The sequence below is a fragment of the Triticum dicoccoides genome, chromosome 5A (assembly GCF_002162155.2).
Source record: "Triticum dicoccoides isolate Atlit2015 ecotype Zavitan chromosome 5A, WEW_v2.0, whole genome shotgun sequence".
In the NCBI taxonomy this organism is placed as follows: domain Eukaryota; kingdom Viridiplantae; phylum Streptophyta; class Magnoliopsida; order Poales; family Poaceae; genus Triticum; species Triticum dicoccoides.
In genome coordinates this window covers 692616051-692688139 of record NC_041388.1, presented here as the reverse complement: position 1 = coordinate 692688139, position 72089 = coordinate 692616051, and the positions used below count along the sequence as shown (strand labels likewise).

At 47.4% G+C, this 72089-nt stretch overlaps 1 protein-coding gene and 1 pseudogene across 1 annotated transcript; one reads left to right on the top strand and one right to left on the bottom strand.

The window, feature by feature from the left end:
• Window positions 1-14573: 14573 nt before the first annotated feature.
• Window positions 14574-38236, top strand: LOC119298480 (annotated as a pseudogene).
• Window positions 38237-39663: 1427 nt separating this feature from the next.
• LOC119298481 (CASP-like protein 5B3) lies at window positions 39664-42235 on the bottom strand. The gene is made up of 3 exons (XM_037575867.1): window positions 41858-42235; window positions 40551-40683; window positions 39664-40211 (listed from the first exon to the last, which is right to left on the bottom strand). The coding sequence occupies exons 1-3, from the start codon at window positions 41986-41988 to the stop codon at window positions 40008-40010; spliced, it is 468 nt and encodes a 155-aa protein (XP_037431764.1). The 5' UTR covers window positions 41989-42235; the 3' UTR covers window positions 39664-40007.
• Between the last annotated feature and the right edge of the window lie 29854 nt (window positions 42236-72089).

Here is a 72089-nt window from a genome sequence, read left to right as displayed (position 1 = left end):
ACGCCTTCCCGCGCGAGTTCCCTGGCATCTACACCATCATCTACTATGGATTCACATCTGACTCTGCCTTGTTCGTCCGGCCTATGTCACAGTCGGATGAGCCTGGCTATCGACGCCCTTTCAGCTGGGGCGATTGGGGCATGTGCACACAGCAACACTGCAATGGCCTCTTCCTTGTCCGGGATAGTTACCACCTGGAATATGCCAATGAAATGTACGCGTGCAACCCAACGACAGTACGGGCTGCCCATCTGCCAAGGCCTCCGACACCGTGGCCATGCAATGTTGAGGGAATGTTTCTCGCCTTCGACCCGGCCATGTCACGGTATCACAAGGTATTCCTCCTTCCTTCAAAGAAAGTACCCTACCGTTGGTTCACCGAAAAAGAGCAGTGGGATTTAGAAGAGGAAGAATCCTATGGTTTTGCTAGCCAGTTTGGTGAGCTCGATGGCAAGGTAATAAAGATGCTGCCTTTGCTGGTGTTCTCGTCACAAACTGGGCAATGGGAGGACAAGAAGTTTGCACCTGGGCGTTGCGCCCCAGGGCACATCTATGACGTGGTGACCACACCGCGTGGTTTCAAAAGGTTGGCATGGTCAGCCGAGTACTGGCATGGATCGCTCTATGTGCATTGTCACAGTGGCGTCCTCTTGATCTTGCGTTGCTCAGAAGGGGTGTACGACATGGTCCAATTGCCAGGGGATTTGGCTCCGTATGATGACGAAGAGGATAAGGAGTCATGGGACCTTCCCAAGAGATCTGTTTTAGCGAGCTATGAGAGAGGGGTTTGCTATGTGACCCTCAACAAGTACCATCTCATGGTATGGGCACTGATAGAATCTACCGACGGTCAACTTGAGTGGACGTTGGCACACGAGGCCGACCTTAGACCGCATAGTCGTAGTATGGAATCTTTGAAGAGAAAAGCAAGACCGAGGATGAAAATGGAATGGGAGCTGGTCGAAACGGATGAAAAACTAATTAGCTTGTCAGGACAAAGCAGTAATGAGGAAATTGATGAGGATCATGATACTGGAGAGGAAGAATACAACGAAGGCGAGGTCGAAGAAGTGGAGAGGAGTAGTGAGGAAGATGACAAGAATGATGATATTGGAGAAGAAAGTAACGATGACGAGGCCGAAGAACTTGGGAGCAGAGAGGGCTCCGTGTACTCATGGAACTCGGACGAGCACAACTTCATCGACTTAGACGAAAGTGATACCACCGACTTAGAGGGATACTTGTTCAGGATCATTGGTTTACATCCGCACAAGGATGTGCTTCTCCTAAATTTTTGCTCATGTGTGGTGGCATATCATCTTGGTACCTCGAGAATGCAGTACTTAGGTCACATTTTTCCTAAACAACTGACACAGAATGCTGCAAACGTCCGTTGTGCCTTCCCTTATCGCCCTTGCTACTTCGATGCGCTCCCTCAGAGGAAGTCCCAACCATCTTAAAAACACCGCAATGTAGTTTCAGACTCACCCTATCCTTATTATGTTTTCTAGCATCTAAATGTATTTTTCGCAGCTCTCGTGCATGTTGTCGACAATAAATAAATATGTTTCATAGCATTTGAGGAATCCTTATAAGGGAGATGATGTGCTATGTGCTTTATCTGAATCATGGTCATTTGTAAACATGCAAGATGGCTCTTATTTACATGTATGCTTACAGTTGAAGGTCTACCTTCTTTTCTTATTTTTTTCTTATATGCTTACTTAGCTAGCCTTGTCTTACCAGATGATTCAAAGCCCGGTATATACGTTGATCTAGACCAGAGAAATGAGAGATACAATAAATAAATAAATCTAGATAATAACTGCAAGTATATAAACTGCACAATGACAATTTGTATGTATAGTGCATCAACGAAGTGCTTCTTGATTTTCACTGATTCAGTAGCTAATTTCGATGTGTGGTTTAGTTGTGATCAAATAGACCAGTGGGATCTAGAATTGGCCCCTCTGACGAGGTGCGCTCAGGAATTAGCACTATTATTTATCATTATTTCAAGCATCACAAGTGCCTAATAAGTTCCTGTAAAGAAAGTCCTGATTTTGGATATCCCTGCAGATATGCTGGTGCTACACCGATTCGAGGGAACAGTTTTGTATCAGCGACATTACAGATGTGATACATGGTTAATGCTTAGTAGAATATGTCTTGTGCTCTATTCTGCATAGTGGAGATGTACTCTTTTCATGGAACACGCATGAGCTTTGTGTGTTGATTCATTAAGAAGGGGAGAGCAATACAACAAGAGTTAGGTTACCTATAAGAGCCGGTTGTCTCGCTCAACTCTACTATTCTACCCGCATAACTCTTACGATCCCAAGCGAGCAGCCAAAGCTTCCAACCTACATAAGTTCTAGCAGAAGCTGAAGTGTCCTTCCAAATAGAGAAAATAAGTAGTGTGAAGGTTGTGTTTGAAATGGAAGGATACTCTTGGTTTATTGAAAAGCAACAAGAGGCGGATGCTTACACTAGGCCAGGAGGGATATAATTAAGCCCAATGATTACAAATATAATCAGATGCGCATGGGAAACAGGCTGTATATCTGTTTTTATCCTAGATGCTTACTTTTACTTTTGAGGGGATTCAGATGCTGACTTTGTCAAAAAAAATCTTCTAGCATGATTAAAATCTCAGAACAAAATACATTGACTAGACTGGATCGAGTAGTTAGACAACAGATTAATCTACATTATTACTGGTCGTTATGAGAGTCTTGTAATTTTAGGCCCAAAGATATGCGCGACAGTAAATTTGCCTCATTTTTGGCAAATATGACATTGAAGGACTTTGATTACAGATTAATGGTGAGACTACATCTCTGTACAAACACAATATCTTTAGATCACATTTTGGTCTTTTTATTGGTTTCATTCACATGGACTGCATAGTGTGTGCTCTAGCTAGCTGCAAAGTGCGCAGTGCATGCGACCCGGCTGCCTAGATGGAGGCCAACGGCCTCTGTTTCCCCTAGGATGTGCTCGTCGACATGCCTCCCGGGTCGTGCCCTCGCCGAGTCGCGGTATATATATGAGAGAGGGATTTGCTATGTGACTCTTAACGAGTTCCATCTTTTGGTTTGGGCACTCGCAGAATCGGTTGATGGGCAACTTGAGTGGATGTTAGCACATGAAGCTAGCCGACCACAAACCTTACGAGTTACGATTATATGACAAATTGATTGAATAGAAAAGCGGAGCCAAGGATGAAATGAAATGGGAAGTGGTCGAAAGAAAGAGGAGAGGTACTGATTAGAGGAACTTGGGGCGGCAGCAGATATGGTTATGAAAACTCATTCAGATTCACCAATGCTGATGGAAGTGCTGCTACCAACCTAGTCGTTGAATCCTGAAGATGACACGGAAAAGATCTGAATCACGCTGGCGACTTGTTCGCCGGCTGCATGAACTTCCAGCAGGGAACGTCAGGATGCATGAAGTTGCAGAAAGTATAGAGGACAAACAAGAAAGAGAAAAATCTTCTGCTAGCTATTCGACCTGCGCGAGGATCAGGTGGGTATGCTCAGGTGAATACCGGCGTGGATCACTTTAACGTGCATTGCCATATTGACATCCTTTTTTCAAGGATACGTCAAAGGTTGACGCATCAAGAATTCAAGATCATAGATAGAAGATACCAAGAAGACATCCTCATGATTCTCCGTTGCTCGGAGAACATGTATGACATGGTTAAGCTCCCGGATGATCCACCTGCCGATAACACGGAGCTGCCTAAGGGATCTGTCTTAGCCAACTATGGAGGAGGAGTTCGCTACATGATGCTCGACAAGTACCGTCTGCTGGTATATATGGGTACCGAGTGAATCGACCGATGACCAGCTTGAGTGGGTGCTGGAACATGAGTCTGACGACCTCACGCCACACTATTACGCAATAAAACTTTTGATTCAGAAATCAAAAGCGAGGATGAAAATAGAATGGGAGGTAGCCGGCCGATAGCAGACAAGAACTAAATAGTTTACCCATACATTACAACAATTACGATGATGACACTCTCGATCGGCAGTAGAGAGGGCTCTGAGCACTCATGGAATTCGGACTAACACAACTTCATCCACTTGGACGAAAATGTTGTTGCCGATAACCTAGGCACTCCAAAGTTATCATGCCAGATCATTGGTTTCCATCCGCACAAAAAATGCTCTTCTCCTGCATTTAAGGAGTAAATTGCAAAAAACCACCACAACTGAGGACCCTAATTTAGAAAACCACCACCATTCAGTTTTTTTTCAAAAACCCACCATCATTGTGCTGACAGTTTGCAAAAAACGCTGATCTGACTATCAGAGCTGTTTGACCCAAAAAAACTGACAGCTGGCTCCCCATATATGATGACGTGGCATGAAAACAACTCACGACGTTTGACTCAAATATTAGGCCAGCATAGGGCCCACCCGTCATTCTCACTCCCACTCCTCTTCCTTCTCTGGTCAACACCAACGCAAGTGCATGAACGCACCGGTGCCCTCGCCGTCGTCGTCCCAGCCACGGGTGCTTGCCAGGAGACTCAGGAGAGCGGGAGAAGGGGAGGGCGGAGCTCACCAGGAGCTTGTAGTCGACGCGGGGGTAGCAGGGGAGCTCGAGTCTCCGATGGCTTGGCGCGCGGCAGCTGCTGCCCCCTGCCGGAGCAGGGCAATGACGGGAGGTAGTAGGAGGTACTGGGGCTCGTCGTGAAGATGCCCTGCGGCACCGGGGCGTTGATGTAAATCATCTGGGGGAGACGGCGAGGTCTGGCGCTCGACCTCCCGACCAAACTGAGCTCCGCCTCGCCGAGCGGGCCGGGGAGCGGGCGTGCTGGAGCTCTGCCTCCTCGGAGCGGGATGGGGCACGACAAGCAGGATCTCGGTCTCGCCGGAGCGGTCAGGTACGCGGGGTCGCTGGAGCTCGGCCTCGCCAGATTAGGCGGCGTCGGCGTCGGCCAGATTTTGCGCTGCACAGCACAGAGCGAAGGATGACGCGGCGGGCCAAGCAGGTGGTGGCGCTCCGGGGCGGCGGCTTACGCGGAGGAGGGCGGCCGACGGGTAGGGGCGCGCCGGGGCGGCGGCTGCCGGGGAGTAGGGTGGCCGACGGGATGCACCGGGCAGCCACTCTATCACGCCCACTACCTGTTTGGCAAAATGCCAGGAGGCGGAGGACGGGGTTGACTGGTCGCTTAACGTCCGTCTGTTTCATCCATTTACCCCTGCCACGTGGCATCTGACAACGGGATCTACATGTCAGGTTTTCACTTAAACTTTTTTAATCGCCCGATCTGCGTTTTTTGCAAACTGTCAGCGCAATGGTGGTAGGTTTTTGAAAAAAAACTGAATGATGGTGGTTTTCTGAATTAGGGTCTTCAATTATGGTGGTTTTTTGCAATTTACTCTGCATTTAAGATCCGCGATGGCGGTCTATCATCTTGGCAGCTCAAGCATGCAATATTTGGGTGAGATTTTTCGTTTCCGGGGTGCTTTCCCTTACCGTTCTTGCTACTTTGATATACCACCTCCTAAGGAGTCCCCACCATCTCAGAAAAGCCAATGTACACTTTCAGACGGTCTGTTTTAGTCAAAATTGCAGATACTCCATGTCCTAGTAGCGTTCAAAAGGAAGAATTACGGTGGTTAACATATGTTTTTGTGTTTATTTAATCTTATCTATTTTTTGCTGGAAGATCAACACGGCTTCTTTTGGTTAATCAAAGTGATTGAACACATGTACCTTTCACCCTGTAGTGTGTTATTATATATACTCGCTTTGTTTCTAAATATAAGTCTTTTTACACTCTAATATGTAGTTCATATTCAAATCTCTAAAAAGACTTATATTTAGGAAGTGAGGGAGTACATCCTATGTATCCATGGCATAATGTGCGTCTGAAATCATTTGTTTTTTTCTTGTATCTCTGCCGATAACTATGAAAGCACCTACTGTGCATAACAGGTTTAAGATAAAAAAAAACATTGCCTGGCTAGGTTTCTTTACTTGAGAAGCACATGATTTTTCTTTTGAATTTAAAAAGCACAAGAATTTCATTCAGCGCGAGCCAAGCCGATGGCTGAAATTGAATAGGAGATGCTATTTTCCCTGGTAATACAGATTGAGCTATTTGATTATAGGGATGTAAATAGCACTCTTCTTTTATCAATGCAACAAAGTTTCTTGTGTCTCATCTAAATATAGGCCGACCAATGTGTGGGGCTTCTATTCCGGTCGATTCCTACTTAGCGCGTTCAACCCCGCTTAACGCCTTGTTCGTCAATGGCGCCTATGCGCCTGTTCCAATGGGCCAGCCCATTTAAGCGTATTATAGCGGAAGTTCAGTTGTCCCGGTTTTGAGAAGCGCCTGGAAGCTTCCAGCATGGTTTTTTTACCTCCCGTTTTCCTAGCTACTTGGTCTTTCTGCTGTTTCTTCACACGTTTTTCTATTTCAACTTTTTAATTTTTTAAAAATTAGTGTTTTTTCAAATTATGTTTTTTAAACATTCATGTTCTCTTAAATTATTAAAAAAAATCGTATTTGTGATTTTTTTTCAAATTTGTAATACTTTTTGAATTGATCAATTTATTCAAAGTTCTTGAACATTTTCAACTTCACAAACTTTTTTCAAACTCATGAATATTTTTCAGATTTGTGAACTTTATTCAAATTCATGAAACAAAAACAGGTTCTATGAAATTTTTACAAATTCACGTTTTTTGCAAGTATGTGAACTTTTTTCAAATTTATGATTTTTTTTCAAATTCGGTGAACCTTTTCCAAATTCACGTTTTGGCAATTGTGTGAACCTTTAAAGAAAGTTAATGATCAATGCTCGCCTAGTTAACCGGTCAACAGGTCAAACCAGTCAACCGGTTAACCGAGCGAAAAAAGGGCGGAGGCGACTTAACGAGCGAGCCGCTTGTGTTGTTGAGCCGGCCCATGTGTGGGCTATGTGCACTGACTAAGAGGCCTATCTATTTGCCTAAAAACAGATGTCTCTCTATTTCCCCATCCATTTTTTTGAAGGGTTAATTCCGCATCATGAATGGTATATCTCGCTTACGAGTATAGCATTTGTCTCACTTCAAGCGTGCGCGCATATGGGTCGGTCCATTAGCGCAGCTCATTTGTATCACTGTAGTTCATTGTTTGCCTAAAAAAAGTTCATTCTAGTTCGCTTGTGTTTGTTGTTTGCTATGCTCTGGGATTTTTCTTTTGTTTTTAATCAATTTTCTATGGTTCTTTCATGATTTTCACTGGTTTTTTCTTTTCTTTTCATTAGTTTTCTTTGTTCCATTCTCGGTTTTCACTATTTCTTTTCTTTTCTTTTCTTTCTTCATTTTTTTGTTTTCATCAGTTCTCTTTGTTTATTTCTCAGTTCTTCATTGTTTTCATTTTCATTTTTCATGTTTTCTAGTTTTTCTAGTTTTATTATTTTTTCGTTTTTCCTTGTTTATTTACCGATTTTCATTTGTTTATTTTATGTTGACCACATGTCAACTTTTAAAAACAATTATAAACTTATTTTAATTATATATTTTGTGTTGTCTACTTTTATTTTAATGTTGTACATTTATTTTATATATCAAAAACATTTTTAGTACATGTTTTAACATTTTTAGTACATGATCAACATTTGTTTTGAAACACGTTGCATTTTTTGTATATAGTTTTTCATATGCATGATAAATTTATATTCTCATACAAATTGACATTTTTTCAATGGTTGACTTTTTTAATACACGATCAACTTTTCATATACGTTGTACATTTTTTTGTATGAGAGACATTTTGTATATACACTCAGTGAAAACATCAACCAAGCGGCCAGCTTGGTAAGCTACCAGCAAAAAATGCAATCAATGAAAACATTTGAAGTTTCCCGCGTCTTGTCTGTCTTTTTTTTGAACCGGCGTCTTGTGTTTTGTTTTGTTTTGTTTCTTATGCGAAACTTGCAAGAGCAACTAATTGAGGGGTACCCCTCGCGGGAGCCCCTCAAAGGTTATTTTTGGTGGGCTAAGAATGTGCCACTTGGCGCTTTCAGCTGTAGCCATCGCCATGTGTCGCGTGCTGAACGCTCCCTCTGGATTTTTAAAATTAATTTTCTGTATCCGTGTTCAGATTTTAGATGATTGTTTCGTATTTTTTTTTGTTTTTTACTAGGTTTTTTCTCAGGTTTGGGAAAAATATCGATCTTTTACATGAAAAATGCGTTATTTTTGCTTCCTTGAGAGGCGCAGATTTGCTTCTCGTGGAGATACAAGATTGCTTCGGCAGAGGCATAGCTATGCCTCTCGAAACGACAAAAAAATACACATTTTTTCTTTCACAAGAGGCACAAATTTGCTTCTCGTGAAGGCACAATTTTGCTTCCATGAGAGCCATAGCCGTGCCTCACGGAAAATAAAAAATTAATGTATATTTTTTCTTCCGTAAGATGCACAAATTTGATTGGCACAATGCCTCCCGGAAATGAAAAAAAATCATACTTTTCATTTCGATTTTCTGTTTTTTTGGTAAAAGAATCATTGAAACATATAACATGATATTTAGTTTCGAAGATCTCGACACAAGAAATCAAACAGTGAGAATGGTTTGTGATTTGAACACATGGTTTAAGAGATAAAACGTTTTGAATAAATGAATCAAAAAAAGAAGAAAAACTTCTAAGTAGAGGCGCGCATGCAGTGCAAAGGGTTTGGGCAACTCGTTGTTGTCGAAATATATTGGTCGACGAACTTGTTTGGCCTCTATTCCCCGTTCACTAGGAATATAGGCCGCTGGGCCGTACAATGTGTGGGATCCTACTATACTGGGCTAACTTCAGCGGCCAGATCAACATGAAGCCAGTTCCTTCCTGAGTACAGGTGGCCAGGGGGCGGCCCTAGCGCTGCCACCTCCCACTGATCCCATTAGCCCTAGCAGCAAACAGGTCTTGAAGAGGGCCAAAACACATGAAGCAGCAGAAGAGCAAAAGGAGGGCGATCTTGGCAAGGTTGTCTCAGCGTTGGCGGGCTCCTTCAAGGAGCGCCGCCGGGCCCAATGAACATTTTTTGTTGGAACTGTCGTGGTGTGGGTAAAGCTGCGACAGTCCGTGAACTTCGCGATTTCGTGAGGCAATTTACCCCTACCCTTTTATGCATTGTTGAAACTCAAATTGAAGGTGTTAGGGTAGAAGTGTTAGCTGGAACTTTGGGCTTTGACAACTCTTATGCTGTTAGTAGTCAAGGTAGGAGTGGTGGAATAGGTTTGTTTTGGAATAACTCAATAAAGGTGGAAGTTCTTGGTTACTCTGTGTATCATCTAGATGTGTCTGTTGAGGAACAGGATGCAGAAAAGTGGACAATGACATGCGTTTATGGAGAGGCACAAACACATATGAGGCATCACACATGGACAACTTTGAAAAATATTAGTACTTTGAGCGATCTTCCCTGGCTCTGTATGGGGGATTTCAATGAAGTTTTACGTCCAGATGAACATCAAGGAGTTGGCCAGCATAGCAATGCCCAGATCCAAGCCTTCAGAGAAGTCCTTGATGTTTGCATGTTGCTTGACCTTGGCTATAAAGGCAATTTCTGGACCTTCGAGAAGAAAGTAACAGGAGGGAGCTATACAAGATGCAGACTTGACAGAGCTCTCGTAAATGCGTCATGGCTGGCTAGGTTTCCGCTGGCTGCGGTCACGCACTTGACCGGGGTTACATTAGATCATGCACCACTACTCTTAAAGCGGGATGTACAAAACAACGAGCGGACTCAGAAACCGTTCAGGTACGAGCTCATGTGGGAGGCGCACGAGACCTTCCTTGAAACAGTAGCTTTGGGATGGGGGGCTGGCCCTCCGTGCACGTCTGTGGCAGCGCTACGCCACAAGTTGCGGGACCTGGCGACTAACTTGACGCGGTGGAGCCGGGATACGTTCGGGAGTGTCAGGAAAGAAATTAAAAAACTCAAACAGATGTTAGAGGAGCTCAAAAACGACCCAGCAAGAACGGGTCCTTCCCATGTTGAGCTAAAAATCAATGAGAAGCTGATTGAGATGTACCACAGGGAGGAGATTATGTGGCGTCAGAGAGCCAGGGTAGAGTGGCTTTCGGCAGGAGGCAAAAACACAAAATTCTTTCATCTTCGAGCCAGTCTTCGGCGCAAGAAAAATATGATAAAGGCTCTACAGAATTCCCTGGGAGTGGAGATACCCGATCCAGCAGAGCTAAAGGTATTAGCTAATGATTTTTACCAGTCTTTATATCTCTCTGAAGGTGTCCAAAACATGGATGCGGTGCTAAACCATGTGCCGAGGAAGGTGACAGCTGAGATGAACTCAAATTTGTGTGCCCCGTATACCAAGGAAGAGATCAAGACTGCTTTATTTCAAATGCTTCCGACAAAGGCTCCAAGCCCAGATGGTTTTCCTGCTCACTTTTACCAAAGGCATTGGGAGGTTTGTGGTGATGAAGTAACAAATATAGTGCTCAGAATAGTAAGGGGCGAGGAGAGCCCAGAATCTGTTAATGATACATTATTGGTATTGATTCCTAAGGTAACAACCCCTACAGTACTTGCTCAATTCCGACCTATAAGTCTATGCAATGTTCTGTATAAAATAGCCTCGAAAGTGATAGCCAACAGGTTGAAGAGGATCTTGCCAGACATAATCTCTGAAGAACAGTCCACCTTTGTCCCTGGGAGGCTTATTACTGATAACACCATATCTGCTTATGAGTGCTTACATTTTATGAAAAGGTCGAGAGCAAAGTCAAACAATTTTTGTGCTCTGAAGCTGGACATGATGAAGGCATATGCCAGACTGGAGTGGGCATATCTCAGAGGTATCATGACTAAACTGGGTTTTGACCTACATTGGATAAATGTGGTCATGGGCATGGTCTCTTCAGTCTCTTTTTCTATTTGTTTTAATGGCGAGAAGCTTGACTCTTTTATACCCACTCGTGGTATCCGGCAGGGAGATCCAATCTCCCCCTACTTGTTCTTGATTGCAGCAGAGGGCCTTTCGTGCCTCCTTAAATCAAGTTCTCAGTCGTCTCTTACAGGTATTCAGGTGGCTCCCTCGGCTCCCACCGTAAACCACCTCTTGTTTGCAGATGATAGCCTGTTGTTATTTAAGGCAAGTGGGGAGAGCTCAACTATGGTATCAAACCTGCTTGATACTTATTGTTCTGCTTCTGGACAACGGATCAACAATGAAAAATCCTCTATTTTCTTCAGCAAGGGTTGCCCAGTACAGACAAGAGAAGTTGTCAAGAACAATTTGCAAGTACAGAACGAGTATTTGAGTGAACGCTACCTAGGAATGCCTACAGATGTTGGCCACTCTAAAAATGGTATGTTCAAATATCTCTGGGACCGAGTGTGGGAGAAGATTAAGGGGTGGATGGAGAAGTTACTTTCTGCTGCTCGTAAAGAAGTTTTGATCAAATCTGTTGCACAAGCTATACCAGTTTACTCCATGGCGTGCTTCAGATTACCACGAGGCCTGTGTGACAGCATCATGTCTATCATTCGACAATTCTGGTGGGGTTCCAACCATGGAAAGAGAAAGCCCAGTTGGGTGGCGTGGGACATAATGACTATGCCGAAGCACTTGGGGGGCCTAGGTTTCCGTGACATGGAGATTTTCAACCTCGCCCTACTTGCAAGGCAGGCATGGCGCACCCTAACAGATAGCAACTCACTGAGCGCCAGAATCCTCAAGGCAGTTTACTTCCCACACTGCTCTCTCCTTCAAGCAGAACTAGGATCGCACCCATCCCAGATATGGCGGGCGATTTTGGATGGTCGTGACATCCTGGCGCAAGGGGTCATCAGGAGAATTGGTGATGGGGAGACGACCGATATTTGGCGGCACAACTGGATCCCACGCGATGGTCTTAAGCGTCCCATATGCTCTCTAGCTCAGAACCCTCCGGCGAGAGTGGCGCAGCTTATAGATCCAACATCGGCAACGTGGAATGAAAACCTGGTATGTTCGGTGTTCACCCACTTTGACGCAGAAGAGATTCTACGGATCCCGCTTTGCACTCGCCGCGTGGGAGATTTCTGGGCCTGGCATGAAGAGCCTCGAGGTAATTTCAGCATTCGTTCTGCTTACCGAATGAAAAAACAAAACACAACAGGGAGGCTTGGTTAGTTGAGGAGGACGGTACATCTTATGAGCATCAAGACACCAAGAAGTGGTCCATGATCCGGCACATGCAAGTACCATCCAAACTGAAGGTGTTCGTGTGGCGGCTAGCCCGTCATTCCATGCCCACGGGATCGGTCCTCAAACGTCGTCATATGGCAACAGAGGACACTTGTTCGCTATGTGGGGCGACTGATACATGGAAACACGCCCTCATTGCATGTCCGATGGCAGCAAGTGTTTGGGCTTTGGCACCGGATGAGTTGGTCCAGCATATGGTTGAGCGCGAGGAGGATGGTCCGAAGGAGTGGCTGTTTGCACTACATGAAATATTGACGAATGACCTTTTCGATCGCCTGGTGGTGACGCTATGGGCACTTTGGTATGCGAGGCGTAAAGCAATTCACGAGAATATATTTCAGGCACCATACTCTGTCAACAGCTTCATATCAAAATATTTGGCTGAACTACGAGTGACCCAGAAGAGGCATCCTTCCTTGCCCCCTTCTACCAGCACCCGACCAGCGCGGTGGCTTGCACTACCATCAGGTTACGCGAAGTTTAACGCCGATGCAGCGGTAACCAGAAATGGTGGGACAGTGGGGGTGATCTGTAGAGACGACAGGGGTATGTTTATGGGAGCCTCGACTCTCTCTTTTAGATACATTGTGGATCCCTCGACTTTGGAAGCACTTGCTATTAGAGAGGCACTTGCACTGGCAGATGATCTCTACCCGAGGCGCATCCAAGTGGCATCGGACTGCAAAACGGTGGTGCAGGACATACACAAGGAGAATTTGGCAAGCTATGGAGCAGTCATTCATGAGATAGTTGGACGTTCTTTAGCTTTTGATTTCTGTAATTTCAGTCATGAGTTTAGGAGCTCAAACTTTGAAGCTCACAACTTAGCGAAGCATGCTTTATCTCTCGGTGGCGGCCGCCATGTTTGGTTAGGTCATCCCGGGAATTTACCATCCGTCCCTGTAAACATTGTGCCGACTTAATAAAAGCTTCGTGATGTTGCCTCAAAAAAAAGTTCCTTCCACTGAAAAAAGGAGTCGAATCCTCGCCGCCGGCCACCTCCCCTCTCGCCACCGCAGTCAGTGGCAGCCAGTGACCGGCGTCGGGGGAGCGGCCTTGAGGGATTTGCTCCAGATCCGCGTCAAATGCGCTGAGGTATTTATTTGCTTCACTCCGCCACACCCCAGCTTAGTGCGGCAGTACATTTTTGGTTGGATAATGGTAGATTTTGCATCCGGCTGAAGCCCCAACCTCAAGTATGTAGAGTGCTCAAATATTTGGGACTTTAGAGAGAAATATCAGAATAGATTCTGCGGGTTAGTTAGTCGTAGGACAAATCATGGAGGGACAGATGGAACAGTTTCAATTTTCTTGTAAAGCATACGTGTGAATTGTGATTTACAACAAGTGTTTTTTTACCTTATGTGTACCAGTAAGCTTGATTTCTTATTGTTCATAGCCATGTTCTTAGCCTTAATAACTCCACCACTGCTGGATTTTCTTTTCTTATTCAGCCACTTGGAGTGGAACATGCCTGACAGATCTATCTACTTTGATTTATTCCACTCACTCTGAGTGGGAGACCCACCATTTAGTCAGTCATCCACCGGCGGCGACTACCAATTTTGCTTTTCCAAACAGTTAAGAAGACTAACACCACTCGAGAGACTGACTAAATTCCTGTAAACTTCCAAGTCGACCCAAAAGAAATATATTATGGTCTTTAAATGGTCGAATTATACACAGATATTTTTTTAAAAGTGATATATTTCTCAGCGCAGATGCTGCAAATGATTGAATTATACAGAAAAGATTTAGATGTGCTGCAAATGCATAGATATTTTTGTATGGGTTGTAGCAGGTCATGGAAGACTATTCTTTATCTTCCTTTACCCTGTCAGCCATCTCTTTCTCTCTTTTCCCAATGAGTTGCTACGATCCTCTTTTAGGAATATAAATGCTAGGATGCTTAGGAAAATAACATTTGTGCTGAGAAAAGAACTCGCCAGTTCCTCCCGAAGAAAGAAAGTTCCTAGACGTTGACTCAATAAAGCTTGTTTGACCATTGATGGCTATGTTGAAACTTTCAACATAGCCATCAATGGTCAAACAAGCTTTATTGAGTCAAGGTCTTGCAATAACAGTACCTTTAGTTTCAACATAGCCATCAATTTGCATCAATGGTGGAACAAGCTTTATTGAGTCAAGGTCTTGCTTTTCTGACCAACTTTTGCAATCGGTGCCTGGGGTACTCAAGAGTCAAGACTATTATGATTATCCCTCTCCTTGAGAAGATACACCATGTAAGAGCTTTATAAGTAAACCATGCACATGTAGCAATACCAGCATTCTATAACACTCCCCACAAATTCAAAGCTCTTAAACAGGGCGAGCAGCCACCACTGTCATGGCCATGGTATTTCCCCTCATGATACTCACACTCCTCTTCTCGCTTCCAGCGACCATGTTAGCTGATCCTTTCCTCCATAGAAATAATGACACTGACCTAGCTGCGCTGCTAGCCTTCAAAGCACAGTGCTCCGACCCTCTTGGTATTCTTGGTAGGAACTGGACCACCGGTATATCCTTCTGCCACTGGGTTGGTGTCTCTTGCAGCCGGCGTTTGCAGCGTGTCACCGCCCTTGTGCTGCCAGGCATACCACTCCAAGGAGCGATCTCCCCGTATCTTGGTAACCTCTCTTTTCTTCATGTTCTAAACCTCACCAACACAAACCTCACGGGCTTCATCCCACCTGATATAGGTAGATCGATTTGTCTTGTTGTTCTTGATCTTAGCCGTAATGGATTGTCAGGTATTATCCCTCCTACTATAGGAATCTCACAAAGATAAAGACCCTTGGTCTAAGCCAAAACGATCTTGCTGGGCAAATACCATATGATCTGCGAAACTTGGAAAATCTTAGGCATATTGATATGGGGACAAACCACTTAAGTGGCCTGATACCAGAGCAATTATTCAATAACACGCCTCACTTAATCGATCTTAATTTTGGAGACAACAGTCTATCAGGGCCGATACCACCCAGTATTGCCTCATGTTCCATGCTTGAAACCTTCGTGTTGCAACGAAATCAGCTATCCGGTCCAGTACCTCCAACTATATTCAATATGTCTAGACTACAGGTTCTGGTCCTCACCAAAAACACCTACTTAACAGGACCCATCCCTGGCAACAAAAGCTTTAATCTGCCCATGTTGCTAAATTTCCGTATGGGTGGCAACAGTTTTCAAGGTCGTATTCCATTAGGACTTGTATCATGCAGATATCTCAAAGCAATTACCCTATCCGACAACTCTTTTGTGGACTTTATCCCAGCATGGTTTTCTAAACTGGCACAACTCACTCTCCTTAGTTTAGCTGTAAATGGCCTTGTTGGTTCAATTCCGGCTGAGCTCAGTAATCTCACTTTGCTAAATGGGCTTGATCTCTCAAGTTGCAATCTAAGTGGAAAGATCCCGGATGAATTAGCAGAAATGGGTCAGCTCACATATTTACATTTGTCAGATAATCAATTAACAGGTTTGTTTCCGGCTTTTGTCGGTAACCTATCCCGACTGTCTATGCTAGGAATACAATCGAACCATTTAACTGGATTAGTCCCGGTAATTTTCGACAACCTCAGATCCCTTAAATTTCTTGACATTGGAAGCAATCATTTCAAAGGGACACTCGATTTCCTGTCCACTCTCTCCATCTGTAGACAACTCCAGAACATCGTCATAGAAATGTATTCTTTCACCGGGAGCATTCCCGCTTACATTGGAAATCTCTCTACAATGCTAAATTCCTTTTTTGCAGACTTCAACCGTTTAATTGGCATGATCCCGGCAACAATATCAAATCTAAGTGATCTTAGTGCAGTATCTTTTCCTGGCAACCAATTTGTTGGATAATCAGCAACTAAGCTTTACTGAGGGCCAACGGCCAGTACATATACAGATGTGGTAAAGTGCAGAAAAGCCCCTTATACAATGGGGATGTACACACTGAACTATACACATCTAACACCCCCCTCAAACTCATGATGGATCAACAACACTGAGTTTGGAGAGGAAAAACCCATGCTGCGCTCGAGTCTGTGCCTTCGTGAAGAAGTCAGCCAACTGTAACTCAGAGGGCACATCGTGAAGCGCAAGAGTCTGATCCTGCACAGCAGCACGCACAAAGTGGGCATCCACACCGATGTGCTTGGTGAGCTCATGCTTCACCGGGTCACGCGCAATACTGATAGCACTGGTACTGTCGGACAGTAGAGGAGTGGAGGTAGTAGCAGACACACCAAAATCCTCAAGTAACCACCGTAACCAGATCACCTGAGCCATCAACATAGCCATGGCTCGCAACTCAGCCTCTGTACTTGAGCGAGAAACTGCAGTCTGCTTCTTTGTCTTCCAGGCAATAAAAGAGCCACCAAGAAAGACACAGAAAGCAGACAGCGATCGTCGATCAGAGGGATCACTAGCCCAGGTAGCATCATAATAGGCCTGGAGCTCAAGAGAGCTGGAGCGGGGAAAGAAAAGGCACTGAGAGATCGTGCCACGAAGATATCGTAGAACACGGAGAAGGTGACTATAGTGGACAGAGGTGGGGGCGGAAACAAACTGACTCAGGATGTGGACAGGATAGGAGATGTCAGGACGCGTAACAGCAAGATAGACAAGACTGCCAATGAGGTGGCGATATCGAGTGGGATTAGGAAGAGGGTCACCATCAGAGGCACGAAGCTGAACGTTGAGCTCCATAGGAGTCACAACAGTGCGCTCATCACCGAGAGCAGCGCGAGCAAGAAGATCCTGAATATATTTTTCTTGGGAGATGTAGAAGCCATCAGAGGTCGAGGAGATCTCAATCCCAAAAAAATAGTGAAGTGGACCAAGATCAGTCATGAGAAACTGGTCGCGAAGGCGAGCCTTAACAAAGGCAATGTACTCAGAGTCGTCACCAGTGATGATCATGTCATCAACATAGAGAAGGAGAATAGTCCGACCACGAGGAGACGTGTGAACAAACAACGCGAGATCATGATCACTGGGCAAGAAACCAGCGGCAGTCACCACAGAGGCAAAGCGCTCAAACCAGGCGCGAGGGGCCTGTTTAAGACCATAGAGGGAGCGCCGAAGTCTACAGACCATACCATCAGGGGCATAGTACCCCGGTGGTGGCTGCATATAAACCTCCTCATGCAACTCGCCATTGAGAAAGGCGTTCTGGACATCAAGTTGAGAGATAGACCAATGACGAACAGAAGCCACAGCAAGGAGAGTGCGGACAGTGGTCATGTGGGCCACAGGAGCGAAAGTCTCATCATAATCGCATCCCTGCTCCTGCTGAAAACCACGGGCCACAAGGCGAGCTTTGTAGCGCTCAATAGAACCATCAGAGCGAGTCTTAATCTTGTAGACCCACTTGCAGGTGATGGGACGAACACCGGAAGGGAGAGGAACCAAATCCCATGTGCATGAGCGCTCAAGGGCAGCAAGCTCTTTGGCCATCGCAAATTGCCATTCAGGATGAGTCATGGCAGTCCGATAGGAAGTGGGCTCAGCAAGAACAGAGAGACCGTACCAATCAGGAGAGTAGCGATCAGGCGGGGGGCAAGGCCGAGCACGGAGGTTATGTATCAGGGGAGGCATGAGGGGAGGTGCACCAGAGGTGGAAGGTGCGTCAGGGGAGACATCCGCAACACGAGGGCGACGAGTATAGTGGAGAGGGAACGGTGAGAGAGGGTGACTGACTGGAGATTATGGTGGAGAGGTGGAGGAGTAGGATGGAGGAGATGGGGTCGGTGGTAAATGCGAAGGAAGGAGAGGTGCTGGAGGAGGAGGTGACACAGGAGGCACATAACAGGGTGTATCAGGAAGGAGAAGGAAAGAAAGGTTTTCCACAGAGAGACTTGAGGAAAAAGGACGTGGGTAGTAAGAACGAGACTCGTCAAAAGTCACATCACGCGAGATGCACAAGCGACGACCCATGGGATCCCAACATCGATAGCCCTTATGCTCATCACTGTAGCCAAGGAAAACACACTCAACCGACTGAGTAGTCAGTTTGGTGCGTTCTCGGGGGGCAAGAAGAACATATCATACACATACAAACATACGGAGAACTGAGTAGTCAGGAGAGCGACCAGTGAGGCACTCCATAGGAATACCACCCTGCAGAGCAGTCGATGGCTGAATGTTGACGAGATAAGTGGATACAGAGACAGCCTCAGCCCAAAAACGAGCTGGAAGGGAAGCAACAATCATCAGCGCACGAGCAGTCTCAAGCAAATGACGATGCTTACGTTCGGCAACGCCATTCTGAGCATGGGCACCAGGACATGAGAACTGGGCAAGAGTACCCTGTTCCCCAAGAAAACCACGCAACAACTGAGAGCTATACTCTCCAGCGGAGTCAACATGAAAGGTACGAATGGGCTCGGATAACTGGGTGTGAACCATGGCAGCAAATCGTTTGTATATCAGAAGAACCTTGCTACGAGATTTCATGAAGTAGAGCCAAGTGTAGCGAGAGAAATCATCAATAAATAGAACATAGTAGCGATGACCACCTTTTGAATCAAAGGGAGCAGGACCCCAGACATCAGAATGAACTAAGTCAAAAGGACGCTGAGATACAGACTCACTAGTAGGTTAAGGTAACTGAGTCTGTTTGCCAATCTGCAACCATTACAATGTAAGGAGACATCTCTAGATATAGACCCTAAGAGGCCCTGACGAACTAAAGAAGACAAACGAGAGCCACAGATGTGACCAAGACGATGATGCCACTATTGGAAGGACGCAGACAAAGAGGCAGCAAGAGCATGGGAGTTGGCAGAAGTGGTGGCAGCGGAAGGAACACAAAGCCAGTCAACCTCCCGAAGACCCTCTGACTCATGGCGCCGGGGGCCAGCACCAACCAAAGCCTTGGTGCAACGATCCGGAATGGAGCAAGAGTCGGTATCAAGAATGACACGACAACCAGAATTAGTGAGTTGGGCAGTGGAAAAAAGATTCATGGTAAGGAGAGGAACATGTGAAACACTAGGAACAGAAAAGGATGGAGTGGAAAGAAGACCACGACTAGCAACAAGAGATGTGCCATCGGCGGTAAGAACATTGACAGGCGATGGCACATCTCTTACTGTTGCTAGTCGTGGTCTTCTTTCCACTCCATCCTTTTCTGTTCCTAGCAGAACCGGCGGAACAGGAGCCACCGGAGCAACAGGGCAGGGCGGACAGGTCACCTCGCCAGAGAGAACACCCCACAGTAAAAGACCGCGCATATGGATACGCATGAAGCCCACAAACTCTGCATAGTTGGTGCCATCAAATATCACTGAGCAGCGAGGAACAGCCACATAGCCCGAAGAAGACATACTGAGATATCTTTCCTTCAATCCGCTCCTGTTTTTTTGGTCAACAGATCTAGAAACTGGATCAGGATCAGGGGACTCACGCGCCCCCGATTTTGGATCGGGCAGAAGGCAAGTTCGCTCGAGGGGGAAGCCGACGCGCAGAAACTGGATCCCCCGAGCAGGAGCAGCCCAAGCAGAGCTCCCGAGCGGAAGCAGGCACGCCCAAGCAGAGACCCCCGAGCGGGAGCAGCCCCTGATCGAAGATGCAGCGAAGCCGGAGATGGGCTTGGGGCGGCTGCGCCTGTACGAGACAGGGATAGCGGTGGCGGCTGAACAAGCTAGTAGATCGGGGGCCGGACGGAGAGGAGGCAGGCCTTGAGCGACCACGCACGTGCTCGGTGCAGCGGCCTGAAGAAGACGAGACAGACCGGGAGCGAGGAGGGAACAGCCGGAGACGGCCAGTGGCCGCCGGAGACTAGGTACGAGGCGCACAGAGTTGCATCGTGCGGGAGGAAGGGGCTAACCTAGCATCTGATACCATGTTGGATAATCAGCAACTAAGCTTTACTGAGGGCCAACGACTAGTACATATACAGATGTGGTAAAGTGCAGAAAAGCCCCTTATACAATAGGGATGTACACACTGAACTATACACATCTAACACAATTAAGTGGCACCATGCATTCTGTTACACTATGAGAGAATCTCGAAGAACTAGACCTAACTCAAAATAACATGTTTGGCCTGATCCCAACTCATATTGGTGCACTAACAAGATTGCATCAATTAGTCTTACAAGACAACAATTTTTCTGGTACCATACCGGATGGTGTTGGTAACCTAAGTATGCTAGAGCATCTAATGCTTGAAAATAACCATCTGTCGTCAACTATACCTGAAAGCTTATTCCATCTCAGTAACCTTCGAGAATTAAAACTATCTCACAACTTCCTTATTGGTTCATTGCCCAGTGATTTCAGTTCCATGGAAGCAATAGACATTATAGATGTATCTGCTAACTACTTGGTTGGTAACCTCCCGACTTCATTTGCACAAAATGGACTGTTAAGCAACCTTGATCTATCACACAACATGCTGCAAGATTCAATCCCTGCCTCTTTCAAAGGGTTACTCAACCTAAAAGTTTTGAACCTATCCTGTAATAACCTTTCTGGCACTATTCCAAAGTATTTGGCCAACTTTACTTCTCTGACTAGCTTGAACCTTTATTTTAATAAGTTTCAAGGAGAGATACTAGATGGAGGTATTTTCTCAAGAAATATCCATTCACAATCTTTAATTGGAAATGTCGGGTTATGTGGTGCCCCACGTCTAGGATTTTTGCCATGCCTAGTTGATTCATTCCCATCCAACAAACATTTGGTATGTTTTTTGGTTCCAGTTCTCATGATAATACTGGGAGCTATAGCAATTATCCTATACCTAATGAACAGAAAGAAAAATAGAAAGCAACCAGATGCTATGACTTCTATGGACATGGCTGACGTGATCAGCCATAGGCTAGTCCTACCATGATATTGCTCGAGCCACTAATAATTTCAACGACGACAAGATACTTGGAGCTGGAAGTTTTGGCAAAGTTTACAAGGGCCAACTGGATGATGGTTCAGTGGTTGCAATAAAAGTGCTCACCATGCAAGTCGAGCAGGCCGTGAGGAGCTTTGATGCTGAATGTCAAGTGTTGCGAATGACTCGGCATCGCAACTTGATACGGATGATGGCTACGTGCTCCTGCGACCTGGGTGGCGACGCGCCGACCGCCGCCTTGGTGCTGCCGTTTGAGCCTCCGCCCGGCCTTCCCCTGGCCGCCGGTGCCGCTCCCCTGCCATCCGTCGACCCTGCTCCCCTGGCCGGGACCTCGCTGCCTCCGCCTCCCCAGGCCGTTGCCGCCCCCGCCGCGACTGTCGCGCTGCTGCGCTAGGCCGATTTGGCTGAGGACGATGACGCCGCTGCCGGCCGCCCCATCGTCTGGCGAGACCTGTTGGCCCACCGCGCGGTGCCTCGGCCGGGACTGGTGGCCTCGCCGCGGCACGGCTGCCCGTCCTCCCCTTCGGCTCGCCGGCCTCCTCCTCTCCCCCTTCTGCCGACCCCGCGCAAAAGGGCCTCTCTTGGGTCCAGGACCACTCGCCGCCACCGTGCTCCGGCGTGGGGTGTCGCGGGGCGGTCCGACCTGGGCAGTGCTCGGCGCTCTTGGCGCCCCGCCGCGGTCACCGGCCGACACATCACGTCTTCGCCGGCGGCTGCTTCTTCGGTGGTCGGCCGTCGTTCCCCCTTCCGCCCGTTCATAGCCGAGTTTGGATTCTCCTCGCTCCGGTTCTCCCCCTCCCAGCCCCTCCGCCGCCCTTGGCTCGCCGTGGCACCTAGGCTGACGCCGGCGCCGGCCGCGACGGTGGCTGCAACGTCGGGGGAAACCCTAGGTGCTGCCGCCCCGCCCCGCTGGCTGGGCCACGCCGCTGAGGGCCAGAAGGCGCCTGGGCCTGGCGCTGGGCCCCCACCTAGTGCGGCTACGCCTTCGGGCCAGCCCACTTTGGCACGTTCCTGGGCCGGTCCGACCGGCCCGGCGATTCGGCCTATTTGGATGCCGAGCGGTTTCCCCAGGCACCCCATTTGGCCCCCTCCCACCTCTGTTCGAACCCTAGCCCGCACCCCATCCTCCCCCGCCGTCGGCGACGTCCCCCTCCCCGCCGTCGCCCCCCGCCGGCATGACCCGAGACTGGCATGACGCGGCCCCGCGGCCAAACGCCGCGCTGATGAGCGCAGGCCCGACGACGCCCGTGTGGACGACCGGCGTGACGACCGGCACAACTCCTCCCGCCCCTCCCCCGACGCCCTTCGTCATGAGGCCGACCTTCGCCGGCAACTCACAGGCCGCGGTGACTGCCGGTCGCCTCCTCGCGAGGCTCGCCGGTCCCCTCCTCGCCGCTCGCCCGGCCGGTCGGACCTCCGGGGCCGGTCACGTTCGCCGCCTCCCACCTCCGAGTGGCGTGACCAGCGCCGCCGCTCGCCCTTCCGGGTTCGCCTGCGGGACTCCAGTCGCTCCCCTGCGCGCTCCGGTCGCCCCCGGTCTCCTGACCGCTCCCAGGCCGCGGCCCTGCAAGGCCCTCCGCCACCCGCTGCCCAACCTCACCGGTACCAGCCCCCGTGTGGGGAACCGAACTCCCCCCCCGCGGGCAATGGCACGGGTCGGGGCCGGCCGGGCGGCAAACGCAAGAAGAAGAGGGGTTTGGGGCATGCCAATGCCGCGGCCCCGGCCATTGGTTCTTCTCGGGACCTGGTGGCTTCCACCACAACGGCGCTTCTCCCTGATGACCACATCTCCGACCTCGTCAAGTGCTTCAACTGCGGCCTTTCCGGCCACTCCCAGGTCGCTTGTACTCGTCCCCAGGGTTGCTACCTCTGCTCGGATCCTGACCACCCAAGGATCCTGTGCCCCGACCGCCCGGTGCCGGAGGAGTGTTGGATGTATGGACATGGGATTGAGGGCTTCGGCTTCTTCCACGTAGAGGTGCCTGACATCCCCTCCCCCTCACCATCGCTCCTGGCGATTTTCACCGTGAAGGATGGGGTCGCCTCGCCGGAGATGTTAGAGGAAGAGCTCAACCATCTCTACCATTGCTCATGGGATTGGCAGGTCACCATGCTCCCCGAAGGCCAGTTCTCGCTTGTGTTCCCCGACGCCATCAGCCACGGCTACGGCACCCGCAGAGGAGACATCACTCTAGCCCTTCACGACCTAGTAGTGGACATCTCCGTGCCGGTGCGGGACCCCCTGGCGGTGGCGGTCTTGGACACTGCTTGGATCCTCCTCGGGGGCCTACCCGACATCGCTCGTTCAGAGCGGGTTATTCGGAGCATGTCCCGCATCCTCGGCAAGGTGGTGGTCATGGACGAGCTATCCCTCCGCAAGGAGGAGGAGGTTCGCGTCAAGGTCAAATGCCTCGACTCATCCAAGCTTCGCGCCACGATCCGGGTGTTCTTCAACGATCAGGGTTTTGACCTCCGCATCTCCCCCGAGCCGCCCAACCACATTGGCCGCCCCCGCATCCCTGACGATAGCTTCTTGGGGGTGGGCCAGGCGGAGATGGGGCGGGGGATCGGCGCAGCGACCGCGACCCCCGTCACGGACACCGCTCCGGCTCGGAGGAGGACGACGACGACTCCGAGGACAGTCCTCCTCACGACCAGCCCCCCGCCCCTGCTAGGAGTGGCGGCGGGACCGGCCGCACCCGCTCCTCGACCGTTGCATCGCCTCCCGACGATGGCCTCGACGCTTCGGACGCCAGCCTTCAAGTCTTCCCCGCCTCATCACCTCGCTCCCCCGTCGGTCAGCTGCTTGATGTCTTCACCAACCTCTCCGCCGAGGCCGCCCTGGACCCGCCCCGCTTGGCCGCGCCCATGCTTCCCGCTCCGTTGGTGGGGTCCCCGGGGGTGGTCGTGGCCACCCTGGACCCGACCCCTTCTGACCCGGCCGATGGTGAAGCGGTGCTGGAGATGACGCTGCTTTCCTCCCTGCTGCCTGCGGCAGCCAGGCCGCAGACGGGGGTGGAGATCCAGCCTTTCGGCGACGATCTGGCTCCGACGCCGCCAGCTCCTCCTGGACTCCGCTGCCATGGGGCTGCAGGTGGTGGTGACCACCCCGGTGGCCGCCCTCCCTCCACCCCCCGGACCGCGGCCTACTCCAGGCGGGCTAGGTCGACCTCATCGCCGGTGACCTCCTCCCGCCGCAGTGCTCGGATCGAGGCAGCCAGGCCGGTTGGCATCCCTGCTCTGCCTATTCCTGAGAAGGCAGAGCTCAAGGCCGCTGCTCGGAACCTCGAGCCAGGTACCCCGATCATCCCTACCACTTCAGCTACTCGTTCCTTTTTGTCCTTGGAGTCGACTCCGCTTGGCCACCTCACGAAGGTGGCAGCGAACTCGGCGATTGTGTTTCGGGGGGAGGTTGCCCCCCCGCTAGTTCAAATTGAGACTATCCGTGCACGGGAAATCCTAGATGGTCGCCTCGCCGAGGCCCGTCCACACGCTTCCTCGTCTTCGGACGCCCCCTCGGGGACGACTCCGAACCCTCCGCCTCGCCTGCCGGCCGCCCCAGTTGAGATCCGCGGCCGCACTCGCTCTCGTACCGCTGCCCTCTGCGCCCAGAGCGCTTCTAGTGTCTTGGGGTCAAGCAGCCCCCCGATGGATGATTGATGCGGACCCTCTTTTGGAACATCCGTGGTTTCGGCCAAGATGGCCGACGCCGCCAACTAATTGAATACATGCGATCTGAGCGAATCAACATTGTGGCCATTCAAGAAACCATGCGTACTGAATTTTCCCTGTCGGAGCTCGAGCCCTTGAGCTTCGACCTATTTGCTTGGCACTGGCTCCCTTCTAGTGGGAGTGCGGGCCACTCGGGTGGCATCCTCCTAGGGGTGAAGGATGCCACCTTTGAGGTAGGCAACATGGATCGGGGCGAGTTTTCTGTGAGCATGGAGATTTTTGAGCGGGCTCTGAACTTCAAATGGGAAATTATTGCGGTATATGGGCCGGCCGACCACCGCCGGTCTGAGGCTTTCCTCGGTGAGCTCAGTAGGGAGGTCGCGGCTGCGCAACTTCCGGTTGTGGTGGGAGGTGATTTCAACCTCATCAGGTCGGAAGAAGACAAGAGCAATAACTTGGTGAACCTCCCACGGATGCATATGTTCAATGACTACATCGCGGACATGGGGCTGCGTGAGCTTGATCGTGTCGGGGCCAGGTTCACTTGGACTAACCGTCAGGTTGAGCCGACTCGATCAGTCCTCGACAGGGTCTTCGCTTCCCCTGAGTGGGACATTCGTTTCCCCCTAGCATCGCTCTGGGCGATTACGCGCATTGGCTCAGACCACGTCCCCCTTCTCCTCTCTTCGGAGAATGAGCGTCCTCCTCTCCTGCCCCGATTTCGCTTCGAGACCTTCTAGTTACGCCAACCTAGGTTTTCCGTTGCCGTGGGCACGAGATGGCTCGAGGTGAAGGAAATATGCCCCAAAGGCAATAATAATGTTATTATTTTATTTCCTTATATCATGATAAATGTTTATTATTCATGCTAGAATTGTATTATCCGGAAACATAATACTTGTGTGAATACATAGACAAACCAAACGTCACTAGTATGCCTCTACTTGACTAGCTCATTAATCAAAGATGGTTATGTTTCCTAACCATAGACATGTGTTGTCATTTGATTAACGGGATCACATTATTAGGAGAATGATGTGATTGACATGACCCATTCCATTAGCTTAGCACCCGATCGTTCAGTATGTTGCTATTGCTTTCTTCATAACTTATACATGTTCCTATGACTATGAGATTATGCAACTCCCGTTTGCCGGAGGTACGCTTTGTGTGCTACCAAACGTCACAACGTAACTGGGTGATTATAAAGGAGCTCTACAGGTGCCTCCAAAGGTAAATATTGGGTTGGCGTATTTCGAGATTAGGATTTGTCACTCCGATTGTCGGAGAGGTATCTCTGGGCCCTCTCGGTAATGCACATCACATAAGCCTTGCAAGCATTGCAACTAATGAGTTAGTTGCGAGATGATGTATTACAAAACGAGTAAAGAGACTTGTCGGTAACGAGATTGAACTAGGTATTGAGATACCGACGATCGAATCTCGGGCAAGTAACATACCGATGACAAAGGGAACAACGTATGTTGTTATGCGGTCTGACTGATAAAGATCTTCGTAGAATATGTAGGAGCCCATATGAGCATCCAGGTTCCGCTATTGGTTATTGACCGGAGACATGTCTCGGTCATGTCTACATTGTTCTCGAACCCGTAGGGTCCGCACGCTTAAGGTTTCGATGACAGTTATATTATGAGTTTATGAGTTTTGATGTACCGAAGTTAGTTCGGAGTCCCGGATGTGATCATGGACATAACAAGGAGTCTCGAAATGGTCGAGACATAAAGATTGATATATTGGAAGGCTATATTCGGACACCGGAATTGTTCCGGTGATTTCGGAGAAAACCGGAGTACCGGAGGGTTACCGGAACCCCCCCCCCCCGGGAGAAGTAATGGGCCATATGGGCCTTAGTGGAGAAAGAGAAGGGCAGCCAGGGTGGGCTGCGCGCCTCCTCCCCCTGGTCCGAATTGGACTAGGAGAGGGGGGCGGCGCCCCCCTTTCCTTCTCCTTCCCCACTTCCTTCCCCCTCCTAGTAGGACTCCTACTAGGAGGAGGACTCCTCCTTGGTGCGCCTATAGGGCAGGCCGGCCTCCTCCCCTTGCTCCTTTATATACGGGGGCAAGGGGCACCCCTAGACACACAAGTTGATCCACGTGATCGTTTTCTTAGCCGTGTGCGGTGCCCCCTTCCACCATAATCCTCGATAATATTGTAGCGGTGCTTAGGCGAAGCCCTGCGACGGTAGAACATCAAGATCGTTACCACGCCGTCATGCTGACAAAACTCTTCCCCAACACTTTGCTGGATCGGAGTCCGGGGATCGTCATCGAGCTGAACATGTGCTAAAACTCGGAGGTGCCGTAGTTTCGGTGCTTGATCGGTCGGGCCGTGAAGACGTACGACTACATCAACCGCGTTGTGCTAACGCTTCCGCTGTCGGTCTACAAGGGTACGTAAATCACACTCTTCCCTCTCGTTGCTATGCATCACCATGATCTTGCGTGTGCGTAGGATTTTTTTTGAAATTACTATGTTCCCCAACAGTGGTATCAGAGCCTAGGTTTTATGTGTTGATGTTATATGCACAAGTAGAACACAAGTGAGTTGTGGGCGATATAAGTCATACTGCTTACCAGCATGTCATACTTTGGTTCGGCGGTATTGTTGGACGAAGCGGCCTGGACCTTCATTACGCGTACGCTTACGCGAGACCGGTTCTCCCGACGTGCTTTGCACAAAGGTGGCTAGCGGGTGTCAGTTTCTCCAACTTTAGTTGAACCGAGTGTGCCTACGCCCGGTCCTTGCAAAGGTTAAAACAGCACCAACTTGACAAACTATCATTGTGGTTTTGATGCGTAGGTAAGATTGGTTCTTGCTTAAGCCCGTAGCAGCCACGTAAAACTTGCAACAACAAAGTAGAGGACGTCTAACTTGTTTTTGCAGGGCATGTTGTGATGTGATATGGTCAAGACATGATGCTAAATTTTATTGTATGAGATGATCATGTTTTGTAACCAAGTTATCGGCAACTGGCAGGAGCCATATGGTTGTCGCTTTATTGTATGCAATGCAATTGCGCTGTAATGCTTTACTTTATCACTAAGCAGTAGCGATAGTCGTGGAAGCATAAGATTGGCGAGACGACAACGATGCTACGATGGTGATCAAGGTGTCGCGCCGGTGACCATGGTGATCACGATGGTGCTTCGAAGATGAAGATCACAAGCACAAGATGATGATGGCCATATCATATCACTTATATTGATTGCATGTGATGTTTATCTTTTATGCATCTTATCTTGCTTTGATTGACGGTAGCATTTTAAGATGATCTCTCACTAATTATCAAGAAGTGTTCTCCCTGAGTATGCACCATTGCGAAAGTTCTTCGTGCTGAGACACCACGTGATGATCGGGTGTGATAGGCTCTACGTTCAAATACAACGGGTGCAAAACAGTTGCACACGCGGAATACTCAGGTTATACTTGACGAGCCAAGCATATACAGATATGGCCTCGGAACACGGAGACCGAAATGTCGAGCGTGAATCATATAGTAGATATGATCAACATAGTGATGTTCACCAATGAAACTACTCCATCTCACGTGATGATCGGACATGGTTTAGTTGATTTGGATCACGTAATCACTTAGAGGATTAGAGAGATGTCTATCTAAGTGGGAGTTCTTTAGTAATATGATTAATTGAACCTAAATTTATGATGAACTTAGTACCTGATAGTATCTTGCTTGTTTATGTTTGATTGTAGATAGATGGCCCGTGCTGTTGTTCCGTTGAATTTTAATGCGTTCCTTGAGAAAGCAAAGTTGAAAGATGATGGTAGCAATTACATGGACTGGGTCCGTAACTTGAGGATTATCCTCATTGCTGCACAGAAGATTTACGTCCTGGAAGCACCGCTGAGTGCCAGGCCTGCTGCAGGAGCAACACCAGATGTTATGAACGTCTGGCAGAGCAAAGCTGATGACTACTCGATAATTCAGTGTGCCATGCTTTATGGCTTAGAATCAGGACTTCAACGATGTTTTGAACGTCATGGAGCATATGAGATGTTCCAGGAGTTGAAGTTAATATTTCAAGCAAATGCCCGGATTGAGAGATATGAAGTCTCCAATAAGTTCTATAGCTGCAAGATGGATGAGAACAGTTCTGTCAGTGAGCATATACTCAAAATGTCTGGGTATAATAATCACTTGATTCAATTGGGAGTTAATCTTCCAGATGATTGCGTCATTGACAGAATTCTCCAATCACTGCCACCAAGCTACAAGAGCTTCGTGATGAACTATAATATGCAAGGGATGAATAAGACTATTCCCGAGCTCTTCGCAATGCTGAAAGCTGCGGAGGTAGAAATCAAGAAGGAGCATCAAGTGTTGATGGTCAATAAGACCACTAGTTTCAAGAAAAAGGGCAAATGAAAGAAGAAGGGGAACTTCAAAAAGAACAGCAAGCAAGTTGCTACTCAAGAGAAGAAACCCAAACCTGGACCTAAGCCTGAAACTGAGTGCTTCTACTGCAAGCAGACTGGTCACTGGAAGCGGAACTGCCCCAAGTATTTGGCGGATAAGAAGGATGGTAAGGTGAACAAAGGTATATGTGATATACATGTTATTGATGTGTACCTTACTAATGCTCGCAATAGCACCTGGGTATTTGATACTGGTTCTGTTGCTAACATTTGCAACTCGAAACAGGGACTACGGATTAAGCGAAGATTGGCTAAGGACGAGGTGACGATGCGCGTGGGAAATGGTTCCAAAGTCGATGTGATCGCGGTCGGCACGCTACCTCTACATCTACCTTCGGGATTAGTATTAGACCTAAATAATTGTTATTTGGTGCCAGCGTTAAGCATGAACATTATATCTGGATCTTGTTTGATGCGAGACGGTTATTCATTTAAATCAGAGAATAATGGTTGTTCTATTTTTATGAGTAATATATTTTATGGTCATGCACCCTTAAAGAGTGGTATTCTTATTAAATCTCGATAGTAGTGACACACATATTCATAATGTTGAAGCCAAAAAATGCAGAGTTGATAATGATAGTGCAACTTATTTGTGGCACTGCCGTTTGGGTCATATCGGTGTAAAGCGCATGAAGAAACTCCATACTGATGGACTTTTCGAACCACTTGATTATGAATCACTTGGTACTTGCGAACTGTGCCTTATGGGTAAGATGACAAAAACACCGTTCTCTGGTACTATGGAGAGAGCAACATATTTTTTGGAAATCATACATACAGATGTATGTGGTCCGATGAATGTTGAGGCTCGTGGCGGATATCGTTATTTTCTCACCTTCACAGATGACTTAAGCATATATGGGTATATCTACTTAATGAAACATAAGTCTGAAACATTTGAAAAGGTCAAAGAATTTCAGAGTGAAGTTGAAAATCATCGTAACAAGAAAATAAAATTCCTACGATCTGATCGTGGAGGCGAATATTTGAGTTACGAGTTTGGTGTACATTTGAAACAATGCGGAATAGTTTCGCAACTCACGCCACCCGGAACACCACAGCGTAATGGTGTGTCCGAATGTCGTAATCATACTTTACTAGATATGGTGCGATCTATGATGTCTCTTACTGATTTACCGCTATCGTTTTGGGGATATGCTCTAGAGACAGCCGCATTCACGTTAAATAGGGAACCATCAAAATCCGTTGAGACGACGCCTTATGAACTGTGGTTTAGCAAGAAACCAAAGTTGTCGTTTCTGAAAGTTTGGGGCTGCGATGCTTATGTGAAAAAGCTTCAACCTGATAAGCTCGAACCCAAATCGGAGAAATGTGTCTTCATAGGACATCCAAAGGAAACTATTGGATACACCTTCTATCACAGATCCGAAGGCAAGACTTTTGTTGCTAAATTCGGAAACTTTCTAGAGAAGGAGTTTCTCTCGAAAGAAGTGAGTGGGAGGAAAGTAGAACTTGACGACGTAACTGTACCTGCTCCCTTATTGGAAAGTAGTACATCACAGAAACCAGTTTCTGTGACACCTACACCAATTAGTGAGGAAGCTAATGATGATGATCATGAAACTTTAGAACAAGATACTACTGAACCTCGTAGATCAACCAGAGTAAGATCCGCACCAGAGTGGTACGGTAATCCTATTCTGGAAGTCATGCTACTAGATCATGATAAACCTACGAACTATGAAGAAGCGATGGTGAGCCCAGATTCCGCAAAATGGCTTGAAGCCATGAAATCTGAGATGGGATCCATGTATGAGAACAAAGTATGGACTTTGGTTGACTTGCCCAATGATCGGCAAGAAATTGAGAATAAATGGATCTTCAAGAAGAAGACTGACGCTGACGGTAATATTACTGTCTACAAAGCTCGACTTGTTGCAAAAGGTTTTCGACAAGTTCAAGGGATTGACTACGATGAGACCTTCTCACCCGTAGCGATGCTTAAGTCTGTCCGAATCATGTTAGCAATTGCCGCATTTTATAATTATGAAATTTGGCAGATGGATGTCAAAACTGCATGCCTGAATGGATTTCTGGAAGAAGAGTTGTATATGATGCAACCGGAAGGTTTTGTCGATCCAAAGGGAGCTAACAAAGTATGCAAGCTCTAGCGATCCATTTATGGACTGGTGCAAGCTTCTCGGAGTTGGAATAAACGCTTTGATAGTGTGATCAAAGCATTTGGTTTTGTACAGACTTTTGAAGAAGCCTGTATTTACAAGAAAGTGAGTGGGAGCTCTGTAGCATTTCTGATATTATATGTAGATGGCATATTACTAATCGGAAATGATATAGAATTTCTGAATGGCATAAAGGGATACTTGAATAAGAGATTTTCAATGAAAGACCTCGGTGAAGCTGCTTACATATTGGGCATTAAGATCTATAGAGATAGATCAAGACGCTTAATTGGACTTTCACAAAGCACATACCTTGACAAAATTTTGAAGAAGTTCAAAATGGATCAAGCAAAGAAAGGATTCTTTCCTGTGTGACAAGGTGTGAAATTGAGTAAGACTCAATGCCCGACCAATGCAGAAGATAGAGAGAAAATGAAAGATGTTCCCTATGCTTCAGCCATAGGCTCTATCATGTATGCAATGCTGTGTACCAGACCTGATGTGTGTCTTGCTATAAGTCTAGCAGGGAGGTACCATAGTAATCCAGGAGTGGATCACTGGACAGCGGTCAAGAACATCCAGAAATACCTGAAAAGGACTAAGGATATGTTTCTCATATATGGAGGTGACAAAGAGCTCATAGTAAATGGTTACGTTGATGCAAGCTTTGACACTGATCCGGACGATTCTAAATCGCAAACCGGATACGTGTTTACATTAAACGGTGGAGCTGTCAGTTGGTGCAGTTCTAAACAAAGCGTTGTGGCGGGATCTACATGTGAAGTGGAGTACATAGCTGCTTCGGAAGCAGCAAACGAAGGAGTCTGGATGAAGGAGTTCATATTCGATCTAGGTGTCATACCTAGTGCATCGGGTCCAATGGAAATCTTTTGTGACAATACTGGTGCAATTGCCCTGGCAAAGGAATCCAGATTTCACAAGAGAACCAAGCACATCAAGAGATGCTTCAATTCCATCCGGGATCTAGTCCAGGTGGGAGACATAGAGATTTGCAAGATACATACAGATCTGAATGTTGCAGACCCATTGACTAAGCCTCTTCCACGAGCAAAACATGATCAACACCAAAGCTCCATGGGTGTTAGAATCATTACGGTGTAATCTAGATTATTGACTCTAGTGCAAGTGGGAGACTGAAGGAAATATGCCCTAGAGGTAATAATAATGTTATTATTTTATTTCCTTATATCATGATAAATGTTTATTATTCATGCTATAATTGTATTATCCGGAAACATAATACTTGTGTGAATACATAGACAAACCAAACGTCACTAGTATGCCTCTACTTGACTAGCTCATTAATCAAAGATGGTTATGTTTCCTAACCATAGACATGTGTTGTCATTTGATTAACGGGATCACATTATTAGGAGAATGATGTGATTGACATGACCCATTCCATTAGCTTAGCACCCGATCGTTTAGTATGTTGCTATTGCTTTCTTCATAACTTATACATGTTACTATGACTATGAGATTATGCAACTCCCGTTTGCCGGAGGAACACTTTGTGTGCTACCAAACGTCACAACCTAACTGGGTGATTATAAAGGAGCTCTACAGGTGTCTCCAAAGGTAAATGTTGGGTTGGCGTATTTCGAGATTAAGATTTGTCACTCCGATTGTCGGAGAGGTATCTCTGGGCCCTCTCGGTAATGCACATCACATAAGCCTTGCAAGCATTGCAACTAATGAGTTAGTTGCGAGATGATGTATTACAAAACGAGTAAAGAGACTTGCCGGTAACGAGATTGAACTAGGTATTGAGATACCGACGATCGAATCTCGGGCAAGTAACATACCGATGACAAAGGGAACAACGTATGTTGTTATGTGGTCTGACCGATAAAGATCTTCTTAGAATATGTAGGAGCCAATATGAGCATCCAAGTTCCGCTATTGGTTATTGACCGGAGACATGTCTCGGTCATGTCTACATTGTTCTCGAACCCGTAGGGTCCGCACGCTTAAGGTTTCGATGACAGTTATATTATGAGTTTATGAGTTTTGATGTACCGAAGTTAGTTCGGAGTCCCAAATGTGATCACGGACATAACGAGGAGTCTCGAAATGGTCGAGACATAAAGATTGATATATTGGAAGGCTATATTCAGACACCGGAAGTGTTCCGGGTGATTTCGGAGAAAACCGGAGTACCGGAGGGTTACCGGAACCCCTCCCCCCCGAGAGAAGTAATGGGCCATATGGGCCTTAGTGGAGAAAGAGAAGGGCAGCCAGGGTGGGCCGCGCGCCTCCTCCCCCCTGGTCCGAATTGGACTAGGAGAGGGGGGCGGCGCCCCCCTTTCCTTCTCCTTCCCCACTTCCTTCCCCTCCTAGTAGGAGTCCTACTCCTACTAGGAGGAGGACTCCTCCTTGGCGCGCCTATAGGGCAGGCCGGCCTCCTCCCCTTTCTCCTTTATATATGGGGGCAAGGGGCACCCCTAGACACACAAGTTGATCCACGTGATCGTTTTCTTAGCCGTGTGCGGTGCCCCTTCCACCATAATCCTCGATAATATTGTAGCGGTGCTTAAGCGAAGCCCTGCAACGGTAGAACATCAAGATCGTCACCACGCCGTCGTGCTGACAGAACTCTTCCCCGACGCTTTGCTGGATCGGAGTCCAGGGATCGTCATCGGGCTGAACGTGTGCTAAAACTCGGAGGTGTCGTAGATTCAGTGCTTGATCGGTAGGGCCGTGAAGACGTACGACTACATCAACCGTGTTGTGCTAACGCTTCCGCTGTTGGTCTACAAGGGTACGTAGATTACACTCTCCCCTCTCGTTGCTATGCATCACCATGATCTTGCGTGTGCGTAGGAATTTTTTTGAAATTACTACGTTCCCTAACACGAGGCACGTGAGGCCCCCCATCGATCCCTTTCGGCCATGGACAACTGGCACTTCTGCGCCAAGTGGTCACGACAATTCATGAAGGGTTGGGGTGCAAATGTTGGCCACGACATCCGGGAGCGTAAAAAAGCTCTCCTTCAGGAAATCCAGGCTCTAGACCTTCGGGCTGACTCCGCTGGCCTCTCGGCTGATGAATGGATGCTTAGATATGACTTGGAAGACCAGCTCACGGTCATCTACTCAGACGAGGAGGCATACTGGTGGCTGAGAGGTACTCAGAATTGGGTCCTTAAAGGGGACGCCAATACCGCCTACTTCCAGGCCATTGCGAACGGCCGCCGTCGCTGGAACTCCATCCCCCTTTCGTGGGATGGGGAACACCTCCTCTAGAGTCCCGAGGACATCCGGGACCATGTAGATGGTTTTTACAGAGACCTATTCTCTGCTTCCCCTCGGGGAGGTCTTGCCCTGGCGCAAGACATTTGACCGGCTGACAGGTGCGTTTCGCTTGCGGACAACGAGGCCCTCACGGCTCCGTTTTCCGAGGCGGAAGTCTGGGCGCTATTAAGGGCATGAACCCATCCTCGGCGCCGGGCCCCGATGGGCTCCCTGTGAAGTTCTTCTAGACCTTCTGGGAGGTGATCAAACCGGAGGTAATGGCACTCTTTGATGAGTTCTTCGTCGGGTCCATCGACCTCACCCGACTCAACTTTGGGGTAATCACCCTCATCCCCAAAGTAGCGGGGGCATCGAAGATCCGCCAATTCCGTCCAATTACGGTGATTAACGTCATCTTTCGCATCCTCGCAAAGGGGTACGCCATTAGGGTGGCCCCTTTTGCCGACCGGATCACTCACCCAAATCAGTCAGCCTTCATCCAGGGCCGTTATATCCTTGACGGAGTCCTGGTGTTTCATGAAGCACTCCATGAGGTTCACTCCAAACACCTCAAGGCTGTCTTCCTGAAACTTGACTTCCACAAGGCATATGACACGGTGAGTTGGGCTTTCCTTCGGGAATTTCTTCTTCGAAAGGGCTTCGATGATCGGTGGGTGACTAGGGTGATGCAGATGGTTTCCTCAGGCCAGACTGCGGTGAACATTAATGGGGAAATCGGCCCCTTATTCCCCACCTTTTGTGGGGTGCGACAGGGCGACCCTTTCTCCCCGTTCCTGTTCAACATGGTGGTTGACGCCTTGGCCGCCATCTTGGATAAGGCCAAGGCGGCTGGCCACATTAAGGGGATAGTCCCGCATCTGGTTGGGGAGCATGGGATCTCCCTTCTCCAATATGCGGATGACACCATCATCATGGTGGAAGGCTCGGAGAGTGATATCTCAAACCTCAAGTTCCTTCTACTGTGCTTCCAACAGATGTCCGGCCTCAAGATCAACTTCGACAAGAGCGAGGTGATGGTCTTAGGATACTCCCAAGACGAACGCCAGAGTATAGCGGATCGGCTTAACTGCCAGCTTGGGAGCTTTCCCACGACCTATCTAGGGATACCCATTAGTGATTCTAGGCTCACAGTGGCTGACCTGCGCCCCACGGTGGGGAAGCTTCAGCACCGGATCGAGCCTTGGCAAGGCCGGTGGCTATCCAAAGCTTCCCGTACGGTGCTAATCAACTCATCCCTCGCTAGCCTGCTCTTGTTCATCATGAGCTTCTATAGCCTTCCAGAGACGCTTCATCACGAGATCGCCACTGTTCAGGGCCGTTTCTTTTGGGCCGGTGAGGGAGACAATCAGAAGTACCACATGGTTAGGTGGTCTGAAATCTGCAAGCCTCACGACCAGGGTGGCCTCGGGATCATGTCTTCCAAGCGCATGAACATCGCCCTCCTGACTCGGTGGCTTTGGCGGATTGCCAACGGTGATGGTGGCCTGTGGCTTCGCATCATTCAGCAGAAATACCTCGGAGGCCAGCCTCTCGCATTCTGCCAGCGATCTAGGGGGTCCGAGTTCTGGCAATCCGTCATCCAGCTCCTCCCTGTCCTCCGGATCGGGACCTCGATTGAGGTCGGATCAGGCACCGCGACCTTGTTCTGGTTCGATAGATGGTCTGGCGACCTTCCCCTTGCGGCCCGCTTTCCAGGCCTATTCAACATTGCGGTGGCCCCTCACATATCGGTCGCGGCAGCCCTTATTGACTTAGGGCAGCCCGCGTTCTGGCGGCCCTTTGGTCTGGCTGAAACGGCCGATTGGCAGGAGATGCTTGACTGCATTGCATTGCACGCACCTGATCTTACCTCCGAGGATGATACTTCCAGATGGCGTCTAGAGCCGTCTGGACAATTCTCCACCAAGTCCCTGTACCAGGCCATTGCCCCCTCGCCTGGCCATGAAGCGCTCACCCTCATCTGGGAGATTTGCCTTCCCCTGAAAATTAGAATTTTCCTGTGGCAATGGATCCGTGGCCACCTCCCGTCTGGCGTCGAGGTCCTGAAGCGTAATGGTCCGGGTGATGGACGTTGCCCGCTCTGTGGGACGGAAGATGATTCAAATCATATATTCTTCACCTGCGTGTCCGCGCAGTTCTTATGGAGCTGTTTCCGCGAGTGAGTAGGTGGTAGCTGGGATCACAACAACTTCCCCGCCCTCTTCGCCGAACTCCAGGCAATTCCACCCGCGGTGCGCCACATCAGGTGGTTGACCATTGGGGTACTAGCCTGGACGCTGTGGACTGTTAGGAATAAACTTGTGATTCGGCGCATCCCTCTTCGTCGTGCTACTAACGCTTTGTTCAAATGGTCTGGTTACTTGCAACTTTGGCGGCCGCTTAGCCGCCCCAGGGAGAGAGACGCCATCACCTCCATCATCACCCAGCTTCGCGTGATGGCTCTCCGCATGGCTCCTCCGCTTCCCCCACCACCCCCGAGCCAGACTAGATCGTCGTCTACTCCGCCATCGCCACCGCCTCGCCGTTATTTTGTTGTCTAGCTTTGTGCTTTGCTGGGCTTGTTGTTCTGTGCCCACAGCGGAACTTGGGTCTTTTTGTCTGTGTGTTGATCGTTGTGTTGGACCGTGCCAGCGGTGGCCTTGGGTGCGTGTGTGTGTGGTGTGTTCGTGAGACTTTGTTAACTTTGTGATTGGTGGTTTGCTTTATTTATAAAGCGGGGCGAAAGCCTTTTTCGGTAACTTGATACGGATATTGAATACTTGTTCCAACATGGATTTCAGAGCATTGCTGCTTCAGTACATGCCCAATGGTAGCTTGGAGGCACACCTGCACACTAAAAATAAGGAGCCACTAGGGTTCATCAAGAGATTATACATTATGCTTGGCGTGTCTGAGCGATGGAATACCTGCACCACCATCACTGTGAAGTTGTTCTAAACTGTGACCTGAAGCCTAGCAATGTGCTCTTCGATGAGGACATGACAGTGCATGTTGCCGACTTTGGCATTGCAAAGTTACTTCTAGGCGATGAAAACTCCATGGTCTCAGCGAGTATGCGAAGGACAGTTGGTTACATGGCCCCAGGTATGTGTACTTATCGTGCTTTAGCAAATTATTTGGCAAGACATTTGCTATTACTTTCGTTAGTTAACACTTCTCATGAAAATTTTGAGCAGAGCTTGCATTCATGGGTAAGGCATCACGGAAGAGCGATGTGTTCAGCTTCGGGATCATGTTTCTCGAAGTCTTCACCGGGAAGAGGCCCACAAATCCGAACTTCATCGGAGAATCCAGTCTTAGGCAGTGGGTTTCACAAGCATTTCCGACAAGACTTGTCAATGTTGTTGACAAGAAGCTTCTGCAAGGTGAAGAGATAACTAGGTATGGACCATGTGGCTTTCATCACCAAAGGAATACTAGTGAATTGGCATCATCCTCCACAGCCTGGAACATCGACTTTCTCATGTCGGCATTTGAGTTAGGTCTGGAGTGTTCAAGCGATTCTCCTGACTAGAGGATGAGCATGAGCGACGTGGTCGCGAGGTTGAAGAACATGAAGAGGGATTACTCTGCTTCCATTGCAACAACACAAGGAGCAGATGATCGTTGATCCATATGGGAATGCATTTGGTTGTCCATGTGAGTAGCATGTATCTGTACATACTTCTGCCTTTTTCCCATAGTAAATCAAGCATGGCACTGGCGCTGCCACATTTAGAGTTAGTATAGCTAGCTAGCTAGCAGAGTTGTAAGACTATGATTTTCCACACCTACAATGTCATCATCTATGCCAGTGATGTGTAATAGTAACTGGTCCTTGGGCTAAATCATTATGATGTTCTTGAATGCATTATATGTGTTCCTGAATGCTTGTATTTATCACTTTAGTTTAGCAAACTCCTGACTTTTATGTGTCAATGATATGCTCATAGATATTGCTGAGCTTATTTTTGTTCGGAGTTGATTCTTACAAAGGAACTCCCAACAGCTATTTCCTAATGTGTGCATCGTAGCATGGTTTCTAATATGTTTTAGTTAAGAGTCGCAACAGTTGAGCTCATAAGTCTCCATTGCATGATGAATGACTTAATGGTTGCTGAGTGGAAAACAGATGGTTATGTTTGTCTTAAGATTAAGATACTTGGCCAAAAATATTGTTGCTCGATGATGGATAATGGTTTCGCCATACCTGTTTATTTTATTCATGTGCTCAGTTAACAGTTATAACATATTTACTCTTTCTATGGACTTAATTGAGCAGATTTGATTTTCATGATGGGAAATATCACGACAGTTTTTCATTTCTCCGAGCATTTTCTTATGAAGATACCGTTTTTCTTTAGGATCCAATCTCCCAGCTTTTGCTGACGCTATGTGTCTGGATGTGTTCTGTTTCTGAAACAATGAGCTTCCTCTTTATGTTAAAGAAACCACCATTTTTCCGACATGACAGCAGAACAAAATAAAGTGATTACAGACTAAGGATGCAATGAACTGCCGCCATGAATGCCACACAGGGCTAGAGCAACAAATCATGCAGGTAGACACAGCAAAAGGAAAAAAAAACAGAGGTTTAAACCACTACATCAGATAGTAACTGCAGAGTCATACACTTTTGTCTTGGAGATCCGAAGATGTGCAAGCCGGCCGAAGTGGATGCCTTTCCAGGTGAAGATTCGTGAAGATTGAAGAAGATCAGCTTGCTTCTGAGGTGATTCTACGTATCGTCGTGGCCCGACGGTTGTTTCTGGATGTGTGGGCGCATCTTTTTTGTCCACGGGAATGAATTTTTGCCTGACCGACATTAATATTTTGCACTTGGCACATTTTCTACGTAGCGGAAATATGTGCCGTAAGATGACACAGCGGTCGAGCCAAGGTTCGGCTTACGCATAATACTTTTCTTGAGAATCTCAAGAAAATCCTGAATCATGAACTTCGATATGAATGCATTGCCGCTGTCTTGTTATGTGTGGCTTGCTGTTAGCCTATCCAGGTTGAAACAACAGAGCAGAGCAAGGACTAAACTGAAATTCCTTCTGAAAATGTGTTTAACACATTTTGTTGTAGTTGAGGAGATATAAAATCCATGGCGCAGTCCCGTCACAAGTCACAGGATCAGTAACCAGAGCAATTTTCCAGGTACGGTCGATCGCGACTTATCCCCATATATTACTCTTCCTATTAATGCATGGCCCCGCATCATCTAAATAGTAACTGTTCCACCTCACCTGAACTAAATATAAGCTATCAAACAGACAATCTATGTACTAACAAGTGACGAATGTTGCGTGCCCGGGCATATTGCAACTGATTTACCCTCCTGACCGACAGTTAGCACAATGTGATGGTGCTTATGAGTGCGCATGTGAGAGAGATGACTAGAAGAACGAAACCAGCAGCCAGAACCCGGAGAAAGAAGACGCAGCTTGCAACAACCATGTAAAGAACGCCAGGGTGACCGAAAGCGTGAACTGAATGCAGTCCAGCCGCGAGTATTCCGCGCAGAAGTTCATATCCTTCATGAAGAAAATCGTCACGCTGGCAGAGGCACAGAATCCCGAGAACATGAGAATCGCCAGGACCTGCAATGCGTTCACAATTGATGTGATCACTGACATACCGCTGGTCAACCAAAAGGTAATGCAAAGCATAACAGTTGTTAAAATTTCTTGCTCAAATGGACAATTTTTTGGCAAAGTTTGATCGAGCACCTGTGATAAAGAGTCTCTTTAAGGCTGTCTTATATTCTCATAAAGGAAGGCAAAACGAAAAAAATCTGGGTGCGGTTTTCCTGAATTTCATTTTTCGTAAGAACTAATTGGCATTGATAAAAAAACTGGGTTCAGTTGTTTCAGTGCATGCCTTCAGATAATTCAGGCGTAGCTGCATGGACAATAGAAGTGATAAAGTGCACGGCTTACCCAATCAATGATAACAAAGAACAATAGAAAATCCGGGGCATGAAGATCCCTGTTATTCCTCAGAGAAAATATATCCTGACAAGCCAAGTACAAACTCCACAAAAGCTGCACGATCAACACTAGATTCATGTAGCTGAAATAAAGAGAGACCATAATATACTCGTTAGTTGATATCAACAAAACAAACTTAACCTCCTGCCCAAGCAATTGTGGGAGTAATCAAGACATTTAAGACTTTATGCAGTTCATAGTCACAATGATATGAACTTGATATGAAAAAGATACATCATTGGCGCACACCGGCACACTCGTACAACAGTCAAGACATGTCACATGCTGACACAGAACCTAACTTGCACAATCCTCATAAATTCTTTTACCATGGGAGTAGGTATTGAATGAAACACGAGGCTTCGTTGTGAGTTTCGGATGATACAGACTGGTCCCTGACTAGATCATGCCAAGTGAATGTTAACTCGGAAAGATTCTAGGGAAAGGTCAATTGGTAGGATAACCTAACCTGCATGTTTCCTAACTTGTGTAAGTTCTCAACAAGTGCACATGCCTAGAAGTTGGGCAGTGTGACATATAATCTTTGGGAATATTCAACTTGAATATTGGACGGCAACAAGAGATTTGACACTGACAATCAGGATTCACTGGAAAACTAAAATGCTGCAGCGCACATATTAGACAAATACTGTATCTAGTCATTCACAGAAAACATTAGTAGAGGATACTCTTGTTAGGGAAAAGAACACTTAAGTTCATGTAAACTCTCCAGACTATCGACGACTGAATATAAATATGTACAATGTCGAGTTTCTAGTGCTGCAAACAGGTATGAAATTTGTAATGGAACGAACTCTACTACTACATAAACACTCTTCGAACTTGAATTAGGAAATCACCTAATGAAGTGTCATTTCGTTTGTACCGGTGAGGCCATATATTTAGTACTTAGAACTTGAACTAGGAAATCACCTAATCACCTAATGAAGTGGGTGGCCGACTGGACAAATACGTTTACCAAAACGAGGCCTCCTACTTGTGTATGCATGATGGACTGATTAGCAGATATAGTTAAGAAGTCAATCCATGTCATGACGCTAAAGGAAAATGTATAGTATTCGACGGGGATGCCATCTAGCCTTTTGTGTATGAAACTCCCCAAAATTACTCTCGAAAGAAAGAGAAGAACTCACGCAACTTAACCAAAACCTTGAAAGACCCAAAATGAATTTGCAAGAAAACACACAAAGGGGGAAGAAAGAACAGAGGAAGCATCTGCGGGAGAATGAAATTACAAGTAGGCGCTGTAGTTGGAGAAGCCGAAAGCGGAACACATGGCGAGGGAAGATGCGGCGGCGAAGAAGCACTGCGACAGACGCAGCGCCATGCCGCTCCATGTCCCTGGGCTCCCCACTATGCGCTTCATCGAACCCCTGCCTCTTCCTGGGCTCGGCTCTGCTCTGCGGAGAGGTGTGAGGTGAAGAAACCGATCGATGGAGAGGAGTCCTGGCTAGCCGGCCGGGCAGAATCTGTAGCTGTAGCACTTGCTAAGTGTCGCGTGGGATGGGAAAGGTGATGGCTATCAGCAGGAACCGGGCAGGATCTCTTACCTGCAACTGGCTTGTGTGAGATGAGATGGGAGAGGTGAACCTATGTTGAAGAAATATCGTGCTTTGCCGGTTTTGGCTACGGTGGAGTAGAGCCATGTGAGCCCTGCATCGATACATTAACCCAACGGCATTTCTAACGGAATCCCTATCCAGCGCTAAAGGAGTAAAAAATTGGTTTTACTCCTCTAACGCGCACCTAACAGATCCATAATCCGCCGTAAAAAAATGAGTGAATTCCACTTTTTACTCCTTAGTTATGCATTTTTGACACTAATTACCCTGTCAAATGAAAAATCGTCAAGATTACCCCTTTTAAAAGCTTTGAAACTTTTTTTTTATGCGTGTCTATTGGGCAAGGTGTAAGGTGTTGACCAGAGTTTAAAAATATCAAGACGAGGAGGAGGATTTGAACATATGGGTAAGAGAAATCTGAACATGAATATCGATTATGCCCTCAGATCTTTACGCATTTTACCGTGCCACGTCGGCGTAACATGCCGGTACTATCTAACAGAAACAAGCAAAGTGCTAAACTGGGGTAATACTGTGTTCAAAATCTTCTAAATGAAATATTTAGTAGAAGTTGCACTAAATAGGGTAATATGTGTCACAAATGCAGAACTACAGAGTAAAAAGTGGAATTCACTCTAAAAAAGTAAAATTTATACTCTGACCCTTATCCCTTCCTTAGTTTTACTCAACCGCTCTGGCACGAAGTAAAAATCTCACACACCTCTCGCCTCCCCCTGCTACTCCTGCGCTCAGTTGTCGGGCCTCCCATGAGCTCCCCGCCATCGCCCCCTGCCCCAGTCGTGCTGTCAGCCTACGCCACCTCCGCGGTCGCACTGGTCGCCGTTCGGGCGGCCGCCCTGGACGAGCTCCGTCGCAGGCTTCGTGACGTTCGAACTGGTCCATGTAGGCCATGGCCAGGTACACCGCTGGCCACGCCGCCCTGGCGAAGGTGATGTTGCCCGACACTAGCGCGGGTTTATACCCCTCGCTACTGCTACTTACTAGTAGCGTGGGTTTTTATCCCTCGCTACTCCTAAGTACGAGGTAGGTGAAGTCCCCATATCCTCGGCCGGATCCCTCCTCTCTCCCTCAGTCTCCCATCCCCTCTCCCCCCACCACCCTTTCTTCATAGGATCTCCCATGTGCTCCTGCCCAAGCACATCTCCTCCTCCATGGCGCCCAACGAGTCCGCCTTCTCGCGTCGCTGGCGTCCAGGAGCTCGCCCATCTTCCCCCTCGCCTCCATGCCACCACGACGGAGCACCTCGCCACCGGTGACCAGCACCGATGCGCCCTCCATCTCCTTCCTTTCTCCCTTGTTTCTCTTTTCCCCTCTCTGTAACGCCCCGAGACCGATGTGCAAGGTGTCTTCCAGTTATTCGCTGACTTTTCATGTCATTTGCTTGCGTGTTGCATCTTATCATGTCATCATGTGCATTGCATTATCATGTTTTAAAACTTGCATTCGTCCGGGTTCTCCGAGTTCTCTCCGTTGTCCGTTCTGAGCCCAACCACACTTGCACGCGCCCGCGGCATGTCCGAATAGTATTTTATAAGTGGCCGGAAAATATTCTCGGAATGGGATGAGAGTTGACGTGTGGTCTTATTATAGTGTAGATAGACCACCTGTCAAGTTTCATCGCATTCGGAGATCGTTTGATGCCCCAACGGATAACTATAGCGGCAGTATAGCCGGTCTAACGTCGGACGTTTTCGGTCTCCGGAAACCGTGCCGGGCTGCATCTCTCCCATCTTCTCTCAGACCAACCCGCTCTTCACAATCCTCCAGACCCAACCTAACCTCTCTCGTCAGCCCGCGGCCCTCCTCGCGCGCGTCCGAAAGTTGTCCCGAACCCGACCCGGACTGTCGCCACCGTTGTGTCCGGATCATCCCCAAACATATACAAAACATCTCCGTTTTCTTATTTGGACTCCGTAACTATTTTATTCGCGATCGTGCGATTATGATCCGAGGGACGGATTAGCCGCTACCCAAAAAATCTTATTGCTATATATAGTCCAACCCCTAGACCAAACCCTAAAATTTAGGAGCCTTGTCCCATTGAGCCGCCGCCACTCATCCTGTCTCTTCCTCCTCAGGTTCCTCCCCGATTAAAAAGCCCCTCCTCGCTTTCACCACCACACCAACCAGAACCCCCCTGCTCCCTGCCTCCTCCTCGTCGCATTTGAGACCGAGCGCGCCACCAGTGACCCACAGGCCGACCCCGTCGCCGCTCCTCCCCTGCTCTTTTCCTTCTCCTTCCCTGACTCTACTCCATCCTCTCACCTCTCTCTCTCTCTCTATCTCTCTCTCTCTCAGGAACCGAACGCCGCCGCCGCCCTTGGAACTCCTCCGCCACGGACGCCGGGTCCCAAGGTCCCCGCGCCCGTCCTCATGGTGCCCCGCAGCCTCTTCGTCGTTTCAAAGCTCCTCGCCATCGCCCGCGTAGGCGCCATGACCGCCACCCCGCTGCCTCCGCTTCGATCCGGCAGGAAACAGGACCTGAAGACCTCTCGCGCTTGGATCCGAACGGCACCAAGCTCCCGCATTGACCCCTCCCCATCCCGCCACTCGCCGGAGTCCCCAGCGCCGGCATGCCCTGCTGCCTTGTCCCGTTCCTGGCCGCCAAGTCCCATGCCGCCGCTGCTCGTCTTTCTGTCGAGAAGAGGAGGATAATGCCTCTGCTCGCTGCTTTGACCCTCTGCAGCGGCCCCGTCCAGCCCCGATCCGCCAGCGCCTCGCCTCGATCTGGAGAGGCCCAGCTCCATCCCCCGTCGGGCCGCTCCTGCTGGCCTGCTTCCCCGGCCCAAGGCCCGCTGGGAGCAGCTCCCTCAGCCCCTCCTCTCTGTTCAGCCCAGCAGTGCACTAGATTCGGCCCAGTGTATATTTTTTTTTCAGATCAGCGATTTATCTTTTTATCCAGAGCCGTCCAATTTTACAGAAAAGCCCTTGTTGATCATGCATTTAATAATTCCACAACCGTGCATCGGATTGAAATGTTTTATATATGAAAGTTGCTTAAAATTTTGTCTAGTTTAATAATATGCCACTTTCATCCATGTTTAAAATGCTTAAAATGATGTTTGGTTAATTTTGCTCCTATGCCATGTTAAAATGCTTTAATTCATAACTTAATAACCGTAGCTCGGTTTTTAATAAACTTTATATGTAATGGGGTGGAAAAATGCCTAGTTTAACATGGTGGCCTCAATTTGCATGTTTAATAACTCTAAAATTGTGTTTAGGGCAGAATAGTACCAAATCCATAAATACGCACATGAGGATTTTCCGGACTTGTTGTTTGTTGTTCCGGCCTCATTTAAACTTGCCTAGATAGGTAGTTTTCTTTTGCCTCACCCCTTGACATGTTAAGAACATTTAATTTGGTTGGGTACATAACCGGGAGTGAACTAAATAATTGATGTGGTGTTCCGTCAATATGCAACTCATTGTATATTGAGCTCCACTTAATTTGTAGTGTTGTTTGTTGCACTTTGCCATGCCATGCATATTTAAACCGGACATGCATCATACTTGTTTGCGCATTATGCCATGCTTATATGATGGTTGTTTACTATGTTGTTTGCTTCTTTCCGGTGTTTCCTCTTCGGGTTAGTTCCGATAACGTCATGTTTGTGAGGATCCGTTCGACTTCATCCGTTTGTCTTCTTCATGGATTCGTTCTTCTTCCTTGCGGGATCACAGGCAAGATGACCATACCCACGAAATCACTTCTATCTTTGCTTGCTAGATGCTTGCTCTTTTGCTATGCCTATGCTGCGATACCTACCACTTGCTTATCATGCCTCCCATATTGCTAAGCCAAACCTCTAACCCACCTTGTCCTAGCAAAACGTTGTTTGGCTATGTTACTATTGGGGAACGTAGTAATTTCAAAAAAATTCCTACGCACGCGCAAGATCATGGTGATGCACAGCAACGAGAGGGGAGAGTGTTGTCAACGTACCCTCGTAGACCGGAAGCGGAAGCGTTATAACAACGCGGTTGATGTAGTCGTATGTCTTCACGGCCCGACCGATCAAGCACCGAAACTACGGCACCTCCGAGTTATTGCACACGTTCAGCTCGATGACGATCCCTGGACTCCGATCTAGCAAATTGTCAGGGATGAGTTCCGTCAGCACGACGACATGGTGACAATCTTGATGTTCTACCGTCGCAGGGCTTCGCCTCAGCACCGCTACAATATTATCGAGGATTATGGTGGAGGGGGGCACCTCACACGGCTAAGAGATCAATGATCAATTGTTGTGTCTCTGGGGTGCCCCCTGCCCCTGTATATAAAGGAGTGGAGGAGGGGGCCGGCCAAGGAGGATGGCGCGCCCAAGGGGGGGAGTCCAACTCCCACCGGGAGTAGGACTCCCCTTTTTCCTATTAGGAGTAGGAGAGGGAAGGAAGAGGAAGGAGGGAGGAAGGAAAGGGGGGCCCCCCTTCCCAATTCGGATTGGGCTTGGGGGGGGGGTGCCCCCTCCCTTGTTCCTTTCCCCTCCTTTCCACTAAGGCCCAATAAGGCCCATATACCTTCCGGGGGGTTCCGATAACCTCCCGGTGATCTGGTATTGTCCCAATCTCACCGAAACCTTTCCGGTGTCCAAATATAGTCGTCCAATATATCGATCTTTATGTCTCGACCATTTCGAGACTCCTCGTCAAGTCCGTGATCACATCCAGGACTCCGAACAACCTTCGGTACATCAAAAGATATAAACTCATAATGAAACTGTCATCGTAACGTTAAGCGTGCGGACCCTACGGGTTCGAGAACAATGTAGACATGACCGAGACACGTCTCCGGTCAATAACCAATAGCGGAACCTGGATGCTCATATTGGCTCCTACATATTCTACGAAGATCTTTATCGGTCAGACCGCATAACAACTGTTGGAAATATGCCCTAGAGGCAATAATAAATTAGTTATTATTATTATATTTCATTGTTCATGATAATCGTTTATTATCCATGCTAGAAATGTATTGATAGGAAACTCAGATACATGTGTGGATACATAGACAACACCATGTCCCTAGTAAGCCTCTAGTTGACTAGCTCGTTGATCAATAGATGGTTACGGTTTCCTGACCATGGACATTGGATGTCGTTGATAACGGGATCACATCATTAGGAGAATGATGTGATGGACAAGACCCAATCCTAAGCCTAGCACAAAGATCGTGTAGTTCGTATGCTAAAGCTTTTCTAATTTCAAGTGTCATTTCCTTAGACCATGAGATTGTGCAACTCCCGGATACCGTAGGAGTGCTTTGGGTGTGCCAAACGTCACAACGTAACTGGGTGGCTATAAAGGTACACTACAGGTATCTCCCAAAGTGTCTGTTGGGTTGGCACGAATCGATACTGGGATATGCCACTCCGTGTAAACGGAGAGGTGTCTCTGGGCCCACTCGGTAGGACATCATCATAATGTGCACAATGTGATCAATGAGTTGATCAAGGGATGATGTGTTACAGAACGAGTAAAGAGACTTGCCGGTAACGAGATTGAACAAGGTATCGGGATACCGACGATCGAATCTTGGGCAAGTATCGTACCGATAGACAAAGGGAATTGTATACGGGATTGATTGAATCCTTGACATCGTGGTTCATCAGATGAGATCATCATGGAAAATATGGGAGCCAACATGGGTATCCAGATCCTGTTGTTGGTTATTGGCCGGAGAGTTGTCTCGGTCATGTCTGCATGGTTCCCGAACCCGTAGGGTCTACACACTTAAGGTTCGATGACGCTAGGGTTATAGGGAAAGTATGTACGCGGTTACCGAATGTTGTTCGGAGTCCCGGATGAGATCCTGGATGTCACGAGGAGTTCCGGAATGGTCCGGAGGTAAAGATTGATATATAGGAAGTATGGTTTTGGCCACCGAAAGTGTTCCAGGCATCACCGATAGTGTACCTGGACCATCGGAGGGGTCTGGGGGTCCACCGGGAGGGGCCACCAGCCCCGGAGGCTTGCGTGGGCCATAAGTGGGAAGGGACCAGCCCCTATGTGGGCTGGGGTGCCTCCCACCAAGGCCCAAGGCGTCCTCAAGAGGAGAGGGGCAAACCCTAGGCGCAGATGGGCCCTAAGGCCCACCCTAGGTGCGCCCCCCTCTCTCTCCCCCTTGGCCGCCTCCCAGATGGGATCTGGGGGCTGCCGCCACCCCTAGGGAGGGAACCCTAGGTGGGGGCGCAGCCCCTCCCCTCCCCCTATATATACGTGAGGTATGGGGCTGCCCAACACGTGTGATTTGCTCTCCCCGTTGGCGCAGCCCTACCCCTCTTCCTCCTCGTCTCTCGTAGTGCTTGGCGAAGCCCTGCTGGAGTCCCGCGCTCCTCCACCACCACCACGCCGTCGTGCTGCTGCTGGATGGAGTCTTCCCCAACCTCTCCTTCTCCCCTTGCTGGATCAAGGCGTAGGAGACGTCACCAGGCTGTACGTGTGTTGAACACGGAGGTGCCGTCCATTCGGCACTAGGATCATCGGTGATTTGGATCACGGCGAGTACGACTCCATCTACCCCGTTCACTTGAATGCTTCCGCTTAGCGATCTACAAGGGTATGTAGATGCACTCTCCTTCCCTCGTTGCTAGATTACTCCATAGATTGATCTTGGTGATGCGTAGAATTTTTTTTGAATTTCTGCTACATTCCCCAATAGTGGCATCATGAGCTAGGTCTATGCGTAGTTACTATGCACGAGTAGAACACAAAGTAGTTGTGGGTGTCGACATTGTCAATTTGCTTGCCGTTACTAGTCTTATCTTGATTCGATGGCATCGTGGGATGAAGCGGCCCGGACCAACCTTACACGTACGCTCACGTGAGACCGGTTCCACCGACTGACATGCACTAGTTGCATAAGGTGGCTGGCGGGTGTCTGTCTCTCCCACTTTAGTCGGATCGGATTCGATGAACAGGGTCCTTATGAAGGGTAAATAGAAATTGGCAATTCACGTTGTGGTTTTGGCGTAGGTAAGAAACGTTCTTGCTAGAAACCTATAGCAGCCACGTAAAAACTTGCAACAACAATTAGAGGACGTCTAACTTGTTTTTGCAGCAAGTGTTTTGTGATGTGATATGGCCAAAAGGATGTGATGAATGATATATGTGATGTATGAGATTGATCATGTTCTTGTAATAGGGATCACGACTTGCATGTCGATGAGTATGACAACCGGCAGGAGCCATAGGAGTTGTCTTAATTTATTTATGGCCTGCGTGTCAACATAAACGTCATGTCATTACTTTACTTTATTGCTAAAGCATTAGCCATAGTAGTAGAAGTAATAGATGACGAGACAACTTCAAGAAGACACGATGATGGAGATCATGATGATGGAGATCATGGTGTCATGCCGGTGACAACGATGATCATGGAGCCCCGAAGATGGAGATCAAAAGGAGCAAAATGATATTGGCCATATCATGTCACTATTTGATTGCATGTGATGTTTATCATGTTTTACATCTTATTTGCTTAGAACGACGGTAGCTTAAATAAGATGATCCCTCACTAAAATTTCAAGAAAAGTGTTCCCCCTAACTATGCACCGTTGCGAAGGTTCGTCGTTTCGAAGCACCACGTGATGATCGGGTGTGATAGATTCTAACGTTCGAATACAACGGGTGTAAGCCAGATTTACACAGCAAAAACACTTAGGTTGACTTGACGAGCCTAACATGTACAGACATGGCCTCGGAACACAGAAGACCGAAAGGTCGAGCATCAGTCGTATAGAAGATATGATCAACATGAAGATGTTCACCGATGTTGACTAGTCCGTCTCACGTGATGATCGGACACGGCCTAGTTGACTCCGATCATGTTTCACTTAGATGACTAGAGGGATGTCTATCTGAGTGGGAGTTCATTAGATGAACTCAATTATCAGGAACATAGTCTGAATTGTCTTCGCAAATATGTTGTAGATAAATAGCTCACGTTGTAGCTCCCTGTTTCAATACGTTCCTAGAGAAAGATTAAGTTGAAAGATATTGTAAGCAATGATGCAGACTAGGTCCGTAGTCCGAGGAGTGTCCTCACTGCTACACAGAAGGCTTACGTCTTTCATGCACTTCTCGATATGCAAACCCCTACAACGTCATCTGTGGATGTTGTGAACACCTGACAGACACATCCTGATGACTACTTGATAGTTTAGTGCACCATACTTTACGGCTTAGAATCGGGATTCCAATGACGTCTTGAATGCCATAGAACATATGAGATGTTCCAAGAGCTGAAATTGGGATTTCAGGCTCATGCCCGTGTTGAGAGGTGTGAGACCTCTGACAAGTTCTTTTGCCAACAAGATGGAGGAGAATAGCTCAGCTAGTGAGCATGTGCTCAGAATGTCTGGGTGCTACAATCACTTAAATCAAGTGGGAGTTAAACTTCCAGATAAGATAGTGATCGATAGAGTTCTCTAGCCACTATCACTAAGCTACTAGATCTTCGTGATGAACTATGACATGCAAGGGATGGAGTTGATCCCGGAGCTGTTCGCGGTGCTTAAGACCGCAAAAGGTAGAAATCAAGAAGGAGCATCAAGTGTTGATGGTTTAACAAGACCACTGGTTTCAAGAAGGGCAAGGGCTAGAAGGGAAACTTCATGGATGGCAAATCAGTTGCCGCTCCAGTGAAGGAACCCAAGGTTGAACCCAAACCTGAGACTAAGTGCTTCTATTGTAAGGGGAATGGTCACTGGTAGCGGAATTACCCCAAATGCATTGTAGATAAGAAGGCTGGCAACTTCAACAAAGTATATACGTGTTATTAATGTGTACCTCGCTAGTACTCCTGGTAGCACCTGGGTATTGGATACCGGTTCAGTTGCTATTACTGGTGACTTGAAGCAAAAGCTACGGACTAAACGGAGACTGGCTAAGGGCGAGGTGACGATGTGTGTATTTCCAAAGTTGATGAGATCACCATCGCACGCTCCATCTGCCTTCGGGATTAGTATTGAACCTAGATACATGTTATCAGGTGTCTATGTTAAGCATGAATATGATTAGATCATGTTCATTGCAATACGGCCATTCATTTAAGTTAGAGAATAATGGTTATTCTGTTTTACATGAATGATACCTTTCATGGTCATGCACCCTATGTGAATGGTTCATTGAATCTCGGTCGTGGTAATACACATGTTCACGCCAAAAGATGTAGAGTTAATAATGATAGTACCACTTTCTCGTGGCACTGCCGCTTAAGTCATATTGGCGTAAGATGCATGAAGAAACTCCATGTCGATGGATGTTTGGAGTCACTTGATTTTGAATCGCTTGACACATGCGAGCCATGCCTCATGTGCAGGATGACTAAGACCCCGTTTTCAGGTACAATGAAATGGGCAAGTGACTTGTTGGAGATCATGCATGCTGATGCGTGTGATCCAATGAGAATTGAAGCGTGCAGTGGATATCGCTATTTTCTCATCTTCACTGACGATTTGAGTAGATATAGGTATATCTACTTAATGAAGCACAAGTCTGAAACGTTTGAAAAGTTCAAGCGATTTCAGAGTGAAGTTAAGAATCATCATAACAATAAGATCATGTTCCTACGATCTGATCAAAAGGGGATTTTCTGAGTTATGAGTTTGGCAATCACTTAAGACATTGTGGAATTGTTTCACAGTTGAAGACACCTGGAACACCACAGGGTAATGGTGTGTCCGGACGTCATAATCGAACCCTATGAGATATGGTGCGATCTATGATGTCTCATACCAATCTACCGTTTTCATTTTGAGGTTATACGTTAGAGACAACTGCATTCACTTTAGATAGGACACCATCTAAGTCCGTTGAGACGACGTCGTATGAACATTGGTTTGGCAAGAAACCAAAGTTGTCGTTTCTTAATGTTTGGGGCTGCGATACTTAAGGCTTCAGCCGGAGAAGCTCGAACCCAAAGCGGACAAACACATCTTCATAGGATACCCAAAGGTGACAGTTGGGTATACCTTATATCTCAGATCCGAGGGCAAATTGTTTGTCGCTAAGAACGGGTCCTTTCTCGAGAAGGAGTTTCTCTCGAAAGAATTGAGTGGGAGGAAGATAGAACTTGATGAGGTTGTCGAACCTTTATTTCAACCAGAGAATGATGCAACACAAAAAGATGTTTTCTATGGCACCTACGTCTGTTGAATAGGAAGTTAATGATAGTGATCATGAAGCTTCGGATCAAGTTGCTATCGAACCTCGTAGGTCGACAAGGATATGTACTACTCCTAAGTGGTACGGTAAACCTGTCTTAGACAACAATGAACCTACGATCTATGGAGAAGCAATGGTGGGCCCGTATTTCGACAAATGGTTAGAAGCCATGAAATCCGAGATAGGATCCATATATCAGAACAAAGTATGGACTTTGGTGGACTTGCCCAATGATCGGCAAGCCATTGAGATAAATGGATCTTTAAGAAGAAGACGGACATGGGCGGTAATGTTACCGTCTATGAAGCTCGACTTGTGGGAAAGAGTCTTTTCACAAGTTTAAGGAGTTGACTACGATGAGAATTTCTCACCTGTAGCGATGCTTAAGTCTGTCGGAATCATGTTAGCATTAGCTGTATTTTTCGATTATGAAATCTAACAGATGGATGTCAAAGCAAGTTTTCTTACCAGTTTTCGTAAGAAAGAGTTGTATGTGATACAATCAAAGTTTTGTCGATCCTAAGGATGCTAAAAGGTATGCTGGCTCCAGCAATCCTTCTATGGACTAGAGCAAGCATCTCGAAATCGGAATATATGTTTTGATGGAGTGATCAAAGCTTTTAGGTTTATACAATGTTTGCTAGAAACTTGTATTTACAAGAAAGTGAGTGGGAGCACTACAACATTTCGGATAAGTATATGTGGATGACATATTGTAGATACGAAATAATGTAGAATTTCTGGAAAGCATAAATGGTTGTTTGAAGAGTGTTTTTCAAAGGAAGACCTGGGTAAAGCTGCTTACATATTGGGCATCAAGACCTATAGAGATAGATCAAGACGCCTGATGATACTTTCAAAGAACGCACACCTTGACATGTTTTTGAAGGAGTTCAAAATAGATCAGTCAAAGAAGGGGTTCTTACCTGAGTTGTAAGGTGTGAAGTTGAGTAAGACTCAAAGCTTGACCACGACAGAAGAAAGAGGACGGACGAAGGTCGTCCCCTATGCTCTTGTCATAGGCTCTATACGGTATGCCATGCTGAGTACCGCACCTAATGTGTGCCTTGCCACATGTCTGGAAAGAGGGTACAAAGGTGATCTAGGAGTAGATCACCAGACAGCGGTCAAAATTATCCTTAGAGGAATAAGGAAATGTTTCTCGGTTATGGAGGTGATAAAGAGTTTGATGTAAAGAGTTACGTCGATGCAAGCTTAACACCTATCCGGATAGCTTTGAGTAGAGATACCGGATACGTATAATGGAGCAATAATTTGGAATAGCTCCAAGTGGAACGTGGTAGCAGCATCTACGATATGACATAAAGTTTTGCGAAATACATAGGGATCTGAATATGGCAAGACCCGTTGACTACAACCTCTCTCACAAGCATAACATGATCAAACCCAGAACTCTTTGAGTGTTTATCACATAGTGATGTGAACTAGATCATTGAGTCTAGTAGACTCTTGGATGTTGGTCACATGGCGATGCGACCTGTGAGTGTTAATCACATGGCAATGTGAACTAGATTATTGACTCTAGTGCAAGTGGGAGACTGTTGGAAATATGCCCTAGAGGCAATAATAAATTAGTTATTATTATTATATTTCATTGTTCATGATAATCGTTTATTATCCATGCTAGAAATGTATTGATAGGAAACTCAGATACATGTGTGGATACATAGACAACACCATGTCCCTAGTAAGCCTCTAGTTGACTAGCTCGTTGATCAATAGATGGTTACGGTTTCCTGACCATGGACATTGGATGTCGTTGATAACGGGATCAAATCATTAGGAGAATGATGTGCTGGACAAGACCCAATCCTAAGCCTAGCACAAAGATCGTGTAGTTCGTATGCTAAAGCTTTTCTAATGTCAAGTGTCATTTCCTTAGACCATGAGATTGTGCAACTCCCGGATACCGTAGGAGTGCTTTGGGTGTGCCAAACATCACAACGTAACTGGGTGGCTATAAAGGTACACTACAGGTATCTCCAAAAGTGTCTGTTGGGTTGGCACGAATCGATACTGGGATTTGTCACTCCGTCTAAACGGAGAGGTGTCTCTGGGCCCACTCGGTAGGACATCATCATAATGTGCACAATGTGATCAAGGAGTTTATCAAGGGATGATGTGTTACAGAACGATTAAAGAGACTTGCCGGTAACGAGATTGAACAAGGTATCGGGATACCGACGATCGAATCTCGGGCAAGTATCGTACCGATAGACAAAGGGAATTGTATACGGGATTGATTGAATCCTTGACATCGTGGTTTATCCGATGAGATCATCATGGAACATGTGGGAGCCAACATGGGTATCCAGATCCCGCTGTTGGTTATTGGCCGGAGAGTTGTCTCGGTCATGTCTGCATGGTTCCCGAACCCGTAGGGTCTACACACTTAAGGTTCGATGACGCTAGGGTTATAGGGAAAGTATGTACGCGGTTACCAAATGTTGTTCGGAGTCCCGGATGAGATCCCGGACGTCACGAGGAGTTCCGGAATGGTCCGGAGGTAAAGATTGATATATAGGAAGTATGGTTTTGGCCACCGGAAGTGTTCCGGGCATCACCGGTAGTGTACCGGGACCACCGGAGGGGTCCGGGGGTCCACCGGGAGGGGCCAGCAGCCCCAGAGGCTTGCGTGGGCCATAAGTGGGAAGGGACCAGCCCCTATGTGGGCTGGGGCGCCTCCCACCAAGGCCCAAGGCGTCCTCAAGAGGAGAGGGGGAAAACCCTAGGCGCAGATGGGCCCTAAGGCCCACCCTAGGTGCGCCCCCCTCTCTCCCCCTTGGCCGCCTCCCAGATGGGATCTGGGGGCTGCCGCCACCCCTAGGGAGGGAACCCTAGGTGGGGGCGTAGCCCCTCCCCTCCCCCTATATATACGTGAGGTATGGGGCTACCCAACACATGTGATTTGCTCTCCCCGTTGGCACAGCCCTACCCCTCTTCCTCCTCGTCTCTCGTAGTGCTTGGCGAAGCCCTGCTGGAGTCCCGCGCTCCTCCACCACCAACACGCCGTCGTGCTGCTGCTGGACGGAGTCTTCCCCAACCTCTCCTTCTCTCCTTGCTGGATCAAGGCGTAGGAGACGTCACCGGGCTGTACGTGTGTTGAACGCGGAGGTGCCGTCCGTTCGGCACTAGGATCATCAGTGATTTGGATCACGACGAGTAGGACTCCATCAACCCCGTTCACTTGAACGCTTCCGCTTAGCGATCTACAAGGGTATGTAGATGCACTCTCTTTCCCTCGTTGCTAGATTACTCCATAGATTGATCTTGGTGATGCGTAGAATTTTTTTTGAATTTCTGCTACGTTCCCCAACAACAACATACGTTGTTCCCTTTGTCATCGGTATGTTACTTGCCCGAGATTCGATTGTCGGTATCTCAATACCTAGTTCAATCTCGTTACCGACAAGTCTCTTTACTCGTTCCATAATACATCATCTTGCAACTAACTTATTAGTTGCATTGCTTGCAAGGCTTAAGTGATGTGCATTACCGAGAGGGCCCAGAGATACCTCTCCGATAATCGGAGTGACAAATCCTAATCTCGAAATACGCCAACCCAACATGTACCTTTGGAGACACCTATAGAGCACCTTTATAATCACCCAGTTACGTTGTGACGTTTGGTAGCACACAAAGTGTTCCTCCGGTAAAGGGGAGTTGCATAATCTCATAGTCATAGGAACATGTATAAGTCATGAAGAAAGCAATAGCAACATACTAAACGATCGGGTGCTAAGCTAATGGAATGGGTCATGTCAATCACATCATTCTCCTAATGATGTGATCCCGTTAATCAAATGACAACTCAGGTCTATGGTTAGGAAACATAACCATCTTCGATTAACGAGCTAGTCAAGTAGAGGCATACTAGTGACACTTTGTTTGTCTATGTATTCACACAAGTATTACGTTTCCGGTTAATACAATTCTAGCATGAATAATAAACATTTATCATGATATAAGGAAATAAATAATAACTTTATTATTGCCTCTAGGGCATATTTCCTTCAGTCTCCCACTTGCACTAGAGTCAATAATCTAGATTACACAGTAATGATTCTAACACCCATGGAGCCTTGGTGCTGATCATGTTTTGCTCGTGGAAGAGGCTTAGTCAATGGGTCTGCTACATTCAGATCCGTATGTATCTGGCAAATCTCTATGTCTCCCACCTGGACTAGATCCCCGATGGAATTGAAGCGTCTCTTAATGTGCTTGGTTCTCTTGTGAAATCTGGATTCCTTTGCCAAGGCAATTGCACCAGTATTGTCACAAAAGATTTTCATTGGACCCGATGCACTAGGTATGACACCTAGATCGGATATGAACTCCTTCATCCAGACTCCTTCGTTTGCTGCTTCCGAAGCAGCTATGTATTCCGCTTCACATGTAGATCCCGCCACGACGCTTTTTTTAGAACTGCACCAACTGACAGCTCCACCGTTTAATGTAAATACGTATCTGGTTTGTGATTTAGAATCGTCCGGATCAGTGTCAAAGCTTGCATCAACGTAACCATTTACGATGAGCTCTTTGTCACCTCCATATACGAGAAACATATCCTTAGTCCTTTTCAGGTATTTCAGGATGTTCTTGACCGCTATGCAGTGATCCACTCCTAGATTACTTTGGTACCTCCCTGCTAGACTTATAGCAAGGCACACATCAGGTCTTGTACACAGCATTGCATACATGATAGAGCCTATGGCTGAAGCATAGGGAACATCTTTCATTTTCTCTCTATCTTCTGCAGTGGTCAGGCATTGAGTCTTACTCAAATTCACACCTTGTAACACAGGCAAGAATCCTTTCTTTGCTTGATCCATTTTTAACTTATTCAAAACTTTGTCAAGGTATGTGCTTTGTGAAAGTCTAATTAAGCGTCTTGATCTATCTCTATAGATCTTAATGCCCAATATGTAAGCAACTTCACCGAGGTCTTTCATTGAAAAACTCTTATTCAAGTATCCCTTTATGCTATCCAGAAATTCTATGTCATTTCTGATTAGCAATATGTCATCCACATATAATATCAGAAATGCTACAGAGCTCCCACTCACTTTCTTGTAAATACAAGCTTCTCCAAAAGTCTGTACAAAACCAAATGCTTTGATCACACTATCAAAGCGTTTATTCCAACTCCGAGATGCTTGCACCAGTCCATAAATGGATCGCTGGAGCTTGCACACTTTGTTAGCTCCCTTTGGATCGACAAAACCTTCTGGCTGCATCATATACAATTCTTCTTCCAGAAATCCATTCAGGAATGCAGTTTTGACATCCATCTTCCAAATTTCATAATCATAAAATGCAGCAATTGCTAACATGATTCGGACAGACTTAAGCATCGCTACGGGTGAGAAGGTCTCATCGTAGTCAATCCCTTGAACTTGTCAAAAACCTTTTGCGACAAGTCGAGCTTTGTAGACAGTAACATTACCGTCAGCGTCAGTCTTCTTCTTGAAGATCCATTTATTTTCAATTGCTTGCCGATCATTGGGCAAGTCAACCAAAGTCCACACTTTGTTCTCATACATGGATCCCATCTCAGATTTCATGGCTTCAAGCCATTTTGCGGAATCTGGGCTCACCATTGCTTCTTCATAGTTCGTAGGTTCATCATGATCTAGTAGCATGACTTCCATAACAGGATTACTGTACCACTCTGATGCGGATCTTACTCTGGTTGATCTACGAGGTTCAGTAGTAACTTGTTCTGAAGTTTCATGATCATCATCATTAGCTTCCTCACTAATTGGTGTAGGTGTCACAGAAACCGGTTTCTGTGATGTACTACTTTCCAATAAGGGAGCTGGTACAGTTACCTCATCAAGTTCTACTTTCCTCCCACTCACTTCTTTCGAGAGAAACTCCTTCTCTAAAAAGGATCCATTCTTAGCAACAAATGTCTTGCCTTCAGATCTGTGATAGAAGGTGTACCCAACAGTCTCCTTCGGGTATCCTATGAAGACACATTTCTCCGATTTGGGTTCGAGCTTATCAGGTTGAAGCTTTTTCACATAAGCATCGCAGCCCCAAACTTTCAGAAATGACAACATTGGTTTCTTGCAAAACCATAGTTCATAAGGCGTCGTCTCAACGGATTTTGATGGTGCCCTATTTAACGTGAATGCGGCAGTCTCTAAAGCATAACCCCAAAACGATATCGGTAAATCTGTAAGAGACATCATAGATCGCACCATATCAAGTAATGTACGATTACGACGTTCGGACACACCATTATGCTGTGGTGTTCCGGGTGGCGTGAGTTACGAAACTATTCCGCATTATTTCAAATGTAAACCAAACTCGTAACTCAAATATTCTCCTCCACGATCAGATCGTAGAAACTTTATTTTCTTGTTACGATGATTTTCAACTTCACTCTGAAATTCTTTGAACTTTTCAAATGTTTCAGACTTATGTTTCATTAAGTAGATATACCCATACCTGCTTAAATCATCTGTGAAGGTGAGAAAATAACGATATCCGCCACGAGCTTGAACATTCATTGGACCACATACATCTGTATGTATGATTTCCAACAAATCTGTTGTTCTCTCCATAGTACCGGAGAATGGCGTTTTAGTCATCTTGCCCAAGAGGCACGGTTCACAAGTACCAAGTGATTCATAATCAAGTGGTTCCAAAAGTCCATCAGTATGGAGTTTCTTCATGCGCTTTACACCGATATGACCTAAACGGCAGTGCCACAAATAAGTTGCACTATCATTATCAACTCTGCATGTTTTGGCTTCAACATTATGAATATGTGTATCACTACTATCGAGATTCATCCAAAATATACCACTCTTCAAGGGTGCATGACCATAAAAGATATTACTCATATAAATAGAACAACCATTATTCTCTGATTTAAATGAATAACCGTCTGGCATCAAACAAGATCCAGATATAATGTTCATGCTTAACGCTGGCACCAAATAACAATTATTTAGGTCTAATACTAATCCTGATGGTAGATGTAGAGGTAGCGTGCCGACCGCGATCACATCGACTTTGGAACCATTTCCCACGCGCATCGTCACCTCGTCCTTCGCCAGTGTTCGCTTAATCCGTAGTCCCTGTTTTGAGTTGCAAATATTAGCAACAGAACCAGTATCAAATACCCAGGTGCTACTGCGAGCTCTAGTAAGGTACACATCAATAACATGTATATCACATATACCTTTGTTCACCTTGCCATCCTTCTTATCCGCTAAATACTTGGGGCAGTTCCGCTTCCAGTGACCAGTCTGCTTGCAGTAGAAGCACTCAGTTTCAGGCTTAGATCCAGACTTGGGTTAACTTCTCCTGAGCAGCAACTTGCTTGTTGTTCTTCTTGAAGTTCCCCTTCTTCTTCCCCTTTCCCTTTTTCTTGAAACTAGTGGTCGTGTTGACCATCAACAGTTGATGTTCCTTCTTGATTTCTACCTCCGCAACTTTTAGCATTGCGAAGAGCTCGGGAATTGTCTTATCCATCCCTTGTATATTATAGTTCATCACGAAGCTCTTGTAGCTAGGTGGAAGTGATTGGAGAATTCTGTCAATGACGCAATCATCCGGAAGATTAACTCCCAGTTGAATCAAGTGATTATTATACCTAGACATTTTGAGTATATGCTCACTGACAGAACTGTTCTCCTCCATCTTCCAGCTATAGAACTTATTAGAGACTTCATATCTCTCAATCCGGGCATTTTCTTGAAATATTAGCTTCAACTCCTGGAACATCTCATATGCTCCATGACGTTCAAAACATCGTTGAAGACCTGGTTCTAAGCCGTAAACAATGGCACATTGAACTATCAAGTAGTCATCAGCTTTGCTCTGCTAGACGTTCTTAACATCGTCAGTTGCATCAGCAGCAGGCCTGGCACCTAGCAGTGCTTCCAGGACGTAATTCTTCTGTGCAACAATGAGGATAATCCTCAAGATACGGACCCAGTCCGTATAATTGCTACCATCATCTTTCAACTTTGCTTTCTCAAGGAACGCATTAAAATTCAACGGAACAACAGCACGGGCCATTGATCTACAATCAAACATAAACAAGCAAGATACTATCAGGTACTAAGTTCATGATAAATTTAAGTTCAATTAATCATATTACTTAAGAACTCCCACTTAGAAAGACATCCCTCTAATCTTCTAAGTGATCACGTGATCCAAATCAACTAAACCATAACCGATCATCACGTGAAATGGAGTAGTTTTCAATGGTGAACATCACTATGTTGATCATATCTACTATATGATTCACGCTCGACCTTTCGGTCTCAGTGTTCCGAGGCCATATCTGCATATGCTAGGCTCGTCAAGTTTAACCAGAGTATTCTGTGTGTGCAAAACTGGCTTGCACCCGTTGTAGATGGACGTAGAGCTTATCACACCCGATCATCATGTGGTGTCTGGGCACGACGAACTTTGGCAACGGTGCATACTCAGGGAGAACACTTTTATCTTGAAATTTAGTGAGAGATCATCTTATAATGCTACCGTCAATCAAAGCAAGATAAGATGCATAAAGGATAAACATCACATGCAATCAATATAAGTGATATGATATGGCCATCATCATCTTGTGCTTGTGATCTCCATCTCCGAAGCATCGTCATGATCACCATCGTCACCGGCACGACACCTTGATCTCCATCGTAGCATCGTTGTCGTCTCGCCAATCTTATGCTTCTACGACTATCACTACCGTTTAGTGATAAAGTAAAGCATTACAGGGCGATTGCATTGCATACAATAAAGTGACAACCATATGGCTCCTGCCAGTTGTCGATAACTTGGTTACAAAACATGATCATCTCATACAATAAAATTTAGCATCATGCCTTGACCATACCACATCACAACATGCCCTGCAAAAACAAGTTAGACGTCCTCTACTTTTTTTATTGCAAGTTTTACGTGGCTGCTACGGGCTTAGAAAGAACCAATCTTACCTACGCATCAAAAACCACAACGATAATTTGTCAAGTTGGTGCTGTTTTAACCTTCGCAAGGACCGGGCGTAGCCACACTCGGTTCAACTAAAGTTGGAGAAACTGACACCCGCCAGCCACCTGTGTGCAAAGCACATCGGTAGAACCAGTCTCGCGTAAGCGTACGCGTAATGTCGGTCTGGGCCGCTTCACCCAACAATACCGCCAAACCAAAGTATGACATGCTGGTAAGCAGTATGACTTATATTGCCCACAACTCACTTGTGTTCTACTCGTGCATATAACATCAACACATAAAACCTGGCTCTGATACCACTGTTGGGGAACGTAGTAATTTCAAAAGATTTTCTATGCACACGCAAGATCATGGTGATGCACAGCAACAAGAGGGAGAGTGTTGTCTACGTACCCTCGTAGACCGGAAGCGGAAGCGTTATAACAACGCGGTTGATGTAGTCGTACGTCTTCATGGCCCGACCGATCAAGCACGGAAACTACGGCACCTACGAGTTATTGCACAGGTTCAACTCGATGACGATCCCCGGACTCCAATCCAGCAAAGTGTCAGGCATGAGTTCCGTCAGCACGACGGCGTGGTGACGATCTTGATGTTCTACCATCACAGGGCTTCGCCTAAGCACTGCTACAATATTATCGAGGATTATGGTGGAGGGGGGCACCGCACACGGCTAAGAGATCAACGATCAATTGTTGTGTCTCTGGGGTGCACCCCTGCCCTCGTATACAAAGAAGTGGAGGAGGGGGGGCCAAGGAGGGTGGCGCGCCCAAGGGGGCAGTCCAACTCCCACCGGGAGTAGGACTCCCCTTTTTCCTATTAGGAGTAGGAGAGGGAAGGAAGAGGAAGAAGGGAGGAAGGAAAGGGGGGGCCGGCCCCCTTCCCAATTCTGATTGGGCTTGGGGGGGGGGCACCCCCTCCCTTGCTCCTTTCCCCTCCTTTCCACTAAGGCCCAATAAGGCCCATATACCTACCGGGGGGTTCCAATAACCTCCCGGTGATCCGGTATTGTCCCAATCTCACCCGGAACCTTTATATCGATCTTTATGTCTCGACCATTTCGAGACTCCTCGTCAAGTCCGTGATCACATCCGGGACTCCGAACAACCTTCGGTACATCAAAATATATAAACTCATAATGAAACTATCATCGTAACGTTAAGCATGCGGACCCTACGGGTTCGAGAATAATGTAGACATGACCGAGACACGTCTCTGGTCAATAACCAATAGCGGAACCTGGATGCTCATATTGGCTCCTACATATTCTACGAAGATCTTTATCGGTCAGACCGCATAACAACATACGTTGTTCCCTTTGTCATCGGTATGTTGCTTGCCCGAGATTCGATCGTCGGTATCTCAATACCTAGTTCAATCTCGTTACCGGCAAGTCTCTTTACTCGTTCCGTAATACATTATCTTGCAACTAACTTATTAGTTGCATTGCTTGCAAGGCTTAAGTGATGTGCATTACCGAGAGGGCCCAGAGATACCTCTCCGACAATCGGAGTGACAAATCCTAATCTCGAAATACGCCAACCCAACATGTACCTTTGGAGACACCTATAGAGCACCTTTATAATCACCCAGTTACGTTGTGACGTTTGGTAGCACACAAAGTGTTCCTCCGGTAAACGGGAGTTGCATAATCTCATAGTCATAGGAACATGTATAAGTCATGAAGAAAGCAATAGCAACATACTAAACGATCGGGTGCTAAGCTAATGGAATGGGTCATGTCAATCACATCATTCTCCTAATGATGTGATCCCGTTAATCAAATGACAACTCATATCTATGGTTAGGAAACATAACCATCTTCGATTAACGAGCTAGTCAAGTAGAGGCATACTAGTGACACTTTGTTTGTCTATGTATTCACACAAGTATTATGTTTCCGGTTAATACAATTCTAGCATGAATAATAAACATTTATCATGATATAAGGAAATAAATAATAACTTTATTATTGCCTCTAGGGCATATTTCCTTCAGTTACCGCTTTGCTCAGCCCCTCTTATAGCGTTCCTAGTTGCAGGTGAAGATTGGAGTTGTTCCATGTTGGAACATGGTTATTTTGTTGGGATATCACAATATCTCTTATTTATATTAATGCATCTATATACTTGGTAAATGGTGGAAGGCTCGGCCTTATGCCTGGTGTTTTGTTCCACTCTTGCCATCCTAGTTTCTGTCATATCGGTGTTATGTTCCCGGATTTTGCGTTCCTTACACGGTTGGGTTATAATGGGAACCCCTTGATAGTTCGCCTTGAATAAAACTCCTCCAGCAAGGCCCAACATTGGTTTTACCATTTGCCACCTAGCCTTTTCTTTCCCTTGGGTAGGCCTGCCCAAGGGTCATCTTTATTTAAACCCCCGGGCCAGTGCTCCTCTGTGTCTTGGTCCAACTTGTCAGCCGCCGGTGGCCACCAGGGGCAACTCTGGGCTAGCCTACCAGAAGTTTGGACAATCCGGTGTGCCCTAAGAATGAGATATGTGCAGCTCCAATCGGGACTTTTCGGCATATCCGGGTGGCTTTGCTGGTCTTGTTTTACCATTGTCGAAATGTCTTGTAACCGGGATTCCGAGCCTGATCGGGTCTTCCTGGGAGAAGGAATATCCTTCGTTGACCATGAGAGCTTGTGATGGGCTAAGTTGGGACACCCCTGCAGGGATTTGAACTTTCGAAATCCGTGCCCGCGGTTATGGGCAGATGGGAATTTGTTAATGTCCAGTTGTACAGAACTTGACACTTGACTTAATTAAAATGCATCAACCGCGTGTGTAGCCATGATGGTTGATAACCCACAAGTATATGGCATCAATTGTAGCCTCTTTCGATAAGTAAGAGTGTCGAACCCAACGAGGAGCTAAAGGCAGAACAAATATTCCCTCAAGTTCTATCGACCACCGATACAACTCTACGCACGCTTGATGTTCGCTTTACCTAGAACAAGTATGAAACTAGAAGTACTTTGTAGGTGTTGTTGGATAGGTATGCAAGATAATAAAGAGCAAGTAAATAAAAGTAGGGGCTGTTTAGATAAAGACACAACTAAGTTAGATTTAGTAGAGAGTTTGTTGTTACGAGAAAGTTATTTGTCCCTAGGCAATCGATAACTAGACCGGTAATCATTATTGCAATTTTATTTGAGGGAGAGGCATAAGCTAACATACTTTCTCTACTTGGACCATATGCACTTATGATTGGAACTCTAGCAAGCATCCACAACTACTAAAGATTCATTAAGGTAAAACCCAACCATAGCTTAAAGCATCAAGTCCCCTTTATCCCATACGCAAACAACCTACTTACTCGGGTCTGTGCTTCTGTCACTCACGCCACCCACCATAAGCAAATCATAAGCATATTGCAAACCCTACATCAGTAATCCCTCACGCTTGCGCGACACGGAGAGCACCATAGAACAGCACCAATAATAAAACATACAACTCAAACCAATCACGATCATCAAATAGCCATTAGCACAAAATAGATCTACTCAAACATCATAGGATAGCCATACACATCATTGGGAAATAATATATAGTGTTGAGCACCATGTTTAAGTAGATGGTACAGCGGGTTGCGGGAGAGTGGACCGCTGTAGATAGAGGGGGAAGGTGATGGAGATGTTGGTGAAGATGGCGGAGGTGTTGGTGTAGATAACGGTGATGATGATGGCCCCCGGTGGCACCGGAAGCGAGGGGGAGAGAGCCCCCCTCCTTCTTCTTCTTCCTTGACATCCTCCCTAGATGGGAGAAGGGTTTCCCCTCTGGTCCATGGCCTCCATGGCACGGGAGGGGCGAGAGCCCCTCCGAGAATGGATCTGTCTCTCTCTGTTTCTGCGTTCCCAGATTCTTCCCTTTCACCGTTTCTTATATTCCCGGAGATCCATAACTCCGATTGGGCTGAAATTTTAACACGATCTCTATCCGGATATTAGCTTTCTTGCGGCGAAAGAAGGGCTCCAACGGCCTTACAGGGTGGCCACGAGGGTCGGGGGCGCGCCTGACACCCTGGGGCGCGCCCCCCTACCTCGTGCCCCCCTCGGGCACCGTCTCGCGATGATTCCACTTCCCAAAATTCATAAATATTCCAAAATAAATCTCCGTCAGTTTTTATTCCATTTGGACTCCGTTTGGTATGGGTTTTCTGCGAAACAAAAAACATGCAACAAACATGAACTGGCACTAGGCATTGGATCAATATGTTAGTCCCAAAAATAATATAAAAAGTTGCCAAAAAGTATATGAAAGTTGAATAATATTGGCATGGAACAATCAAAAATTATAGATACGACGGAGACGTATCAATGGTCTCTTTCCGGTGGAGTCCGGGAAGTGAACACGGTGTTGGAGTTATGCCTGACGTAAGTTGTTCTAGGATACTTCAAGCAATTATGTCTTATTGAAATAACATAGCCAAAGAAAGCTCATTGTCGGTGTCAAAACCGGCGGATCTCGGGTAGGGGGTCCCGAACTGTGCGTCTAAGCCGGATGGTAATAGGAGGCAGGGGACACGAAGTTTTACCCAGGTTCGGGCCCTCTCGATGGAGGTAAAACCCTACGTCCTGCTTGATTAATATTGATGATATGGGTAGTACAAGAGTTGATCTACCACGAGATCAGAGAGGCTAAACCCTAGAAGCTAGCCTATGGTATGATTGTTGATGTGTATGTCGTCCTACGGACTAAAACCCTCCGGTTTATATAGACACCGGATAGGGTTAGGGTTACATAGAGTCAGTTACAATGGTAGGAGATCTGAACATCCGTATCGCCAAGCTTGCCTTCCACGCCAAGGAAAGTCCCTTCCGGACACGGGACGGAGTCTTCAATCTTGTATCTTCATAGTCCAGGAGTCCGGCTTGAAGGTATAGTTCGGCTATCCGAACACCCCCTAATCCAGGACTCCCTCAATAGCCCCTGAACCAGGCTTCAATGACGACGAGTCCGACGCGCAAATTGTCTTCGGCATTGCAAGGCGGGTTCCCCCTCCAAATACTTCATAGAAGATCTTGAACACAAAGATAGTGTCCAGCTCTACAAAATAAGTTTCCACATTTTGCCATAGAGAGAATAATAATATTAACACAAATCTAATCTGCTGATGTATTCCGTGGTGCGACACGCCACGGCCAAGCCTTTATCCAAATCGTTTCATTATCCCACCTCAGCGCGTTATGCGAGGCGGTTTCCTTGGCACGTCTTGTCAAAGCAGAGATCGTGTTCCTTTATTCCGGGATTCTCATCAATACGGGTGTGGGTAACCCAACCGCTTCTAGGACTCCTAGATCGTAGGCAAGTCCAAACAGACATGGGGAGGACGCTTGATATCCACCCTCTTTATAAAGGGGCAAAGCTTTTACTTTTCCCTCCCGTGCTCAATCGAATCCTTCCCCCGCCTCAAGCTCAAACGCCCAAAGCTCAGGTCAGGTGCTCCGAACCTTCAGTCATGTCCGGATCCAGCCTTCAAGGCCGATGGATGCCCTCCTCCGTCACGGAAGAAGACATCAAAAAGTTGAGGGAGGCCAGGTATCTGACCGCCGAAATATCGCATCGGCTGCCTCCCCGGGGGCAGGCCATCCCCTCGCCCAAACCCAACGAGAGCGTTGTGTTCGTCCCCCACTTCCTCCGGGGTCTAGGTTTTGCACTGGATCCTTTCGTTAGGGGCTTGATGTTTTATTACGGGCTAGATTTCCATGATCTAGCTCCGGACTCCTTCCTGCATATCACGACTTTTGTTGTCGTATGCGAGGCCTTCCTCCGGGTTACCTCCCACTTTGCCTTATGGCTCAATACCTTTGAAGTAAAGCTGACGTTGATCGAAGGGCAACATGCAGAGTGTGGAGGCACCTCAATACACAAGATGACGGGAGCTCCGTGGCCCAAAGGTTCCATCCCAGAGGTGTCTGCATTGTGGCAACAGGAGTGGTTCTACATCACGACTCCTAGAAGTGCCAAGTGGGCGGCCGCTCCCGTTTTTCGCTCAGGCCCTCCACCACGACTGATGTCTTGGATCAGCAAAGGACTGAGCTGGGTTCCAGCTAAGGACGTGCCTTTACTGCAAAGCCGCATTCAAGATCTCTTCAACGGAGATCTCAGTTTGGTCGCGGTAATACAAGTTATGCTGGTTCGTCAAGTCCAGCCTTGCAAACGTCAGCCCCTTCGCTTGTGGGAGTTCAATCCCGAGGGTCCGCGTGCCATTCAAAATTTTCTCGGCCTGAGGCATGAGGATATGTATAAGTCATTCTTCGGACCTCAAGTAGAGTGTCCGGAAATCGCCGAGGACGTGGGTCTGAGCAGTAACCGCGCCGCCAAACAGGTAAAGAATCTTCTGGCCGAACATATTATCTTTCCTTTGTTATGAAGTTATTTCTGAGAGTTTGCTTTTTCGCCCAGGACTGGCTAACAAAGGCGAAGTTGATTCGGTGTTCGGCCCCCCTCCCTGAGGGTTTGGAGAATCCGGTATTGGAAAAGATGCTCCAGACCGCACCTTGCCCGGATCCCTTGAAGGAAGATACTGTGGAGGGTAATGCGGGCGGACGTGGGCCCCCAATGCTGCCTATTCTAACCGAGGGAGTGAGCGTCTCCGTGAAGGAAGACGACCGGAAGAGGAAAAGGACTGCACCCGGGAATTCGGAAGCCGAAGCTTCCAAACGGGAGAAGAAATCTTCCACCGGGGGCCCTACCTTGGGGGCGCTGCTGCCGCACAAAGTCCGCGGGGGGATCAATTCTCCCGGAGTCGTAAGTGACCCGAAAACTTTAATAGTACAGATATGCCATCTTTTTCTCCTGAGAAAATAACCACCGCATATATTTGTGCAGTTCGGGCCTTAGCCCCTCTCCAATGAGCTTGTCTTCGGGGGATCTTCTTCCAGAGATGATGGAGAGCGAGACGCCTCCTCCGGACTCCTCCGCTCCGGAAGCAGGCGACCCTGAAGGTGATCCAATTGATCCCCGAGGTTCCCAGTGTCCGGCTACCGAAGAGAGTAGACAAAAGAGTCCGGCGCCGTCTAGTGTGCGATCAGACGTTCTGAGGGAGTTGGTGGGGCGAGCGGCCATCTCAGATGATCACCGTGTGCTGATGAATATGGTGATGGAGAGGATATCGTTACCGAAAGCGGATTGCATGAAGCTTTTATGAGTCTATTGACAGGCTTTGAGGTATGTAAAAAGGAATGTGTAATAGTCCTGCACATGTTAGGTGTGCCCTGTGTAGATAGTAGCCCCTGATACTCTGGTTGTCGTCGGAAACGATGACGAACGGAGGATCATACACCCAGGTAATAACCATACTGCCTTTATGTGCAGGAGATGGAAGCTCTGGTGGCCAGCCGGACTAGCTAGTTTGCCCGTTTAGAACGGCAGTTGGATGCAGCAGATGCCGACATCGAGCTTGTTAACAGAAGGCTTGACGAGGCGCAGGGTAAGTATCCTTGTCTGGTAAACGCCACATAGGAAGAGTATGATGCCAGTGTTTTTAACATGTTATGACTGTAGATGGAGCTGCCACTGTTGAAGCCTTGCGGGCGGAACTTACCCGAGCCAAGGAATAAGCAAGATTGGGTAATGCGGCTGCTTTGAAGGCTGCGGAAGAGTTGCGGGCCGAGAAGGCCGCACATGGCGAGAGCCGGAAGAAGATGGCCAATATGGCCGTAGAATTAAAGGCCGCCGTAGACCGTTGTCGGGCTCTTAAAAAGGAAAACCAGGCGAAGGCATCGGACCTTGAGAAGACTGCTGTAACGGGAAAAGACCTCCGCTTTGCGATGAGGGCAAAGAAGGAGGAACTGCGGGAAGCCGGGGATATTGTAGCCGGGAAGTCCTTTATGCTGCAGAGGAAGTACGGAGATCCACGGTATGCCCCTCTGGATCGGCTATGGAGTTCGGAGGATGCGTATATGGATTTGGCGGCGAGCGCTGCCGATGCAGCCAAGTACTTCCGGAGTCAGACGGACCGTGAAGTAGATCGGCTGTTTTGGAAGCAATTCCTTTCTCTCGAGCGTCCGCTTTCGTTGATAGACCAATTAGCCGAATGGGCCAAACTAAATAGGTTGTCCAGACTCTCCATGAGGTCTGTTGTGGATCAACTATGGCCCGGAAGGTCAAAACCGAGCAGCTATTTCAGCTTGGTGCAGCAGGTCCTCGATGTGGTGCCGCGCATAAATGCGATGAAGAGGTCGGCGTGCATAGAAGGCGCACGGATGGCCTTTGTCCATGCTAAAGCATACTGGGCAGAGATGGATGCTACCACTGTTGCAGCGCAGGATTCGGCCATAGGTCGAAGGTCTGCTGAGCCCTACTTTGAGGAAGTTCTTGAGGGTGGTCGTTTGATAGAGACCCAGTGCTCAAAAAATATTATGTTTGAATGACATGTAATCTCATTGTAAGCGAAATGCTTTTTAATTTTTTATGAGGCTACTTTTATACTTTTGCCTGAAAGTAATGTGATGCCTCCTGGGCGGCCGTTTATGTATACATGTGTATAACCTGAAATATTGCAGTCGTCGGCTTCAACCCCCATGCATATAATGCGGAGGTGTTCGCAGAAACACGCGTTCACACTTAACCCAACGTCTTGGTCCTATTAAGGAGGTGATAGTGGAGCGAGCGAGGCAACCAGACTATAATGCTTTAACACTTTCACTTAGCCATAGGAGTTTGACAGTGGGGCTACTAGATAGCCCCTGGTGGCTCCGCACTCTCCCGATCCCGGGGTGCATATATGCCTGGCCGGAAAGCGGCCCTTCGTTAAGGCGGAGGAATTCTAACATTCACATGGGTCATCGAGTGGTTGACCAGTCTGACGCTAGATCATGACAGTCAGTTTTCGGCTTTCTCTACCAAAGCGCCCGTCTGGATGAACCAGGGCACAATCGCAGTAGTTCTCCTGGTGCTACCTTAGCCGGTAAAGCGGAACGTAAGGCACCAAAACACAGGAGCCGGGCAAACCCAACATTTGACCAAAGACAATGATTCAGAGCTGATGCATATAGGGCCAAACTCGCGACGCCGAACACTCCCTAAGGTATTCGGTCTGTGGTATAAACCGGGCCTGAAGAATGGCCTTTGTAAGAAGCCCCTTGTGTCCAGGTACGTGCATTGTTCTGGCGTGGCCACATGCCAAGACGTCAGCATCCTTCTCAACTGTGGATATGTATCAACAAGAGACAATAAAAAAGGTTTATGCAGGGTCTTAATCTAAAAATAATCCTTGGGTCGGGTCCCTGCTGCACGTCTGTGCCTGTGTCTCCATTGTGCCGTATCCTGGACGGGTTTAGCACGATGATCATCTGTAAAAGAGAGGAATTTAGGTAAAAAGGTTGTCGTGCAAAAGGATAGTTTTCTAAAGAAACCATGTATAATTCAAGATATGAAGAAATCGCCACTCGTCTGCGTGCGTTGAGCCCCTTGTACTTTTTAAAGATAGGGGTGTGACCGTTTATTTGATATGAGTAGCGGCGCCGAACTTGGTTAGTTGTGTCTGAGGTCTTGACAACCTATTGGATGCTTTTGCTGGTCCGGGCGCCTTTAGTGTGCGGCTGCCAAGGCAGCCTCACTCTCTTCGGCGCGCAGAGATCGCTTGATACTTCTATGCAATGAAATGATGCCACGTGGACCGGGCATCTTGAGTGTTAGGGAGGCGTAGTGTGGTATTGCATTAAAGCTAGCGAAAGCTTCGCGTCCGAGTAGTGCTTGATAGCCACTTTTAAACGGAGCGATGTGGAAAGTTAAATGCTCACGTCGGAAGTTATCAGGGGAGCCGAATATAACTTGTAGTAGGAGGGAGCCCATACAATGAGCCCCTGGGCCTGGCGTTACTCCTTTAAAGGTAGTATTGCTATGGCGAATTTGTGTTGGGTCTAACCCCATCCCGCGGATTGTATCCTGATATATTAGGATTAGGCTACTGCCGCCATCCATCAAGACTCATGTGAAGTGGTATCCGCCAATTACTGGGTCTAATACTAGTGCAGCCCATCCTGCATGCCGGATACTTGATGCGTAATCACGATGGTCGAAGGTGATCGGTTGAGACGACTAGTGGCGGGACTTCGCGGTGACGGGCACTTGGGTATATTTTTCAGGGAGTGCCGCATTGTTTTTTCTCTTGATCACGTGTAACACATTTACTGTTTTGACTTCGGGTGGAAATTTCTTTTGTTCCCCCTTGTCTTGCTTGGGAGGCTCGTCCTCGTCTTCACTTGGTGTATCTTCCCCCTTGTGTATGGCGTTAAGCTTGCCGGACTGCTTGAAGACCCAACATTCTCTATGGGTATGATTAGCAGGTCTGCTAGGGGTACTATGGATCTGACATACTTGGTCCAAAATTTTGTTGAGGCTGGACAGTTCATCCCTGGTGCCTTTGGAGGGCGGCTTTTGGTTTGGCTGAGGGACTTTGAATCCGGTATTTACTGCCGTGCCCTTCGTGTTGTCTTCTTTATTCCGGCGTTTGTTATTGCTGTTGCACCGTGATTTCCTGTTTCCATCTCTAACTTCAGATGTACTGGGGTCGCTGGTGCTGCATCTGGCTAGCTAGCTGTCCTCACCTGCGCAAAAGCGGGTCATGAGGTTTGTTAATGCGGCCATCGTTCTCGGCTTGTTTTGGCCGAGGTGTCTGGCGAGCCATTCGTTGCGGACGCTGTGCTTGAAAGCCGCTAAGGCTTCGGCGTCCGGACAGTCGACAATATGGTTCTTTTTAGTAAGAAACC

Coding starts and splice junctions, on each gene's coding strand:
- LOC119298481 (XM_037575867.1), bottom strand. CDS start 41,988: ATGAAGCGCATAGTGGGGAGCCCAGGGACATGGAGCGGCATGGCGCTG. Junction 40,684..41,857: donor TCCAACTACAGCGCCTACTT/GTAATTTCATTC, acceptor TCTTTATTTCAG/CTACATGAATCTAGTGTTGA. Junction 40,212..40,550: donor TCTTTGTTATCATTGATTGG/GTAAGCCGTGCA, acceptor AACGCATTGCAG/GTCCTGGCGATTCTCATGTT.